This window comes from Bos mutus, chromosome 6, assembly GCF_027580195.1.
Source record: "Bos mutus isolate GX-2022 chromosome 6, NWIPB_WYAK_1.1, whole genome shotgun sequence".
In the NCBI taxonomy this organism is placed as follows: domain Eukaryota; kingdom Metazoa; phylum Chordata; class Mammalia; order Artiodactyla; family Bovidae; genus Bos; species Bos mutus.
This window is the reverse complement of record NC_091622.1, coordinates 84690709-84762797: the sequence shown is the minus strand read 5'-3', so window position 1 is coordinate 84762797 and position 72089 is coordinate 84690709. Positions and strand designations below refer to the sequence as shown.

The 72089-nt window shown below is 38.8% G+C and overlaps 2 pseudogenes; both read left to right on the top strand.

The window, feature by feature from the left end:
• The first annotated feature begins 26580 nt into the window (after positions 1-26580).
• LOC102283221 (UDP-glucuronosyltransferase 2A1-like) lies at positions 26581-66196 on the top strand (annotated as a pseudogene).
• LOC106701151 (UDP-glucuronosyltransferase 2C1-like) lies at positions 48219-58805 on the top strand (annotated as a pseudogene).
• Positions 66197-72089: the final 5893 nt, after the last annotated feature.

Genomic DNA, 72089 nt, shown 5'->3' with positions numbered 1-72089 from the left:
ACATCAAGGCTGTATATTGTCACCCTGCTTATTTAACTTATATGCAGAGTACCTCATGTGAAATACCTGGCTGGGTGAAACACAAGCTAGAATCAAGATTGCTGGGAGAAATATCAATAACCTCAGGTATGCAGATGACACCACCCTTAAAGCAGAAAGCAAAGAGGAACCAAAGAGTCTCTTGATGAAGGTGAAAGAGGAGAATAAAAAAGCTGGCTTAAAACTCAACATTCAAAAAACGAAGATCTTGGCATCTGATCCCATCACTTCAAGGCAAATAGATGGGAAAACAATGGAAACAGTGACAGACTTGGCCTGTCAAAGATTTTCTTGGGCTCCAAAATCACTCCAGTTGGTAACTGTAGCCTGAAATTAAAAGGTGTTTGCCCCTTGGAAGAAAAGCTATGACCAACCTAGATAGCGTATTAAAAAGCAAAGTTTACTTTGGCAACAAATGTCCGTCTAGACAAAGCTATGGCTTTTCCAGTAGTCATATATGGATGTGAGAGTTGGACTCTAAAGAAAGCTGTTTGCCGAAGAATAGATGCTTTTCAACTGTGGTGTTGGAGAAGACTCTTGAGAGTCCCTTGGACTGCAAGTAGATCCAACCAGTCCATCTTAAAGAAAATCAGTCCTGAATACTCATAGGAAGGACTGATGCTGAAGCTGAAACTCTAATACTTTGGCAATGTGATGGGAAAAACTGACTCACTGGAAAAGACCCTAATGCTGGGAAATATTGAAAGTAGGAGGGGAAGGAGATGACAGCAGATGAGATGGTTGGAGGGCATCATTGACTCAATGGACATGAGTTTGAACAAAGTCTGGGAGTTGGTGATGGACAGTGAAGCCTGGCCTACTGCAGTATGTGGTCGTAAAGAGTCACACATGACTGAGTGACTGAATTGAACTGAATTGAACCAGTATTTTTTTCTGGAGAATCCCAGGGACAGAGACACATAGCTAAGGCTATAGTCCACAGGGTCACAAAGAGTCGGACAATACTGAAATGACTTGGCATGCACACACAAATGCATTAACTAGAAATGCAAATTCTAGGATATTCTTATATTTGATTTTAAAGGGAATATTTTTAACTTTTTCACTTGAAATGAGGTTAAATTTATAACCATTCATATTAGTTCAAAGAAGTTGCTTTCTCTAATTCTGAAGAAGATTATTTTGTTGAAAATTGAAGGCTTAGACAAACACTTTTTTAAAGCTGTTAATAATAATAAAAATAAATTTTACCTTCTTTTCTTTTAATCTGCTAATAGTGTATTGTGGTTGTTCTTCAATCCCTCAGATGTGTCCAATTCTTAGGGACCTCATGAACTGCAGCATGCCAGGCTTCCCTGTCCTTTACTATCTCCAAGAGTTTGTTCAAACCCATGTCCATTGAATTGATGATGCCATTCAGACATCTTATCCTCTATTGTCCCCTTCTCCTCCTGCCCTCCATCTTTCCCTGGATTAGGGTCTTTTTCAAAGAGTCAGCTTCTTACATCACGTTGCCAAAGTATAGGAGCTTCAGCTTCAGCATCAGTCCTTCCAATGAATATTCAGGATTGACTATCTTTAGGATTGACTGGCTTGATCTTCTTGCTGTCCAAGGGACTCTCAAGAGTCCTCTCCAGCACCACAGTCCACAAGCATCAATTCTTCAGTGTTCAGTTTTCTTTATGGTTGAACTCTCACATCTGTACATGACTAGTTTTGACTGTATGGACATTTGTTGGCAAAGTGGTATCTCTGCTTTTTAATATGCTGCCTAGGTTTGTCAAATGAATGCCAAAGAATGCTCAAACTATCACACAGTTGCAGTCATTTCACACACTACTAAAGTAATGCTCAAAATTCTCCAGGCCAGGCTTCAGCAATATGTGAATCGTGAACTTCCAGATGTCCAAGCTGGATTTAGAAAAGGCAGAGGAACCTGAGATCAAATTACCAACATCTGCTGAATCATTGAAAAAGCAAGAGAGTTCCACAAAAACATCTAATTCCGCTTTTTTGACTATGCCAAAGCCTTTGACTATGTGGATCACAACTAAGTGTGGAAAATTCTTCAAGAGAAGGAAATACCAGACCACCTTACCTGACTCCTAAGAAATTTGTATATAGATCAAGAAGCAAGAGTTAGAAATGAACATGGAACAACAGACTGATTTCAAATAGGGAAAGGAGAATGTCAAAGCTGTTTGTTGCCACCCTGTCTATTTAACTTAAATGCAGAGTACGTCATGCAAAATGCTGGGCTGGATGAAGCACAAGCTGGAATCAAGATTGCCGGGAGAAATATCAATAACCTCAGATATGCAGATGACACCACCCTTATGTCAGAAAGAGAAGAAGAACTAAAGAGTCTCTTGATGAAAGTGAAAGAGGAGAGTGAAAAAGTTGGCTTAAAACTCAGCATTCAGAAAACTAAGATCATGGCATCTGGTCCCATCACTTCATGGCAAGTATATGGGGAAACAATGGAAACAGTGACAGATATTTTCTTGGGCTCCAAAATCACTGCAGATGATGACTGCAGCCATGAAATTAAAAGACGCTTGCTCCTAGGAAGAAAAACTATGACCAACGTAGACAACACATTAAAAAGCAGAGACATTACTTTGGCAACAAAGGATATTCTAATCAAGGCTATGGTTTTTCCAGTAGTCATGTATGTATGTTAGAGTTGGACTATAAAGAAAGCTGAGCACTGAAAAATTGATGTTTTGGAACTGTGGTGTTGGAGAAGACTCGAGAGTTCCTTGGACTGCAAGGAGATCAAACTAGTCAATCCTAAAAAAAAAACCATTCCTGAATATTCATTGGAAGGACTGATGCTGAAGCTGAAACTCCAATACTTTGGCCCCGTGATGTGAAGAAATGACTCATTTGAAAAGACCCTTATTTGGGAAAGATTGGAAGGAGGGAGAAGGGGACAACAGAGAATGAGATGGTTGGAGGGTGTGACCAACTCAATGGACATGTTTTTGAGTAAACTCCGGGAGTTGGTGATGGACAGGGAAGCTGGCGAGCTGCAGTCCATAGGGTCACTAAGTGTCGGACACGACTGTTTGACTGAATTGAACTGAACTGAAATGATATTGAAAATTTTTCTATTAAGTTTCCTTCTACCTTTAACTCATCTCTCGGCTTTATTTTAAATATTCTCATTCATCATTGAATCCATTTTGCTCATATTTTGATAAAGACATATTTGTATTCATGAGTGATTATGGACCTAGAATGTGTTTCTCCTTCAGCCCTTTTTTAGGTAAGTTTATATTGCCTTTGGGATTAACGAAATATTTTCTTTTTTCTTATCCTAAAAAAATAAGGATTTATTCTTGGAATTTTTTGCTAAAATTTATCTGTAAAATCATGTGGGTTTAGTATTTTCTTTGTGCAAATATATTTAGTGGCCATCTTGATTCACAAATTTATAATGCAAATATATATTCTGGTTTTCAAATCTGTTTTTTACAAATTAGTGTATGGACTAATAAGTGTCAAGTCCTGCTTGCAGAAAAGCACTGGAGAGGTGTCTCTGCAGATTTTCTTCAGGTACACGAGCACTTACGGGAGTCTGGCCCCTTCTCATAGGAGTCGTTCTTGATAAATCCCATGTTCACCACAGACTCGAGCTCATACACCAAGGCTGTAGCATCTGTGGCCACTGCCATCTCCTCCTTGGAATGATCGTCCTTCTTAGGGTCTCTGCTCCGGGCCATGGCTGGAGATACTGGGTCACTCCTGGGCGTCTGCTGCCTTCTTTCCTGTCAAGAGTGCTAGATTCTCCTCTGAGCTCAGAAGGCTGGTCTGGCAATTCAGTGGTGGAACACAGAGCTGTTTTCCGCTTCAGCCTGGGTGGCTGGCTCAGCCAGGAGTGGAGGGGAGGGCATCACCCCCAGGTCCAGGGCCATCTCTGGCCCCTTCCACCCTGCTCCCTCCACAGAGATGCACAGCCCTCTTGGCACTGGGCTCTGCTTGGGCTCCACGACCAGTCTAGCACCTACCTCATCACAGTCCTGGGCCCACTTCTGGTCACGGGCCTCCTGCTTAGCCTGGGGGGCTCAGGGCCTGGCTCCAAGACAAAGGGAGATGGCTCCTGCCCATTCTCCTGGCTCCTCAGACCTGGCACCAACTCCTAGGTCCCTAAAAGTTTCTTCAGCAGAGAGGACCATGTGAACAGAGGCACCTTCTTGTGCAGTGACAGCTGCAGAAGGTCACCTTTGCAAGCCTGCACTTTGGTGCAAGAACTATCTTGGCATAGAAAACACCACCCCACTGCCAACCACTTGGGAGCCGCACCACACAGCCTGTGTCTGTGAAGGCAGTGTCGACCTCCTCCAGTCCCATGGGACCAATCCTCATATGCAGCTTGACAATCACCTCATCAGCACTCTGCCTCCGATCGAGCACCAAGTCCAGGGAAGCTTGACGGGCTGCAGTCTGTGGGGTCTCAAAGAGTCGGACACATCTGAGCCACTGAAGGACAGCAACAATTGAAAAATTTGATGTAAGTAGATTTGATTGAAAGAACATAAACATTGGGCTGAGTTGTACAGCTTGGTTGCAAAAAAACCCCACAAGTTTTAAAGAGTGAAAAAAGACTTGTAAGAGGAGGAACCAAGTAGACAACCAACAACTAGATTCAGAGGTCTCAGTCTGTTCTCCATGCATCCATATGATAGAATGCATCCATTCTATCATATTTCCTATTGCAATTTTTTTATTCAGAACTTAATTCCACATAACATCTTTTGATTTCTCTTTTGACTCAATGTTTATTGGTATGAAAGTGTTATTCTTTCAGTCGTGTCCAACTCTTTGCGACCCCATGGACTTTAGCCCAGCAGGTTCAACTGTCCATGGGATTCTTCAGGCAAGAATATTGGAGTGGGTTGCATTCCAGTCTCCAGGGGATCTTCCTGACCCAGGGATCAAATCCATGTCTCTTGGTATTGCAGGAAGATTTTTAACCATCTCAGCCACCAGAGCCTACTCTTCACTCTATTCACTTAAATCTGATTTGTTGAATTCTTAATTTGGATAAATTAACTTTATTTCTTTAGCAAATTTTCACAATTATTCTTTTTAATTTCTTGTTCTTTGCCCATATTTTCAGATTTCACTTTCATATCCTTAAACATATTGTATTATGGGGAGGGACATGGGAGGGGGGTTGAGGATTGGGAACATGTATACACCTGTGGCAGATTCATGTTGATGTATGGCAAAACCAATACAATATTGTAAAGTAAAAATATAAATAAATAAAGCTGTTTTTTAACCAAAAAAAAAAAAACCAAAAAAAAAACTACTTTATGTCACTGAGTTAATATTTCTGTTACTTCTGCTGGTCCCCAGTCTTGAAGCTTTCTTTTCTTGTAACAGAGAGGTGCTTATTTACTTTGAAATTTTATCTATAGGAAACTTTGAAGCTTGGGGCAAAGTTTCTTCAAAGAGATTTTTCTAGTTTGAACTGTAAACCAATACCAAGGCTTATAGTGTTAAAAATTCTAAGGAAAGAGTTCTTTCACTCAGAGAGCCCTAAGTCAAAACTAGTGATTTTCCTTGCAGTAAACTTCTGTATAAGGGAATTCACTTGCAAAAGTGAGATCTTATCTTGAGAATCTAGTGTTACATGAACATATGCAGGGTCTGGGATCTTGGGCAAATCTTCAGGCTTTTGAGCTCTCCACTCTTGCCATATATTGTTTGTTCTACAAATAAATGGCAAGGGTGAACATCAGAATTCCTGCTTTGACTTTGATTAGGGATTCTTCTGATTTTTTTATTTTCTTGCCAAATCAAAAATGAATTTTTATGAGGCAATTTTATATTTTATCTAGATTTTTAATGTTTCAGTTAGATAGCAAACATATGCCTCCTATACTTTTAAATTTATGTGAATAAATCCTTATTTGAAATCTGAGCTCTGCTTTAGTTTTCTCATATAATAAAATAACTTAGAAATATTTCTCTCCCAATTTACACAAGTATGCTTAGGTCAATTTCTGAGCTGTATTATATCTCTCCGCGAAACTGTTTACAACATGTGAACTTTGTCATAGTGATTAGATAAATTTATCAGTCTTTTTTTCCAAATCACTTCTAGGTTATTTACCATATATAGAAAGACTTATAGAAAGACTTTCCTCTTTTAAGATTATATTGTTATCTCAATTTTCTTTTAGTGGATTCATGATTCCGTCCCATCTTCTTGTTTTGTGATCATTTTCTTTTTTTTTCTGGATTCTGATTTTTACCGATTAATACAGAACTTATGTAAACCCTAATTATGCAACAGGACACAACTCTTAATCCTTGGTCAAAGTTTTGTCTTGGTATCTTCTAAACAAACCTACCCGGTGTTTTCATTTTAGCAAACAAAATAGGAAAAAAAAAATTCTCAAGGGATTTGAAATTTCTGTATGTCTCTTCCAAATTATTAAAATGAATATAATTTTGTAACTGAATATAACCCTTCATATAATTGTGCCACATTTCTTAGAACACAGATACATTGATATTTCCTTTTACTTCTAAGTGGTGCTTTTCCACCTACTAAATAGACTCTTAAAGACAGATACCTCCATCATTCCCTTCCTCTACCAAAGAATCCCCTTCATAGGCTTTGCAATTCCTCAGTTTATCTCTACCTTCTCTGATCCTTCTCCCTTAAGCTTGAAGAATAAGTATTGGTTAACTGGCTAACTTATTTTGTCCAATAGTCTGTGAGATCATTTTGAATTAGAACTGTTTTTTACTTGTTTCTTTATGCCCTGTGCATAATACAGAATCTAGTATACAGTAGGTACTAAAAATTGCTTGTGAAAGGTATGAAATATAAAGAATTTAGAGAGGAAGTGGAATTAAATTGAAATTCATGTGAATGACTGAATATAAAATGAGTACTTCTAAATTCATCTTTACTTTGAGATTCACAGACATGTCCTGTCTTTAACTTACACACTGCAGGTCAAAAACTCTTCCTGTAGCTACTCCTTTAGTGTTTCATGAATTTGCTAGAGTCATTATCACACTCTGGTTGCTTAAAGTAAAAACCAAACTCTTCCTGGTTAATTCTTGGTCACCTCTCACTTCCCATCAGTCGTAAGACTCATTGTCTGCTCTCCATTCACAAATCAATATTTCAATACTATATTCTTACTTAGTTAAGACTAAGCCACTAAGCAGAGCGCATTCTTACTGATAATATCATCAAATCTTGCTTTCCTAATATATATGTTTTAAAAAGGAAAGAAAAGTGTGCTAGTTGAACAGTCATGTCTGATGCTTTGCAACCACATAGGCTATAGCCCACTAGGCTCCTCCATCCATGGAATTCTCTAGGCCAGAATATTGGAGTGGGTAGCCATTCCTTTCTCCAGGGGACCCTCTTGACCCAGGGATAGAAACCAAGTCTCTTGCACTGCAAGCAGATTCTTTGCTGTCTGAGCCACCTAATTTTAATCAATTACATATTCATTTTTCTCTATGACTCAAATCCTTTTTGTTGCCAGAATAGTTTTATTAAAGGATATATATGATCATTTTCTGTACTTCATTTGAAAATTGAGTGGGCATCTTTTTATGGTAATTAAACATGACCCAGAACATAGCATCCAAGGCTCTCCAAACTGTCCTATTTTAACTAATATTTCCCTTTTCTGCACAGCTCTGTGTTAGCCTATGACTATATACTTGGAACTGATATCTGTATATTTAAATGACCATGACTTACATATCATTCATCTTTTTCTCCTTTTCTTCTATTCACTTTCAGAACCCTTTTTCTGTAATCTTTGCTCCTGGACTCAGCCGAAATGTCCCCTACATTTTGAAGTTTTGACTGATTTTCTTCATATTGCAGTGATAGCATATTCTGAGGCTGTGAAATGCTGTACCTTTGTACAGTATTTAGTATATATCTCATATCATGTGATATATGTGCTTTATTCTCATGTTAGCATATGACCAATCTTATGAGAAACATATATTTTTATGTTTTCCCATTCATCCATAAGATAAAACATATTATTTAGTAGACTTACTAAAATGAATTTTTATACTTTAAAATTGTCAATTAAAAATATCATTTTTCTATTTTAACCTATTTAAAGCAAGCTCCTAGAATGTCAAAATTATTTCCTTCAAAATGTATACATATTACATATCTATTCCTGAATAAATACTATACAATACTGTGCCAATTAACAACTGGCAAAGTTCTCTGCATGTAAGTGCCATTTCTGAACTCCAGAAATTAATTTTTAACGTGATCTATGTCTAAATTGCCACTTCACTTCTGGGCCCAGCAAACATTCATCCTTTGCAGAGCAGTGTGTGAGGGAGCTGCTGTTATGGCATCTGAGAAGTGGGTTTCAGCAATTCCTTTGCTGCAGCTCTGCTATACTGGCTGTGGATTCTGGGAGGAAGTTTTGGTGTGGCCCCATGACATGAGCCACTGGCTCAATCTAAAGGTCTTTCTGGAGAAACTCATGGAAAGAGGACACGAAGTGACTGTGTTGGTGTCTCCACAAAATTTTATCATTGACTACAGCAAACCTTCCACCACGAACTTCAAGATTCTCCCCACACCACAGGACAGAGAAGCTAATGAAAATAGACTAAATGACTTTTTAGACCTGTCAGTTAACGTCATGCCTTCATTGTCACCTTGGCAATCAGCAAAATCTGCAAGATTTTTTTTTTTTTTTTCAAATGAGTGGATATTTAAAACTTGTCTGTGAAAGTGTTGTCTACAACTGGACAATCTTGAAGAAATTCCAGGACACCAACTATAATGTTATGATTATAGACCCTATGATGCCCTATGGAGAGCTGATTGTTGAGATTCTAGGAAACCCTTCTATATACACACTGAGGCATTCCATGTGTGGCATGATGGAGAAATACTGTGGGCAAATTCCATCCTCACCTTCCTACGTGCCTGTTGACATGGCAGGACTAACATACAAAATGACCTTTCTGCAAAGGGTAAAAAATTTAATGCTTTCTGTTTTCTTTGACTTCTGGCTCCAACAACATGACACTCAGCTTTGGGACTAGTTTTAAAGTGAAGTGTTAGGTAAGAGACTCTGCTTTTCATTCTAAAGTAGTTATCAGAAAAAGCTAAGGAGGTTTAAGAAAAGTCTAGGAAGATGAAAGGAATATACTTTTAAAACTGTCACTTCCCCCAAAACGCCACAATTAATATCAGTGAACTGAGGTTCAACAACTAATTGGGAAAGGGAGGCAAGAAATATCTTGCTGTGGTTCCTCTTTCTTTACACTCATCTATCTTGTAGAATACTTCAATACCTAAACAATTGCTACCAAAACAAAATGAAATATAAAACTTGCTAATAAGTGTCAATCCAATGAAAGATGTATTTTTTGTCACATGCAGAATATCACAGGTAAGTCTAATACACTGAGCTTTCCAGAGGTAAAGAATCTCCCTGCAATGTAGAAGATGAAGGAGTTGCAAGTTCACTCCCTGGATCAGGAAAATACCCTGAAGGAAGAAATGGCAACCCACACAAGTATTCTTATTAGGAAAATTCCATGCACAGAGAAGCCTGTTGGGCTATAGTCCATAGGGTTGCAAAGATTCAGACACAATCAAGCAATTGGGCACAAACACACAGTGAGTTTTCATAGGGGAGGACATTGGACTTCTGCTCAGTTCAGTTTAGTTGCTCAGTTGTGTCCAATTCTTTGTGACCCCATGGACTGCAGCACGCCAGGCCTTCCTGTCCATCACCAACTCCCAGAGTTTACTCAAACTCATGTCCATTGAGTCGATGAAACCATCCAACCGTCTCCTCCTCTGTTGTCCCCTTCTCTTCCTGCCCTCAATCTTTCCCAGCATCAGGGTCTTTTCCAGTGAGTCAGTTCTTTTCATCAGGTGGCCAAAGAGTTGGAGTTTCAGCTTCAACATCAGTCTTTTCAATGAACATTCAGGACTGATTTCCTTTAGGATGGACTAGTAGTCCAAGTAACTAGTAGTTCCTTGCAGTCCAACGGACTGCTCAGTAAAGGGAGTGTAATGTTTGTTAAATGAGGAAGATAATCTCCTTACCTGATTCCAGTAATAGACTGAAACCTGAGCTATGCTAACAACAGGATTAAATTTGTTATTTGAATTTTTCTCTACAATTTTTGAAAATCACACATTATTAGAATTAAAATTTATACCATCATTCTGTTTGCCCAGAGTACCCACTATTCCTAGGTCTCTCTTAAATTTGGGATGAAAATTTATTAAGTCCTATGTGAACTGCTTCATCATAGCTGGTCATATTGAAAAGTTTTCTAGTATGTTATACTTCTTGTGTGCATGCTCAGTCACTTTAGTCATGTCTGACTCTTTGTAACCCTATGGACTGTAGCCCACAGGCTTCTCTGTCCATGGGATTCTCCTGGCAAGAATACTGGAGTAGGTTTTCATGCCCTCCTCCAGGGGATATTCCCAACCCAGGAATAAAACCCATGTCTCTTGCATCTCATGTATTGTAGGTGAATTCTTTATTTACCCACTGAGCCACCTGGGAAGGCTGGTATACTTCTTAGGGGAGTATGATACAGAAACCTAAAAAATTAAGTATAAACTTAAAAGAGTTTATGGCTCTAAGTGTTAAAAAGAGCATATTTTTCACTACACTAGTTACATATATTCTATTTGTAATTGTTTGCTTTTCCTAATAAAGAATCATTTTCTTTTGCAATTTTCACACATCTAGCTTATATTTGATTCCATCAAGTGAAGCCGGCTTTCATTCCAATTTTTTTTTTAACTAAAGTACAGTTGATTTACAAGGTTGTCTTAATTTCTGCTGTATAGCCAAATGATTCAGTTTTACATAGTATATACTATTTGTCTTCTTTTTCATTATAATTTATCTCACAATATTGAATATATTTCTTTGTGCTTTACAGGGCTTCCCTTGTAACTCAGTCGGTAAAGAATCTGCCTGCAGTACAGGAGACATGGTTTCGATCCCTGGGTTGGGAAGATCTCCTGAAGAAGGAAATGGCAACCCACTCTAGTATCCTTGCCTGGAAAATCTCATGGACAGAGGGGCCTGGTCAGCTGTAGTCCATGGGGTCACAAAGAGGCGGGTGCAACTGAGCTAACTAATACTTACTTACTTACTTACTTTGCTGTTTATCCATTCTATATAAAATAGTGTACCTCTGCTAACCCGGAACTCCCAGTCTATCCCTCCCACACCTATCCTCCCCCATGGCAACCACAAATCTGTTCTCTCTGTAAATGTTTCTGTTTCATAGGTAGGTTCATTTGCATCATACTTCAGATTTTACATATAAGTAGTATCATATGGTATTCGTGTTTCTCTTTCTGACTCACTTCACTTAGGATGATAATCTGTAGTCATATTCATATTGCTGCAAATGGCATTATTTCATTATTTTTTATTATGGCTGAGTAGTATTCCATTGTATATATGTACAGCATCTTCTTCATCCATTCATCTGTTGATGGACATTTAGGTTTTTTTCATGAACTGGCTATTGTGAATAATGCTACTATGAATATAGGGGTGCATGTATGTTTTTGAATTATAATTTTTTTCCCTATTCCCAGGAATAGGATTGATGAATCATATGGTAATTCTATTTTTAGGTTTTTGAGGAACTTCCATACTGTTTTCCACAGCTGCACCAACTTACATTCCTACCAACAGTGTAGGAAGTTTTCTTTTTCCCCACAACATCTCCAGCATTTTTTATCACTCCAAATATTTTTGAGAGTCACGAAGAAACATGAACTAACAAACAAAAGATCATATTGGGTATTAGAAGTAATAACTAATTTAACTTCCTTAATGTAGTAGTTTTTTAGGACTGTGATAACTAAATCTAAAAAACTGGGTGGTATAAAAAGAAATTTATTGTCTCACAGATCCAGAAGCTAGAAGTTAAAGAACAAAGTATTGTCAGAGCTGCTTTCCCTTGAGGCCAGTCTTTCTGCCTTGTAGATGTCCACCTTCTTACTATGTTTTCTCATAGTCTTTCCTTTGTGTATGCACATCCTTTGAGTCTCTTTGTCTTATAAGGAAACCTGTCATACTGGATTAGGAGTCACTCTATGGACTCATTTAACTTTAATTACCTCTTTAAAAATAAGTGCTGGTCTTCCCTTGTGGCTCAAATGGTGAAGAGTTGGCCTGCAATCCAGGAGACCTGGGTTCAATCCTTGGGTAGGGAAGATCCCCTGGAGAAGGGAATGGTCAACTCACTCCAGTATTCTTGCCTGGATAATTAGATGGACAGAGGAGCCTAGTGGGCTACAGTCCATGGGGTCACACAGCGTCAGACACGACTGAGTGACTAACACACACACCTCTTTAAAGGACCTACCTTCAAATACTCTCAGACTTCAATATATGAATATTAAAGGAACATAATTCAGTCTATAATTTTTATTTTTAATAGATACATTGTTTAATAGAGCTAAGATTTAAAAAAAAAACGCTTAAAAATCCTTAGCTTTACACATGATTTTGAATTTACACTGCATTTATTTCTCAATAAATAATTTAACAACCAATAAGCGCAGTGGAAACAGTGTCAGATTTTATTTTTTTGGGCTCCAAAATCACTACAGATGGTGACTGCAGCCATGAAATTAAAAGACACTTACTCCTTGGAAGAAAAGTTATGACCAACCTAGATAGCATATTGAAAAGCAGAGACATTACTTTGCCAACAAAGGTTCGTCTAGTCAAGGCTATGGTTTTTCCAGTGGTCATGTATGGTGTGAGAGTTGGACTGTGAAGAAGGCTGAGTGCTGAAGAACTGATGATTTTGAACTGTGGTGTTGGAGAAGACTCTTGAGAGTCCCTTGGACTGCAAGGAGATCCAACCAGTCCATTCTGAAGGAGATCAGCCCTGGGATTTCTTTGGAAGGAATGATGCTAAAGCTGAAACTCCAGTACTTTGGCCACCTCATGCGAAGAGTTGACTCATTGGAAAAGACTCTGATGCTGGAAGGGATTGGGGGCAGGAGGAGAAGGGTATGGCAGAGGATAAGATGGCTGGATGGCATCACTGACTCGATGGACGTGAGTCTGAATGAACTCTGGGAGTTGGTGATGGACAGGGAGGCCTGGCGTGCTGCGATTCATGGGGTCGCAAAGAGCCGGACATGACTGAGCGACTGAACTGAACTGAAATGACTGAAGCACTTCCTGGTGTAGACCTTATTTACCTTATTTAAGGTAAATAAGACCAGGGCCTTGATCTCAATTCTTCTTTCAGAAATACATGTAAAACATAGAGTTAGGAATATATTCTGATAATTAGAGATGCTGTCCTAGTTCCAACCAATAATTTTCTGGGATATTTGTTGTATTACTCATTAATATAGGGAAGGTATATGATTCTGTATGGATACATATTATGAAACAAATATAGTTCGTAGTAACAATTGGAAAATTTTAACTCTATTATCTTTAACAGATCTTTCTTTTATTGTAAGCACTGTGCTTCCCTGATAGCACAGGCAGTAAAGAATCCACCTACAATGCTGGAAACCAAGGCTCGATTCCTAAGTTGGGAAGATCCCCTGGAGAAGGGAATGGCAATCCCCTCCAGTATTCTTTCTTGGAGAATTCCATGGACAGAGGAGTCTGGTGGGCCACAGTCCATGGGGTCACAAAGAGTCAGACATGACTGAGCAACTTTCACACCGTCATTGATTTTCATTGCTGTACTCTATCATGTTCTTTATTAAGTAATTCTGAATGCACGATGGGTATCATTTCATTCTTGATGTAATGATAAACACAGCTAATATAAATTGCTAAAAAAAAATTGAATAGAACAAAAGCATATATAATGAATGATAATTGGCTTCATGTTTTTCCTTTTTTTTTTCTAATTTTATTTTATTTTTAAACTTTACATAATTGTATTAGTTTTGCCAAATATCAAAATGAATCCGCCACAGGTATACATGTGTTCCCCATCCCGAACCCTCCTCCCTTCTGCCTCCCCATACCATCCCTCTGGGCCGTCCCAGTGCACCAGCCCCAAGCATCCAGCATCGTGCATCGAACCTGGACTGGCAACTCGTTTCCTACATGATATTTTACATGTTTCATTGCCATTCTCCCAAATCTTCCCACCCTCTCCCTCTCCCACAGAGTCCATAAGACTGTTCTATACATCAGTGTCTCCTTTGCTGTCTTGTACACCGGGTTATTGTTACCATCTTTCTAAATACCATATATATGCGTTAGTATACTGTATTTATGTTTTTCCTTCTGGCTTACTTCACTCTGTATAATAGGCTCCAGTTTCATCCACCTCATTAGAACTGATTCAAATGTATTCTTTTATATAAGAAGTTTTAACTTTTCTTGTCTTTTCATCAAGATATTGTCTCTGTATTATTAAAAATATATATATATATATTCTTTTTTTTTTTACCGATTAGGACAATGACTAATCATCTTTATTTTTTCACTTAATATGGATTTGACATATATACTCACAACATATTAAAATGTACATTATTCTTTAAATTGATGCAGCAACATTCATATGAGTGGATATAACACATCATTGAACTGGTCTAGTGTGAAAGCCATAGTTAAATTTTCCAGCTCTGGTGTTACCAAAAAGAATTGTTGCCCTAAACTCATTGTACTTATATCTCAGCCACAATGCCCTCTAACATTTTTGAACCATTTAGCTCTTATCCTCAGACCTTTACATATGTGTGTTAGTCACTTAGTCATGTTCAACTCTATGAGACCCCATGCACTGTGGGATCTTTGTTGGCAAAGTAATGTCTCTGCCTTTGAATATGCTATCTAGATTGGTCATAACTTTCCTTCCAAAGAGTAAGCGTCTTTTAATTTCATGGCTGCAATCACCATCTGCTGTGATTTTGGAGCCCAGAAAAATAAAGTCTGACACTGTTTCCACTGTTTTCACTGTTTCCCCATCTATTTGCCATGAAGTGATGGGACCGGATGCCATGATCTTCCTCTTCTGAATGTTGAGCTTTAAGCCAACTTTTTACTCTCCTCTTTCACTTTCATCAAGAGGTTTCTTAGTTCCTCTTCACTTTCTGCCATAAGGGTGGTGTCATCTGCATATCTGAGGTTATTGATATTTCTCCTGGCAATCTTGATTCCAGCTTGTGCTTCCTTCAGCTCAGCGTTTCTTATGATGTACTCTGCATAGAAGTTAAATAAGCAGGGTGACAATATACAGCCTTGATGTACTCCTTTTCCTATTTGGAACCAGTCTGTTCTTCCATGTCCAGTTCTCACTGTTGCTTCCTGACCTGCATACAGGTTTCTCAGGAGGCAGGTCAGGTGTTCTGGTATTCCCAACTCTTTCAGACTTTTCCACAGTTTATTGTGATCCACATAGCCAAAGGCTTTGGCATAGTCATCAAAGCAGAAATAGATGTTTTTCTGGAACTCTCATGCTTTTTCAATGCTCCATCGGATGTTGGCAATTTGATCTCTGGTTCCTCTGCCTTTTCTAAAACCAGCTTGAACATCTGGAAGTTCACAGTTCACGTATTGCTGAAGCCTGGCTTGGAGAATTTTGAGCATTACTTTACTAGCATGTGAGATGAGTGCAATTGTGCGGTAGTTTGAGCAATCTTTGGCATTGCCTTTCTTTGGGATTGGAATGAAATCTGACCTTTTCCAGTCCTATGTCCATTGCTGAGTTTTCCAAATTTGCTTGCCTATTGAGTGCATTACTGTCACAGCATCATCTTTCAGGATTTGAAATAGCTCAACTGGGATTCCATCACCTCCACTAGTTTTGTTTGTAGTGATGTTTTATAAGGCCCACTTAACTTCGCATTCCAGGATCTGGCTCTAGGTGAGTGATCACACAGTAGTAATTATCTGGGTCATGAAGATCTTTTTTGTACAGTTCTGTGTATTCTTGCCACCTCTTCTTAATATCTTCTGCTTCTGTTAGGTCCCTACCATTTCTGTCCTTTATTGAGCCCATCTTTGCATGAAATGTTCCCTTGGTAGCTCTAATTTTCTTGAAGAGATCTCTAGTCTTTCCCATTCTGTTGTTTTCTTCTATTTCTTTGCACTGATTGCTGAGGAAGGTGTTCTTATCTCTCCTTGCTATTATTTGGAACTCTGCATTCAGATGCTTATATCTTTCCTTTTCTTCTTTGCTTTTTGCTTCTCTGCTATTTATAGCTATTTGTAAGGCCTCCTCAGACAACCATTTTGCTTTTTTGAATTTCTTTTCCATGGAGATGGTCTTAATCTCTGTCTTCTGTACAATGTCACGCACGTACCTCTGTCCACAGTTCATCAGGCACTCTGTCTATCAGATCTAGTCCCTTAAATCTATTTGTCACTGCTACTGCTACTGCTAAGTCGCTTCAGTCATGTCCGACTCTGTGCAACCCCATAGAAGGCAGCCCACCAGGCTCCCATGTCCCTGGGATTCTCCAGGCAAGAACACTGGAGTGGGTTGCCATTTCCTTCTCCAATGCATGAAAGTGAAAAGTGAAAGTGAAGTCCGTCAGTCATGTCTGACCCTTAGTGACCCCATGGGCTGCAGCGTTCCAGGCTCCTCCATCCATGGGATTTTCCAGGCAAGAGTACTGGAGTGGGGTGCCATTACTTCCACTGTATAATCATATGGGATTTGATTTAGGTCATATCTGAATGGTCTAGTGGTTTTCCCTACTTTCTTCAATTTGAGTTTGAATTTGGTAATAAGGAGTTCATGATCTGTGCCACAGTCAGCTCCCAGTCTTGTTTTTGCTGACCGTATAGAGCTTCTCCATCTTTGGCTGAAAAGAATATAATCAGTCTGATTTTGGTGTTGACCATCTGGTGATGTCCATGTGTAGAGTTTTCTCTTGTGTTGTTTGAAGAGGGTGTTTGCTATGACCAGTGCATTCTCTTTGCAAAACTCTATTAGCCTTTGCCCTGCTTCATTCTGAACTCCAAGGTCAAATTTGCCTGTTACTCCAGGTTTTTCTTGACTTCCTACTTTTGCATTCCAGTACCCTATAATGAAAAGGACATTTTTTTTTTTTTTTTGGTGTTAATTCTAAAAGGTATTGTAAGTCTTCATAGAACTGTTCAACTTCAGCTTCTTCAGCATTACTGGTTGGGGCATAGGCTTGGATTACCGTGATGTTGAATGGTTTGCCTTGGAAAGGAACAGAGATCATTCCAGCGGCTGCAATGGACCTCACAGGAAGAACAATGGCTGTGACGGACCATGCAGGAAGCATGGCTGATGGGAGCTACCCCACACCAAAGGTTGGGGTGGCAACTGAGAGTGCCAGGCTGTGATGGCGCAGGAGTGGCCGAGAGTGGAGCTACCCAACGGCCGAGGTTAGGGGCAGAGGCCAAGAGGAGCAACCCCACTTCGAAGGAGCAGCTGCAAGGGTGCAGGAGGGCTGAGAAGAGCCTCTCCACGTTCAAGGTCAGGAGGGGCGACTCATCCAAGGTAAGGAGCAGCAGTTGCACTTTGCTGGGGCAGCTGTGAAGAGATACCCCACATCTGAGGTAAGAGAAACCCAAGTAAAATGGTAGGTGTTGTGAGAGCGCATCAGAGGGCAGACACACTGAAACCATAATCACAGAAAACTAGCCAATCTGATCACACCTACCACAGCCTTATCTAACTCAGTGAAACTAAGGCATAATGTGTGGGGCCACCCAAAATAGACGGGTCATGGTGGAGAGGCCTGACAGAATATGGTCCACTGGAGAAGGGAATGGCAAACCACTTCAGTATTCTTGCCTTGAGAACCCTATGAACAGTATGAAAAGACAAAATGATAGGTTACTGAAAGAGAAACTCCCCAGGTCAGTAGGTGCCCAATATGCTACTGGAGATCAGTGGAGAAATAACTCCAGAATGAATGAAGGGATGGAACCAAAGCAAAAACAATACCCAGCTGTGGATGTGACTGGTGATAGAAGCAAGGTCCGATGCTGTAAAGAGCAATATTGCATAGGAACCTGGAATGTTAGGTCCATGAATCAAGGCAAATTCAGTTCAGTTCAGTTCAGTCGCTCAGTCGTGTCTGACTCTTTGCGACCCCATGAATCCCAGCACGCCAGGCCTCCCTGTCCATCACCAACTCCCGGAGTTCACTCAAACTCATGTCCATCGAGTTGGTGAGGCCATCCTGCCATCTCATCCTCTGTCGTCCCCTCTTCTTCCTGCCCCAATCCCTCCCAGCATCAGAGTCTTTTCCAATGAATCAACTCTTCGCATGAGGTGGCCAAAGTACTGGAGTTTCAGCTTTGGCATCATTCCTTCCAAAGAAATCCCAGGGCTGATCTCCTTCAGAATGGACTGGCTGGATCTCCTTGCAGTCCAAGGGACTCTCAAGAGTCTTCTCCAACACCACAGTTCAAAAGCATCAATTCTTCAGCACTCAGCTTTCTTCAAGGCAAATTGCAATTGGTTAAATAGGAGATGGCAAGACTGAACGCCGACATTCTAGGAATCAGCAAACTAAAATTAACTGAAATGTGTGAATTTAACTCAGATGACCATTATATCTATTACTATGGGCAGGAATCCCTTAGAACAAATAGAGTAGCCATCATGCTCAACAAAGAGTCCAAAATGCCACATCATTACTTTTAGCATATTATTGAATGAGTTTTAGTAACAGTTATCTTGAGGAATAATTGACATACCCTAAAATTCCCCCACGAACCATGATATTTACTATGTTTACAAAGTTCAACCATTGTCTCCATGTTCTAATTCTGTAATCCCCCCAAGAAATGATTTTTTTTTTTTTTAAGTTTTGTTAGTAAGATGGGTCTGAAATTGTATCTTAGGTTTTATTTAGATTCCCTTGGTTATTCCTGAGATTGAGTAAATTTTTATACAGGAGCTTTAGCCAGTTCATGAGCCACTTCAAGGTCCACAGCTGGTACTGAGGTCTGGATGTTTGTTACTCAACATGGAGTTGGGAATGACTCTTCTTGTGTGCCGTGACATATGGTGTTGGTGATACAATCAAAAAGAAACAGCCTGTAGCTGAGTTCTCAGAGATACAGAACTTTTCGCCATGTCTGCAGCCAGGAACACACTCTTTGGGTCTGTAACCTTGTTGCAAACTTCCCTTCTCAAATGTCATTTTCTGTTTTGGAGTGCACCCAAATTTCACAATCTCCTATCTGGATCCCAGAGCTCCCACAAAGACACGTAGGTCTGTGGATAAACGCCAGATCATTGCCGGGGAGAGTACATGAGACACATCTTATTTGATCATCCTGCTCAAAATATTTGGAAGGGTAATACTCCCTTCCCTTGTATTTCTTCTGGAGTACCTTTATTATTCTTAGCTTTCTGTTCTTTTATTATGGATTTTAAAAATTAAAAGCAAAATTCTACAAAAATCATCAAATTTCATGAGGCTTGGGGTTTTGAAATTTTAGTAAGAATTACAAGGAGTCTGTATACTGATTTGAAGAGAATGGTCATCTTTATGATTTTTGATTTCCTATCAATGAATGTGATAGCTCTTTATTTTACTATAATGGATTTGAGTAAGACATTATAATTCTAATTATAAGGCAATGGCACCCAACTCCAATCCTCTTGCCTGGAAAATCCCCTGGGCGGAGGAGCCTGGTAGGCTGCAGTCCATGGGGTCGCTGAGAGTTGGAGACAACTGAGCGACTTCACTTTCACTTTTCACTTTCACGCTTTGGAGAAGGAAAAGGCAACCCACTCCAGTGTTCTTGCCTGGAGAATCCCAGGGACGGGGGAGCCTGGTGGGCTGCTGTCTATGGGTCGCACAGAGTCGGACACGACTGAAGCGACTTAGCAGCAGCAGCAAAGTTTGCATATCTTTTAAAAAATTATTCATGAATCATAAGTCAAAGTATACATTTTAGTTATATTTTCTTTTATTCACACACGAAAGTTGCAGTTGTCATTTTATCTTTTTTGTATTCATTGAAATGACAGACTTTCACATTTATTCTAATAACAAATCTGTATATTCTTTTGGAATAAACAGAGAATTTCAGATGATCTAAACAGACACTCAAGAGCAAAAATTCAGGATGGGAAATCACCACAGGAACCAGTGCCTGGGTAGGAACATCTGAAATGTAATTGATGAATTGCTAGAGATTCACTGTGGATAATTCTGAGAGAAAAAACCCAATGGGATCCATTCATATGTGGGTCCCCCAAATATAGTAAGTTTTACTTTCAGGAACTCAAGCAATTTTCCATATTAAATATCAGAAAAAAAATCTCTTGCTTTCAGTGAGAGGAGGCAGAAAGGAAGCATTCTGAAAGAAGCCAGAACACTGTTCTTACCAACAAGGTCTGTCCTCAAGGTAAATTAATTGGGTGCACAATGTGCTGGGAATATTATCAGAGCCTAACGGACCTGGGGCAAGAAAAACACCTTACTCCAGGCCCTTCTAGACTATTTCATGGAAAAAGGATATTTTAACTCCCGACCATCCTGCTCCATATAAAATGGAAAAAAAAAGAGAGAGAGAGAGAGAGAAATAGTTGTGAAGAGTCCAGAGACTTAGACTAATACTAAGGCTAATCCTGGAGAAGGCAATGGCACCCCACTCCAGTACTCTTGCCTGGAAAATCCCATGGACGAGGGAGCTTGGTAGGCTGCAGTCCATGGGGTCGCTGGGAGTCCAACCTGACTGAGCGACTTCACTTTCACTTTTCACTTTCATGCATTGGAGAAGGAAATGGTAACCTACTCCAGTGTTCTTGCCTGGAGAATCCCAGGGTTGGGGTAGCCTGGTGGGCTGCCGTCTATGGGGTTGCACAGAGTCAGATAGGACTGAAGCGACTTAGCAGCAGCAGCAAGGCTAATCCTAGGACTTTAGAATGCTTCTCTGCCCAATTTACCACCACATTAAAAAAAATCCATTTACAATTCTACCCAATACAACATGTCTGGGTATCAAGAAAAAAATTACAAGGCACATCAAAAGGCAAAAACATATTTTGAGTAGACAGAGCAATCATCAGAACCAGAAATGCCAAGAATGTTGTAATTATCAAAGCAAGGATTTAAAACAACTCTGAGTAATATGCTAAGGGCTCTAATGGATAAAGTAGACAGTATGTAAGAATAGATCACCTGTATAAGCAGAGACATGCAAAACCAAAAAACAGATAAATACATTGTAACAAAAATGAATTCAAGAATGAAATTATACTAATTCTATACAGTCATTTTTAAAGGATAGAAGTTGAGGGAATAATTTCTAACACATTCTATGAGAATTGTTTTTGTTTCATTACTAAATGCTGTCTGATTCTTTTGTAACTCCATAGACTGTAGCCTCCCAGTCTCCTCTGTCCATGGGATTTTTCCAGGCAAGAATACTGGAGTGGGTAGCCATGTCCTCCTCCAGGAGAATCTTCCCAACCTAGGGGGTGAACCCATGTCTCTTACATCTCTTGCATTGGAAGGTGGGTTCTTTACCACTAGCACCACCTGGGAAGGCCTTAGTGCCCATCAATCAATTATTTATATAATTCTCCACTGTATTTATAACTCATTTTGTATAATATAATTATAGGAAAAAGATTGGCAGTAAATTTTAATTCCATATTTTTGTTTTACCAGTCCTCAGTATGACATTTAGAATGTCTTAGGAAATCATATAACAAATTTTGCACACTTTTGCACAATTTTGTTCTTTTCACATTTGATTGACTTTGCATTTCACACTGTGCATAACTACTTCAAATAGAGAATTCTAGTGAACACTTTAAAGTTGGTCTTTCTTAAAATGTGGCCTGCAGTTTTCATCAGTAACTTTACTTAAGGACTTAGTAATCAAGGCAGGATGTCACACACATGGAACAAGACATGACAAGAACATAAACATATTGGTAAGAAAACTGAGGCAGTGATCTCATTTAATCTCCAACATTTTCAAGTCAATATCCTTGGAAATTGCCTCTTTACTATCAATTGACTCATTGCCTATGTTACTTCAGACATATATCCAAACACTACAGATCAGATCCAATCAGTCGCTCAGTCATGTCCGACTCTTTGCGACCCCATGACTTGCAGCATGCCAGGCCTCCCTGTCCATCACCAACTCCCGGAGTTCACTCAGACTCATGTCCATTGAGTCAGTGATGCCATTCAGCCATCTCATCCTCTGTTGTCCCCTTCTCCTCTTGGCCCCAGTCCCTCCCAGCATCAGAGTCTTTTCCAATGAGTCAACTCTTCGCATGAGGTGGCCAAAGTATTGGAGTTTCAGCTTTAGTATCATTCCTTCCAAAGAAGTCCCAGGGCTGATCTCCTTCAGAATGGACTGGTTGGATCTCCTTGCAGTCTAAGGGACTCTCAAGAGTCTGCTCCAACACCACAGTTCAAAAGCATCAATTCTTCAGCACTCAGCCTTCTACACAGTCCAACTCTCACATCCATACATGACCACAGGAAAAACCATAGACTTGACTAGACGAACCTTTGTCGTCAAAGTAATGTCTCTGCTTTTCAATATGCTATCTACGTTGGTCATAACTTTCCTTCCAAGGAGTAAGTGTCTTTTAATTTCATGGCTGCACTCACCATCTGTAGTGATTTTGGAGCCCAGAAAAATAAAGTCTGACACTGTTTTCACTGTTTCCCCATCTATTTGCCATGAAGTGATGGGACCGGATACCATGATCTTCCTCTTCTGAATGTTGAGCTTTAAGCCAACTTTTTCACTCTCCACTTTCACTTTCATCAAGAGGCTTTTGAGTTCCTCTTTACTTTCTGTCATAAGGGTGATGTCATCTGCATATCTGAGGTTATTGATATTTTTCCTGGCAATCTTGATTCCAGCTTGTGCTTCTTCCAGTCCAGCGTTTCTCATGATGTACACTGCATATAAGTTAAATAAACAGGGTGACAATATACAGCCTTGACGAACTCCTTTTCCTATTTGGAACCAGTCGGTTGTTCCATGTCCAGTTCTAACTATTGCTTCCTGACCTGCATACAAATTTCTCAAGAGGCAGATCAGGTGGTCTGGTATTCCCATCTCTTTCAGAATTTTCCACAGTTTATTGTGATCTACACAGTCAAAGGCTTTGGCATAGTCAATAAAGTAGAAATAGATGTTTTTCTGGAACTCTCTTGCTTTTTCCATGATCCAGCGGATGTTGGCAATTTGATCTCTGGTTCCTCTGCCTTTTCTAAAACCAGCTTGAACATCAGGAAGTTCATGGTTCACATATTGCTGAAGCCTGGCTTGGAGAATTTTGAGCATTACTTTACTAGCGTGTGAGATGAGTGCAATTGTGCGGTAGTTTGAGCATTCTTTGGCATTGCCTTTCTTTGGGATTGGAATGAAAACTCACCTTTTCCAGTCCTGTGGCCACTGCTGAGTTTTCCAAATTTGCTGGCATATTGAGTGCAGCACTTTCACAGCATCATCTTTCAGGATTTGAAAGAGCTCAACTGGAATTCCATCACTCCACTAGCTTTGTTCATAGTGATGCTTTCTAAGGTCCACTTGACTTCATATTCCAGGATGTCTGGCTCTAGGTCAGTGATCACACCATCATGATTATCTGGGTCATGAAGATCTTTTTTGTACAGTTCTTCTGTGTATTCTTGCCATCTCTTCTTAATATCTTCTGCTTCTGTTAGGTCCATACCATTTCTGTCCTTTATCGAGCCCATCTTTGCATGAAATGTTCCTTTGGTATCTCTGATTTTCTTGAAGAGATCCTTAGTCTTTCCCATTCTGTTATTTTCCTCTATTTCTTTGCATTGATCGCTGAAGAAGGCTTTCTTATCTTTTCTTGCTATTCTTTGGAACTCTGCATTCAGATGTTTATATCTTTCCTTTTCTCCTTTGCTTTTCGCTTCTCTTCTTTTCACAGCTATTTGTAAGGCCTCCCCAGACAGCCATTTTGCTTTTCTGCATTTCTTTTCCATGGGGATAGTCTTGATGCCTATCTCCTGTACAATGTCACGAACCTCATTCCATAGTTCATCGGGCACTCTATCTATCAGATCTAGGCCCTTAAATCTATTTCTCACTTCCACTGTATAATCATAAAGGATTTGATTTAGGTCATACCTGAATGGTCTCGTGGTTTCCCTACTTTCTTCAATTTAAGTCTGAATTTGGCAATAAGGAGTTCATGGTCTGAGCCACAGTCAGCTCCTGGTCTTGTTTTTGCTGACTGAATAGAGCTTCTCCATCTTTGGCTGCAAAGAATATAATCAATCTGATTTCGGTGTTGACCATCTGGTGATGTCCATATATAGAGTCTTCTCTTGTGTTGTTGGAAGAGGGTGTTTGTTATGACCAGTGCATTTTCTTGGCAAACCTCTATTAGTCTTTGCCCTGCTTCATTCCGTATTCCAAGGCCAAATTTGCCTGTTACTCCAGGTGTTTCTTGACTTCCTACTTTTGCATTCCAGTCCCCTATAATGAAAAGGACATCTTTTTGGGGTGTTAGTTCTAAAAGGTCTTGTAGGTCTTCATAGAACCGTTCAACTTCAGCTTCTTCAGTGTTACTGGTTGGGGCATAGACTTGGATTACTGTGATATTGAATGGTTTGCCTTGGAAACGAACAGAGATCATTCTGTCATTTTTGAGATTACATCCAAGTACTGCATTTTGGACTCTTTTGTTGACCATGATGGCCACTCCATTTCTTCTGAGGGATTCCTGCCCGCAGTAGTAGGTATAATGGTCATCTGAGTTAAATTCACCGATTCCAGTCCATTTCAGTTCGCTGATTCCTAGAATGTCAACATTCACTCTTGCCATCTCCTGTTTGACCACTTCCAATTTGCCTTGATTCATGTACCTGACATTCCAGGTTCCTATGCAATATTGCTCTTTAGAGCATTGGACCTTGCTTCTATTACCAGTCACATCCACAGCTGGGTATTGTTTTTGCTTTGGCTCCATCCCTTCATTCTTTCTGGAGTTATTTCTCCACTGATCTCCAGTAGCATATTGGGCACCTACTGACCTGTGGAGTTTTTCTTTCAGTATCCTATCATTTTGCCTTTTCATACTATTCATGGGGTTCTCAAGGCAAGAATACTGAAGTGGTTTGCTATTCCCTTCTCCAGTGGACCATATTCTGTCAGACCTCTCCACCATGACCCACCCATCTTGGGTTGCCCCACAGGCATGCCTTAGTTTCATTGAGTTAGACAAGGCTGTGGTCCTAGTGTAATTAGACTGACTAGTTTGAGTATGGTTTCAGTGTGTCTGCCCTCTGATGCCCTCTTGCAACACCTACCGTCTTACTCGGGTTTCTCTTACCTTGGGCGTGGAGTATCTCTTCATGGCTGCTTCAGCAAAGCACTGCCAATGCTCCTTATCTTGAATGAGGGGTATCTCGTCACTGCCGCCCTTCCTGACCTTCAACGTGGGATAGCTCCTGTAGGCCCTCCTGCGCCCGCACAGCCACGGCTCCTTGGACGTGGGGTTGCTCCTCCCGCCTGCCGCCCTTGGCCTTGGGCGTAGGGGCGTGGGGTAGTTCCTCCCACCCACCGCCCCTGGCCTCGGGCTTAGGGGCGTGGGGTAGCTCCTAAACATTACAAAGTAGTAATAATTCTAAAAACAGGTTATCCATCCTAGGGAATATTTGATCACCAACTTTGAATAGAACCCTCAAGAAAGGAGCATTCAATTTTCTTTACTTAGATGTAAAACAGGTTTTCTGTGTATATAAGTAATTGACTGGATACTTGCAAACATATGTTTTTTTCTCCTTAATTTTCTAAAATTAATACTTGGAATTTTTCTCTTTCAAAAAACATCACTGAGAGATAACACTCAAATAAGTGTGTGATATTAGTAATGCATGCATGTGTACTCTACGTTCCAGAGATGATTGCATTAGGTATAAGTTACTCAGTAATTTCCTACTGAGAAAACAATGGAAAATTAGTGAAGTCATGATATTTGACTCAGCAAGATAAGGTAAACTGATATTTGTGAGATTCTTCAACAGTGAAAGTGAACAAGCAGCAGTGAAAGCTGAAACAAGCTGAAAAGTAGAAATAGAGGCCAAATGGAAATTAGAAAACCACTGAGAGTTGACTTGGTGTTAATAAGCTAGAACTACTCTGTCATCTGCATTTAACTGGGGAGAAACAATGAGTATTAAATCCATCAGTACTTGGAGTAGTGATTAAAATTTTTGATTGAATTTATTTCCGGAAAGAACTTATTTTTGTCAAAGAATTGCATTTTTATTTGATTTTGCTGAATTTATTTTTATTTTACACATTACTGTTCTTTCACTACCCAAACATTCTTTCTGCCTCCTTCCCACCTCCTATCCTTGTCTTCTATCCTTTTTCCTTTGTTCCTTCCCTCCCTGAATTCTTTCTTTCTTATTCCTTTGCATTTCCTTTCCTTTTAACATCTAGATGTGATAAGAAATCTAGAGAAACCACATTTATTGGTTTCCCCTGTAACACATCAGAAAATCAATGCTGCAATTTTCCCCCAGCAAGTATGTATGCCAATACCTTGGAGCAAACTTTATTTTCTCCAAGAAGACCCTCTATGCTATGTGAGACCATGGGAAAAGCAGAAATTTGGCTCATCAGGACCTATTGGGATTTTGAATTTCCCCGCCCATACTTACCGAATTTTGAGTTTGTAGGAGGTTTGTATTGTAAATCTGCCAAACCATTACCTCGGTGAACTGGTGAAGATCGCTCAGTCACGTCTGACTCTTTGCGACCCCATGGACTGTAGCCTACCAGGCTCCTCTGTCCATGGTATTTTCCAGGCAATAGTACTGGAGTGGATTGCCATTTCCTTCTCCAGGGAACTTCCCGGCCCAGGGATCGAAGCCGAGTCTCCCACATTGTAGACAGATGCTTAACCGTCTGAGCCACCAGGGAAGTCATTTCCTAAGGTAAGTCTATTACAGTAAAGGGATTTTTTTGTGTGTCTTTTATGATAAAATCTTTATTGTCCTTTAAAGTTTATGTTTCAATAACAGAGATATGCTGCTGAATGTCTTCAGTTTACTACTCCAAATATATTTTCAAAACCATTGGGGTCTCATATGAATGTTGTTACCTTTTTTTTTTCCCCCTTTACATTGATATTTAAGCAGAAGAACGCAGTGACATGTTAAAAAATATAAGTGTCTTCATGTATTTACAGATATTGGATTGAAAGAACTTTGGAAATCACTAAAGAGCCTGCTGTAGTCTTCCTAACAAGCATGATGGACTTATGAATAGGGGTATTTATTATGATCAGCTGAGTGATAAGTTGCTTTAGTGAGTCTTGAGCAGACTCTTACTACAGACTTTGGTCAGTAAGAAGGTTATGTGTGGCTGGAAGATGTGAAATCAGACAGGGCTTCTTGGAGAGCAATGGACTTTACTCAGCCAGGAAAGAGTTGAAAAAAGTTTTCTGATGTGACAACGAATTCAATTTCAAATTCACTTTAAGAAGTGAAAATAATTTTCTGGTGAAGATTTCTAGAAACTGTCAGTCTCATCAGAGAGCATAAGAAATAAATCGGGAGTCCTCAACATAAATTAGAAACCATAAAACTGAGAAACCTAAATGTTGAATTGGTTCTTTATGACCATAATATTGGGTATTTTAGGGTGAAAAAGAAAATCATATATCCATATTTCAATATTATTAAAGAATAAATATGAGCTGCCAGAAATATTGGAAGGAAACATTTAGAAGTAAAAGGAAATAAGAGGTAAACATAGAAAGAATATTGTACTATATTAATAGGCAGTGAGGAGTCAGATATTCATTAACCTGGGTGTAAGTGATCTGGTAAAGGATCTGCCCATGATATGGGAAACCTCAGTTCAATTCCTGGGTCTGGAATATCCCCTGGAGCAGAGATAGGCTCCAGTATTGAGCTTCCCTGGTGGTGCAGATGCTAAAGAATCTGCCTGCAATGTGGGAGACCTGGGTTCAATCCCTGAGTTGGGAAAATCCCCTGGAGGATGACATGGTAACCCACTCCAGGATTATTGCATGGAGAATCCTCATGGACAGAGGAGACTGGTGGGCTGCAGTCCATGGGGTCACAAAGTTGCTCACATGAGGGAGCAACTAAGCACAGCACAGCACAGGTAAATGAGCATAATCTCTGTAGGAGATAGCAGGGTAAGAGGTATTCCCTGGAGAGTTCCTGATTTTTCTTAAGGGTAACATTGATACTGAAGTTTAAATTTTCACTTCATTTGGAGGAGAACAGATGCATATATGTGTGTGGCTGAGTCCCTTTTTGCCCACCTGAAAATATAACAATATTGTTGGTCTGCTATACTGCAATATAAAATAAGACATTAAAAATTGTTTTAAATGAAATTTGTTAACTACAAATTGGCACTTACCAAGAGCATTGCCAATGACTGAACAACAAGGCATTTGCCATCTGCCTCTACTGAGATTGAATCCCATGCTGCTACAGCTGTTGATCTTCAACAATCCCTGAAGGAGTTCAGGATGGACTGAGGCACCCTGTGCTCCAGGGAATCTGGTGGGACAAGTCTTTAGATAGTTGGATGTTTTAGGAACAGATTTTATGATCTCAATCCTTACATCTCCTCATAGCTAGAGAAGCACTAAATCCCTCCATGGTGACATCATACCCTCATGACTAACAAAAAACCTTTTGTAAATTGGGTACTTCGTGATATTGAAGTCCCCCTTCACCAAAACCTTATATATTGACTTTCCCCCACTGCCGCTTTGGAGCAGTCTCTCAGGGCTATCTGAGATGCTGCCTCCTGGGCTGCAGTCCTCATTTTGCCCAAAATAAAACTTAACTCACAACTCTCAAGTTGTACATCTTTTTTAGTCGACAAATTTCACTTCAGGATTCTGAATATGTTTTCATACCAATCAAGTTATAGCTGAAGACAAGCTCTATTGACTTATTACTGGAGGTAATAATACATTATCTTAAATAGTTAAAGGAACAGAAAGAGACATGACGTATTCCATGGCTCACCAGATAATACCATGCCACACTATTACATTTATCCTTCCACCCCCAACTTTTCACATGCAATTTCAGAAAAATAACAGACATGCTTCATAAGAGCAGGAAATTATTTTATTCTAAACCCAATTATTAATATAGATACTGGAGTAATATGAATACCAATCACGGCTTATGTCTCTGATGAAAAAATTATACCAGTCACAGAATAGAAAAGAACTGCGAGTTAAATCAAGACTCCTAATGAAACATGGTATAAGTGTGTAACTCTTAATATATCTGTGTGTGTGTAATTTTTTTTTTTTCAATCACTGTTTAGGGAAATGAGTCAAAATGGTAAAACACCAATTCCTAGGATATCAGATACTCTCTTAACATTAGCTAAGCTAAAAATAGCAGTCTACATTTGTTTATGGCACTGTCTTTCCCCTGGTAATTTTACTAGCTTTAAATTGAGAAACATCATTAATTGTAGGGTGACTATAAATATTTACAAAGAAATAACACATCTCGAGAGGGTGACATTCACATATACTCCATTTCTTAAAAGATCTTTTTTAGCCCTATTAATAAGTGAAGCAATAAAGGTGAGTAAAGTATCCTGAACTAATAACAGGAAGTTAGATCAAGTTATTTAAAATATATTGCCTATAAACTGGTATGCTACAAATTTTAAAAGTCTAGTTTGAAACCCTTCTTGGGCTTCCTTACAAAGAATATCTTTATAAATTTGCGAACAGGTCTGTTGGTTCATAAAATTAATTTTGAGAGGTGGGTGGCTCCAAGAGTAAAGAATCTGCCTGCAATGCAGAAGACCTGGGTTTGATCCCTGGATCAGGAAGATCCCCTGGAGAAGGGAGTGGCAACCCACTCCAATATTCTTGCCTGGAGAATTCCATGGACTGAGGAGTTTGACAGGCTACAGTCCATGAGCTTGTAAGAATTAGACACAATTGAGTGACTAACACACACACCATGAGAACATCTGGCTCTTATCACTTATTCATTTTGGGTAATGATTTGGTTCCATGTCTTTAGGTGTAATCACTCATTATATACTTAAGCCATCATTTTCAGAAACACATTCCCTCTTAAGCAGACTAGATGGCTCTAGGTGGCAGGAGACAGACTCAGTCTAACAGTGTCTCTCACAAATCTCTCAAATCTGCCTATCTGGAGGTGTAGAAGAGCCTCTTCCCACTAGGATCCTGCACTTGTGTAACAGAGAGAAATTTATCCCTGCAGGAAATGGAAGAATTTGTTCAAAGTTCAGGCGAATATAGTATTGTGATGTTTCCTCTGGGGTCAGTGGTCACATACTTCACAGAAGAAAAGGCCAATCGCATTGCCTCAGGCCTCGCCCAGATTCTAGAGAAGATTAGTTCAAACTCCAATCCTTGTGAGTAGCCACTTTGCAAACTGGAGAAAATGTGTAGCTAATAGTACTCTTAAGATGAAAGTTGTAACTCATCCTTTACTGAGCAGAACTGGTACCACCTTTAAGTAAAAATGTCTCAAAACATTTAAATGTATGTGGGGCACATTTTACCATTTGCCTCCAGAGTCTTCACATTACTATGAAAATACATCTTTTTAGGAAATCACTTATTTTCAATGAAAAAGAGATGAAAATGTTAAGATTCTAGTAACTTTTTATTGTTTGAAATCTTATGACTTGTACTGATTCTTTCCAAAAGTTCTCAGAGATGTCAGCTCCAAGGTCCAGGAAAAGAGAGGTAACACATAGAGAGGAATCACACTCAAGAATATTCTTTATATCTCTAGGCTTTATTAAGACTTAAAGTGTAGTTGGTTTAGAAATAGAAGCCTAATCTTTCTAAGTTGAATTTTCTATAATTAGAACAATTAAAAATCCTAATGCAATTGAAGAAGGAATTCATAGGGCCTGGACTTCACCTTAGGCCTGTTCATGCTGATCACGCTCGGCCACCCTTCCAATGGACTCTGAACTCTGTGTTTAGTGCCTATGAAAACAACAACAGAAGGATAAGACCCCCTCCAGACAGGGGAACCTTGAAGATCATATCTAGGTTACTCATCGCCTAAGAGAAAACACACTAATCACCCCTCCCTCCAGACAGGCCATAAATTTTTCTGTATCTATCGGAGTGTAACCTCGGGCTTATTGATTATTGGCTAATTGTTTGACTGTTTGAGCACATGAGCACATAGCACGTGAATCATGGGGTTATTGGGATTGTATTTTCCTTGGTTTATGTAAGTCTCAAGGAATTTGGGGAGGTGGGTTCAGACATGTGCACATGGGGTATGAAAGATTTTCACAAATGCTGGTCGGGGCCCTTGGCTAAGAGGAGACTCTGCCTTGAGCCCGTGGGTGTAATAAACTGCACTGCACTATCTGCATTGTCCTTCTGAGTGAGTTTGTTTCCCGGAATGCGTGGCTACAACACTATTGTCAAACGGTGTATATTTTCTTCTTTATTGCATTCGATTAACTTTGTTTATTCTAGATTTCTACTCTTCATATATTCCCACTCACGAAATACCCTGTCTTTATATTTTTACTTCCCTGGTGGCTCAGATGGTAAAAGCACTTGTTTGCAATGCAGGAGACCCAGGTTCGATCCCTTGGTTGGGAAGATCCCCTGGAGGAGGAAATGGCAACCCACTCCAGTACTCTTGCCTGGAAAATTCCATGGATGGAGGATACATGGATGGAGGATACAGACCATGGGGTCACAAAGAGTTGGACATGACTGAGTGACTTCACTTTCACATAAAACTCTATAATTGTACTAATTAGGCCTGTTAAAACTCTGTATTTTTAATTTTAGCTGTTCTATTAAAAAGTTTGCTACCTATTAGTATTTAATCTGAAATTCTTCATGCAGAGTTTCAAAAAGAAAAAATTACATAACAAAAAATTAGCATCCTAATGAAAAGTTGTTGCTGAACCACGAGAGACGCTGGGATTCTCGGCCTCCAGAGAAGAATTCAATCCGGAGCCAGGGACGAGGTTTAATCACTCAGAGCTTTTGTGTAATAAAGTTTTATTAAAGTATAAAAGAGATAGAGAAAACTTCTGACATAGACATCAGAAGGGGGCAGAAATAGTGCCCCCCTGCTGGTGTTTAGCCAGATGTTATATAGCTACTAGCAGTCAGCTAATTAGAGAAAAGCAATGTCTCAAAACTCAGAGACTGGCACCAGTCCCCTCACCCACAACATGCATTTTGTGATAACATTGGCACCAGGTGAGTCATCTGGGGTCATAAAACGATTGGCATGAATCTTGAAGAAAGGCAGGTTTCCAAGTAAATACAGAGTTCCATTAACATAGATTAGGAGAATAATGTATGAGGAAAACATACTGGTTTGTCAAGTTTGTTCTGAGTCTTAGGGGAACCCACTTGAAGACAAGAGTCTAGGGTAAATGCGTAGTTCGTTAACATAGCTTAAGACAAACATTTCCAAACAAGGATTAAGAATAACACATTGGTTAGCTCAAGGTTTGAGAAAAGTGAAGTTCAGCTGGAGCCAGGTGTCATCATGGCAACACAGATTTTCAAAAGAAACCTCTTTTTAAATTTGTATGGAGAAGCAGAAAAAATCTAACACTTGTATGTTTCCTCCTTCCACTTAAAGTGAAAGTGAAGTCACTCAGTCCTGTCCGACTCTTTGGGACCCCATGGACTGTAGCCCCAGGCTCCTCTGTCCATGGGAATTTCCAGGCAAGAATATTGGAGTGGGTTGCCATTTCCTCCTCCAGGGGATCTTCCTGACCCAGGGATTGAGCCTGGGTCTCCCGCTTTGTAGGCAGACACTTTTACTGTCTGGCCACCAGGGAAGTCAGTCCTGCCACTTGAGAGATAAAATATGTCTGACACTTGTAGACTATTTCCTCCGTTTACAGACCTCTAGCCTTCCTGCCTGTTACCCTCTTACTAACAAGCTACTTCATTAAATAATAGAGTATAAGCAAATCCTCTATCTCATCCCCCCTTAAAAACCAAACTGACAGTATCTATACAATATTGAAATGGGCTAGAATAGTATGATTTAAGAAAACTAACAAGAGAATTGTTTTAACAGCTTTTCTTCAGTTCAGTTCAGCCTCTCAGTCGTGTCCAACTCTTTGCGACCCCATGAATCGCAATATGCCAGGTCTCCCTGTCCATCACCAACTCCCAGAGTTTACTCAGACTCACGTCCATCGAGTCAGTGATGCCATCCAGCCATCTCATCCTCTGTTGTCCCCTTCTCCTCCTGCCCCCAATCCCTCCCGGCATCAGAGTCTTTTCCAATGAGTCAACTCTTCACATGAGGTGGCCAAAGTACTGGAGTTTCAGCTTTAGCATCAGTCCTTCCAAGGAAATCCCATGGCTGATCTCCTTTAGAATGGACTGGTTGGATCTCCTTGCAGTCCAAGGGACTCTCAAGAGTCTTCTCCAACACCACAGTTCAAAAGCATCAATTCTTTGGCACTCAGCTTTCTTCACAGTCCAACTCTCACATCCATACATGACCACTGGAAAAACCATAGCTAGCCTTAACTAGACAGACCTTTGTTGGCAAAGTAATGTCTTTGCTTTTCAATATGCTATCTAGGTTGGTCACAACTTTTCTTCCAAGGAGTAAGCGTGTTTTAATTTCACAGCTTAAGTCCCCATAAACAGACTTATTAAAATAAGCTTTACCTCTAGTGATTTAAGAAGCACAGATTCAATAAATGATTCAAACATCTTAAAAAAAAGAGAGAGAGAGACAGAAGAGAGAGAGAGACAGAGAAAGATAGAAAACAGGAGAGAAAAAGAAAGGAAGGAAGGAAGTGAGGGAAGGGAAAAACACAGCAAATCAGTCAAAAACCAGACAATAAAAATTTAAAGCTAATTATATTTTTGGAAAACATTACATTTGAAACTTAAGAGTTCAGATGCCCTCATGACAAGTAAATTTACATAGTAATATTTGTTTTAATGCCTTTTAACACTCACCTTCTGTCTAAACTCATCCTGTGTATTTTCTATTTTTCACTTACAATGCCACTTTCCAAAGACCTTCAAAAAAAAGAATAGACAAATAGCTTTACTTAATCTCAGTGTTTGCAAACTACCTCTTTTGTATTGATATGCTCCTCTTCAACTTTTAGTTCTCTCAAACTAAATGGCTCAGACGGTAAAGTGTCTGTCTGCAATGCAGGAGACTCAGGTTCAATCCCTCGGTTGGGAAGATCCCCTGGAGAAGGAAATGGCAGCCCACTCCAGTACTCTTGCCTGGAAAATCCCATGGACAGAGAAGCCTGGTAGGCTACTCTGTCCATGGGGTCGCAAAGAGTCATACACGATTGAGCCACTTCACTGTCACTTTCACTTTCTCAACTCTTATAGAAAGTAAAACCAGCTACAAGTATATTTGAGTGGGGTTACCCACACAGAAGAAATGCAGGTTTGTGCGCCACCTGCCGGTCATTCAGGGCAGAGCAGGGTGATTTTAGAGGATATGCGTGCCTCTCACCCTACTGGCTGAGATGTTAAGTCCCTCTGTCTGTCACGCCCCCAGATACTTTGCTGATGGCACTAGTGATGCTCTGCTCCAGCCATGCCTGCTTTCCTGTCTGGGACATGCCTCACTTCTTGGAGCCAATACGTGTGGAATAAATGAGTCAGCATTTTAGGCTACTATAGTGAAAAAAAAAAAAAAAATCACCTTTATCCTGTCTCATCAGATTTTCCTCCACTGGATGTTCATCCTGTTAGGCACAGAGAACTGCAACTCTGCTTAGAATAAAATCCTACTTGATAAAGTACTGTGCTATCTTGATCATAATCACAAATTAAACTAAAGAATAGATGGGGAAACAGTGGAAACAGTGTCAGATTTTATTTTTGGGGGCTCCAAAATCACAGCAGATGGTGATTGCAGCCATGAAATTAAAAGATGCTTACTCCTTGGAAGGAAAGTTATGACTGACCTAGATAGCATGTTCAAAAGCAGAGACATTACTTTGCCAACAAAGGTCCATCTAGTCAAAGCTATAGTTTTTCCAGTGGTCATGTATGGATGTGAGAGTTGGATTGTGAAGAAAGCTGAGCACAGAAGAATTGATGCTTTTGAACTGTGGTGTTGGAGAAGACTCTTGAGAGTCCTTTGGACTGCAAGGTGATCCAGCCAGTCCATTCTACAGGAGATCAGCCCTGGGATTTCTTTGGAAGGAATGATGCTAAAGCTGAAACTCCAGTACTTTGGCCAGCTCATACGAAGAGTTGACTCATTGGAAAAGACTCTGATGCTGGGAGGGATTGGGGGCAGGAGGAGAAGGGGACGACAGAGGATGAGATGGCTGGATCGCATCACTGACTCGATGGACGTGAGTTTGAGTGAACTCTGGGAGTTGGTGATGGACAGGGAGGCCTTGCATGCTGCAATTCATGGGGTCGCAAAGAGTAGGACATGACTGAGCTACTGAACTGAACTGAAAATGAAAGTGAAAAATATTTCGTATTGTCCCATTTGGGAATTGAAGTACAGAGTCGACTCCAAGAAAGCAGGGGCTATCTGAAGCTGTGGAATACAACCATCACTTTTTGTTGCTTATCAGGGAAGGAATAAAACTGTGCTTTTCTTTCATTTAGCAATTCCTCTCAAAATATAAAGGAATAAGGAAGAAATTTATGCTCATGACCCTCTCTATTCAATTGTATTTTATGCACAAGAGAGTAATTGGCATTCATACCAGTTATAAAATAGCTGAAAATATATTTTATTACCTCCTATTGTTTCATAATCTGATCTTTGAGGTGTTATTCAACTCTCAAGTTCTCACTTTACTTAAACTCTCTACTTCTTTTGAATTATGTGTAATGCCTAATTACATTGTAAGTCCATCATTTTTGTGTATTTTTCCCTAATGTTGTTCAAGTTGTTAAGTCACATTTTTCATCTTGGTTTCAGTGTTTGCTCCAAATGTGAATACATACATTTTAAAATGTATTTCCAGGTTATCTCAGACTCAGTTGTTTTTATTCAGACACAAAACTCGGAGCATAGTTATAACATTCAATGCACATTACTGAAACATGAACGTCAGGAGGTAGGAGAGAAGGTACACTCAGATGAAATATTGTGCAGCTTTTCTAGAGGAGCTAGTCTGTGAAAACCATCTGTTAAAAGCCCTGCTACTGCTGCTAAGTCACTTCAGTCGTGTCCAACTCTGTGCGACCCCAGAGACGGCAGCCCACCAGGCTCCCCCATCCCTGGGATTCTCCAGGCAAGAACACTGGAGTGGGTTGCCATTTCCTTCTCCAATGCATGAAAGTGAAAAGTGAAAGGGAAGTCGGTCAGTCGTGTCCGACTCTTAGAGACCCCATGGACTGCAGCCTACCAGGCTCCCCTGTTCATGGGATTTTCCAGGCAAGAGTACTGGAGTGGGGTACCATTGCCTTCTCCAGTTAAAAGCCCTAGAGACAAGCTTTTCTAGACAAAGAAGTCAATGTATTCATTTCCAAAGGAAAGACACTCAATATTTGCCATGTATGCATTCTGAAAAGTCACCCTTGTGGTCCATTTTCCACTCCCACCCATATTCCAGTCCAGAGATTTTTGTTTAGATACATATTCAAGTCATATTTTCATGACATGGTAAATTTCATCAGGAGCAAGGGAGGGGAAAGGGAGTTAAGAAGCTTCAGCAGGCCTTGCCATGATATTTTGTTTCTCAAAAACGATGATCTTGATGTCTAATTGTTTTGCTATTACCAAGTTGTTAATTGTTGATAATTTAGTTTATTTTACTAAATATCAAATTGGTAAATTCTATAATTTAAAAAACTTCTACTTCTCTTTATTAAAGGCTTATAATTTTATTGTTGATTTGGGAGCATTGCTGTAAAAATTATAAATACACTTAGAATATTCCAAGAAAACACTTGAAATTGTTTATTTTACAATGCCTTAACATGAATCCTAAACTTAATTCTAATTCTGAAATTATCTGAGTATAAAAGTGTTTAGTGTACAGTGTGTATATATAATATATTTATATTCCATTTTTTTATTTAAAAGAATTAAGGAATACAAGGATTATACTTAAATACATACATATAGCAACTTTGGTTACTCATAATATTCTAACATAACAATCATAAAGCAGTAGGGTTCTGCTGTACTGTTCAGTCGCTAAGTCATGTCCCACTCTTGACCCCATGGACTACAGCATGGGGCTCCTCTGTCCTTCACTATCTCCTGGAGTTTGCTCAGATTCATGTCCATTGAGTAGGTGATGCTATCTAATCATTTCATCTTCTGTAGCCCCCTTCTCCTCCTGCCCTCAATCTTTCCCAGCATCAGGGTCTTTTCCATTGAGTCAGCTCTTTGCATCAGGTGGCCAAAGTATTGGAGCTTCAGCTTCAGTATCAATTCTTCCAATGACTATTCAGAATTGATTTCCTTTAGGATTGACTGGTTTGATCTCCTTGCTGTGTAAGGGACTCCCAAGAGTCTTTTCCACCACCACAGTTCAAAAGCATCAATTTTTTGGTGCTCAGCTTTATTTATGGTCCAACTCTCACATCCGTATATGACTACTGGAAAAATCATAGTTTGAGTAAATGGACCTTTGTAGGGAAAAGTAATGTCTCTGCTTTTTAATATGTCTAGGTTTGTCATAGCTTTTCTTCCAAGGAGCAATTGTCTTTTACTTTCATGTCTGTACTCACCAACTGCAGTGATTTTGAAACCCAAGAAAATAAAGTTTCTCACTGTTTCCATTGTTTCGCCACCTATTTGCCATGAATTGATGGGACCGGATCTTCCCTTGGGCTTCCCTTGTAGCTCAGCTGGTAAAGAATCTGCCTGCAATGCAGGAGACCTGGGTTTAATCCCTGGGTTGGGAAGATCCCCTAGAGAAGGGAAAGCCTACCAACTCCAGTGTTCTGGCCTGGAGAATCCCATGTGTCGCAAAGAGTTGAACACAACTGAGCAACTTTCACTTTGATATGTCTTCTTGATGGGACCTGATGACATGATCTTAGTTTTCTGAATGTTGAGTTTTAAGCCAACTCTTTCACTCTCTTCTTTCACTTTCATCAAGAGGTTCTTTAGTTCCTCTTCATTTTCTACCATAAAGGTGGTGTCATTTGCATGTCTGAGGTTATTGATATTTCTCCCGGCAATCTTGATTCCAGCTTGTGCTTCATCCAGCCTAGCATTTTGCATGATGTACTCTGCATAGAAGTTGAATAAGCATGGTGACAATGTACATCCTTGACCTATTCCATTCCCAATTTGGAACGTGTCCATTTTTCCATGTCTGGTTCTAACTGCTACTTCTTGACTTGCATACAGATTTCTCAGGAGGCAGGTAAGATGGTCTGATATTCCCATTTCTTTAAGAGTTTTGCACAGTTTGTTGTGATCCACACAATTCATTACTTTAACACAGTTAATGAAGCAGAAGTTTTTCTGGAATTCTCTTTCTTATCCTATGATCCAATGGATGTTGGCAATTTGAATTCTGATTCCTCTGCCTTTTCCATATCCAGCTTGTACATTTGGAAATTCTCGGTTCACATACTGCTAAAGCCTAGCCTGAAGGATTTTGAGCATAAACTTGCTGGCATGTGAAATGAGCAGACTTGCTTGGTAGTTTGAACATCCTTTGGCATTGCTCTTCTTTGGGATTAAAATGAAAACTGACCATTTCCAATCCTATGGCCACTGCCCAGTTTTCCAAATTTCCTGACATATTGAGTGCAGCATTTAATATTATCATTTCTTAGAATTTTAATTATCTCAGCTGGAATTCCATAACCTCCAGTAGTTTTGTTCATAGTAATGCTTCTTAAGGCTCACTTGATGGACTACATCACATTCCAGTATGTCCAGCTCAAGTTAGTGACCACACCATCATGATTATCCAGGTCATTAAGACCTTTTTTAATAGCTCTGTTTATTCTTGGCACCTCTTCTTAATCTCTTCTGCTTCTTTCAGGCCCCTATAATCTCTCTCCCTTATCATACCCATCCTTGAATGAAATGTTCCCTCAATATCTCCAATGTTTTTGAAGAAATCTCTAGTCTTTCCCATTGTATTGTTTTCTTTGCATTGTTCATTTAAGGAGGCCTTCTTATCTCTCCTTGCTATTCTCTGGAACTCTGTATTCAGTTGTATATACCTTTTCCCTTCTCCCTTACCTTTGCTTCTCTTCTTTCCTTAGCTATTGTAAAGCCTCCTCAAACAATCAATTTTCCTTCATGCATTTCTTTTTCTTGGTCACTATCTCCTGTACAATGTTATGTATTCTCATCCATGGTTCTTCAAGCACTCTGTCACCTGATCTAATCCCTTGAATCTATTCATCATCTCCACTGACTAATCATAAGGGATTTGACTTAAGTCATAGCTGAATGGCTAGGTGGTTCCCCTACTGTCTTCAGTTTAAGTCTGAATTTTGCAATAAGGAGTTCATGATCTGAGACACAGTCAACTACATGTTTGTTTGTTTTTTGTTGCTGACTGTATAGAGTTTTCCATGTTTGGCATTAAAGAACATAATCAATCTGATTTTGATATTGACCACCTGGTAATGTCCATGTGTAGAGTCATCTCTTGGGTTATTGATAATGGGGCTTTGCTATGACCAGTGTCTTCTCTTGACAAAATTCTGTTAGCCTTTGCCCTGCTTCACATTGTAATCCAAGCCCAGATTGCCTGTTATTTCAGGCAGCATGGTAGAATTAACAGTATGGTCTAGGCTGTTGCAATGTATTCTCTTTCAGTCTACTTTCTTCATCTTATATATGTACTTGAGTTTTAAAATAGTATTTGAGTTTAAAATAGTTTGTATAAATTTAAATGAATAATTTTTTATAATCTTCATTACACATTTATATTAGTATTGTGAAATGAAAATATCTAACTTCCATATTAATAAATAAGAATGTCACAGCCATCAGCAATTTCTGGCCTCCACATGAGAATGAGGACTCCCAAAACTGTGATCACATGGATGCTGCCACCCCCCCACAGTGATTGCTGAGGAACCAGGAGAGTGCAAGAAGCAAGGTGAACTAGGAAACAATTGGCCCAGAGAGCTGAGGTGCATATGAAAAGAATGAATTCAGGGAGCCCAGAGGCTCGCACCTTCCCCTACATAGAATGCTAAATTCCTTAGCTTGATACCTGATCTTTGGTGTTCAGACTGCCTGCTCCCTTTATTGCAAATTTGTACACAGCCTGACTTCCCCTCCTGCCTCCTTGGAACAGTTTTCTCGGAGCTCCTTAGATACTGTCTCCTGGGCTTGGAGTCCTAAACATGCCCACCAATTAAAATAGCTCTCTACTTTAAGGTTGTGACTCTATATTTTAGTTGACAGTATTTAGTGGGAAATGTTTTGAGCTTTTTAGGGTTAATTTTCTCCTTCACTGTTTCTTTACAGGATAGTTCTTAATAACAGAGAAGTTCCTAAATTCAAATAAACCAGTATAAATGTTGCAAATATTAAAAATATTAATATATTAACTAACTTCATTTTAAGATACTGCCTTTTTAATTTTTAGAATTAAGTAGAACAATTTTGGAATTAATTAGAAATCAGTTTAGAATGTGTTTTTAATTTTTAGAATTTACTGCATAAATTATAAGTGACAATTGGTTTCAAAAAATTAAGAAAATTTCATTATCTTAGCATGATACTCAATGTGCCTGTCCTAAGTGAAATATGCATATTTGAAACACAGCTACAGAGATAGGTTCCTTGCAGTTATTTGTAGGCCATACCATACACTGTGGTCGGAGAAGGCAATGGCACCCCACTTCAGTACTCTTGCTTGGAAAATCCCATGGACAGAGGAGCCTGGTAGGCTGCAATCCATGGGGTCACTAGGAGTCGGACACGACTGAGCGACTTCACTTTCACTTTTCACTTTCCTGCATTGGAGAAGGAAATGGCAACCCACTCCAGTGTTATGGCCTGGAGAATCCCAGGGACGGGGGAGCCTGGTGGGCTGCCGTCTGTGGGGTCGCACAGAGTCGGACACGACTGAAGCGACTTAGCAGCAGCAGCACATACTGTGGTGTGCAAGTAGCTTCTTCCCCAGCAGTGGAGAAAACTTAGATCAGGAATCCAGTAAGTCATGCAGATTTTCTTAATCTTAAAGCCTGTGGAAGAATGGTGTTAGACAAGAAATACCTGGGCCACTTTGCAAGGCAAGTTTAAAGAGCACAGGAGATAAAGTTACAAAAGGGCTATGCTATGCTATGCTAAGTGACTTTAGTCCTGTCCGACTCTGTGTGACCCCATAGACAGCAGCCACCAGGCTCTCCCGTCCCTGGGATTCTCCAGGCAAGAACACTGGATTGGGTTGCCATTTCCCTCTCCAATGCATGAAAGTGAAAGCAAAGTTGCTCAGTCGTGTCCGACTCTTAGCAACCCCATGGATTGCAGCCTACCAGGCTCCTCCATCCATGGGATTTTCCAGGCAAAAGTACTGGAGTGGAGTGCCATTGCCTTCTCTGTACAAAAGGGCTGGACTACTGTAAAAGTTGCAAATATGTAGTTAAATCAATAAAGTTATAAAGGCGAGTTTTGTCATGTAACTTATTCAATATTAGAGAGACAATAAGCAGTATCAAATATTTCTCTTGACCTTTGACAATAAAAATATCACAACTGACTTAATCCTTTCCTGTTGGAAGAGCTTGCTTTTCCTGTTCTGGATTCTACTGGCAAATATCCTGGTACTTTGAGTTGGTTTGTATGTCTTTAGACTTTAACCACTTCCTTAACAATGCAGCAGTCTGAGTATTGTAATTGATTCATTAAGTGCTGATATTAAAAACACAGCAAAATTTTTAAAAAATAGCAAAGTTTTTAAGAATTAGAGAGTTTGGATTTTTACAACTATGAAATTTTTAATAAACATCACATTTATTCCTATATATTTTAAATAAAAAATGGTTATCCTAAAAAAGTCCCCAATTCAATGAAATAGATTTGTACCAGAGAAAAGTAGTGCCATTTTCCTATATCATCTTAGAGGTAAAGTACCAAGACAGATGTGTTAATGAAAGTCTGATATAAAACAGTGTGGGGTAAAGAAGACTAATCAAAAAGTAAAATTTCTGGATGAGGCATAGTTAGTGAATTCGGTTTAGTTCAGTCATTCAGTCGTGTCCAACTCTGCGACCCCATGGACTGCAGCACACCAGGCTTCCCTGTCCATCACCAACTCCCAGAGCTTACCCAAACTCATGTCCATGGAGTCGGTGATGCCATTCAATTAGCACATAGTGTGATTTATTTATCAATTCTCAACAATAGATGGCAGTAAAGAGAAAAGTTTTGTGAAGAACCTGCCACATTGTAGCAAAGCAGGTTTTTTAAAATGAGTAATAAAAACATCTATATTTTATTAGACATGTCAAAAAATATCAGAACCATTTTTTCCCCAAGTCCTCTGTTAGATAATAATGAGAACCAGAAAAAAATATCTTATTTTATTGCAGGGTGATAAGATGCGACCAACTAAAGTAGTATACTTATTAAAGCACTTAGCTTGCTCAGTAAGACAAGACTCAAGACCTCACTTCACTGTGTGCAGCAATCTAAAGTTATGCCATAAAAAAATAAAATAATAAATTTATGTCATAAACCTTGTTCAGTCCCGACCTCTTCCTTACATTACAAAGTTCCCCTTGATATCACTTTCCAGGCCTCAACACCTTAAATATCTGCTCCTGATTTCCCTGCTCTGAGGCAGTAGTAAAGCCCTGTCAAAATACTTCACACCCTTCCTGTTATGAATCAAATTAACTTTGCTTTGTTGATTTTTCTAGGTCATGAGCTTCTGACCATAGTACATGATAAATGGCTATGTTTGCTTTGTATCTCCTCCCATCGAGAGGTGGAGGCTGCTTCTCCACCTTTTGAATTTGGAATTGACTAATGACTCGTTCCAAAACTCAATAGCAGAAGCAGAAGTGACATTGCATGACTTCCAAACCCAAGTTCCAAACCCAAACTTCCAAACCCAAGTTCCAGGCCTAGAACTTTCATGCAAGTTGGTCTAAGATTCTGTTATCATGGGAAAAGTCCAAGGCTGTCCTCTTAGAGGCCACAGGAAGGTGAGAATCAAGGATTATTGCTAACCTGCCAAACCACAGCCAAGAGAAGGATGTCTTCTTGGATCACTCTCCCCCAGCTAAGCTGATGGCTAACTGTATAGTAAAGAATAAGTTCAGGAAATTAATAAAGATGGCATTTCCCTGAGCCCAGCCCGAATTGCTGATACAGAGGGTCATGAACAAATATTAGGGTGACTGATTAATTATACAGCAATATGTAACAGAGATATTATGATTTAAGGAAACCGATGCATATATAACACTTTAAATAAACAAGCCTAAGAAATATTAACATAGTTGATCAATGTCAAATTAGAGCAAGGTCCAAAATCTCAAAGACTTCTAGGTTGCTTGTAGAAATTCTCGATAATGGTTGAAAAACATCCATTAAGAAACTCATACTTCTATTTCCTCACCACTCTTAACAGAATATAAAATGTGTTTAATTTATAATTCATATATTATGCACATACTACTGGAAGAGTTCAAGGATAAATATCAGAATGATAAGGACCATTGCTACCCTAAAATCATAATCATTTGACACATTTTTAGGCCTGAAAATTTTCAGATCTGATCCATTGACTAATGAAGAGACTGGGTCCTTCAGAAGAAGAATGGTGTAACATCCTGTGAAAGTGAAGTGAAAGTGTTAGTTGCTCAGTCATGTCCAACTCTTTGTGACCCCATGGACTGTAGCACACCAGGCTCCACTGTCCATGGGATTCTCCAGGCAAAAATACTGGAGTGGGTAACCATTCTCTTCTCCAGAGGATCTTCCCAACCCAGAGATCAAACCTGAGTCTCCTGCATTGCTGACAGATTCTTTGCCCTCTGAACCACCAGGGAATTCACAATAATATACTGTAGTCAACTGTCAGGCACTACTGGGATTCAAACCCTGGATCTCCTGTTTACTAGACAGGTTCTTTAGCTTGTACAGTATGATGTTACCATCTGAGTCACCACGGGCTTACCTGGTGGCTCAGATGGTAGCATCTTAGTAGGTGTACATGCTAATGATCCCTAATGATCCCCTCAATTATTTCTCAAGAGGACAGTAGTATCACAGTCACAACCAAGGATTTTATCAATTACCAAATGGGTAATTGAATAGATACACTTTGTTGTTGGCACAAACCCAAATTATATTCCTGGCCTGTGGAAAAAGAGTAGAAAAAGTCAAGTAGAATACTCTATATTGGGTTTCTAGGGCTGCTATAACAAATTGCCACAAACTTGGTAGCTTACTCTAGTGTTTGTTGTTCAGTCGTGTCTGACTCTTTGTGACCTCATGGACTGTAGCCCACCAGGCTCCTCTGCCCATGGACTTCTCCTGCAAAAATACTGGAGTGGGTTGCCATTCCCTTCTCCAGGGAATCTTTCAGACCCGGGGACAGAACCTGCATCTCCTGCCTCGCAGGCAGATACTTTACCATCTGAGACACCAGGGAAGCCATGGCTCAGATGGTAAAGTATACTTTAATAGAAATTTCTTCTTTCACAGTTTTGGAAGCCAGAAATCTCAAATCAAGGTGTTGCCATGGTTCATTATGTTTTGAGTTTTTGAAAGAATCCATTCATTCTTGTCTGTTGACTACTGATAGTGCATCGTGTTCCTTGGCTCTGAGACACTGTTATTTCCCCCCATAAGCCATCCATCATAGAATAGGCATTAAGCAATAACACAGGCCAAATTACCCAGCCAGGTCACATCAGACAGCCTCTATCATGATCTACCCCAGTGACAGTCCCTAGAACAAATTAACAAAATGGCTGTGGTGATGGCAAGTGAAGCTTTACATGGGCCCCAGTGTTTGGACTCCTATTTACCAAACTCATGTAACTATGCCCTAACTGAGTGTCAGGAGGATCACATCTGCTAAAGATCTAATTAAACACTGAATTCCTAATATGGCACCATAGTTTGAGTAGACCAACTGGATACTTGGCACCTACTTTCTAACTTGGATCTCTTTCACAGTGGCTATTTACCCTGATAGGAATAGTCACATATACTGGGAATGATTTTATTTTATTATCTGCATGAACTCAGCAAAATGGTTACGTACCATTAACCTGACATTTTAGCAATTTCAGCAATTCATAAGACTGGGATATATAAAAGTGATATGAGCCACTGGTTTTCTAATCCCATTAATTGAGTATATTATCCATTTCCCTTTTAGTGTTATTAGATCCCATATCAAATGTTAGCTGATGTTATATTTGATACTTTTTTAAACTCTCAATTCTGTTCCATTGGTGTATGTGCATATTTTATGCCAGTGTCATACTGTTCTGATTATTATTGCATTGTGACATAATTTGAACAAGAAGTATAATGCCTCCAGCTTTGTTCTTCTTTCTCAGGATTGCTTCAACAATTCAGGGTGTTCTGTGGCCTAATCAAATATTCAGATTTTTTTCTATTTGTTTAAACATGCTTTGTAATTAGTATATTAATTGCATTGAAAAAAGTCACCTTGGATTAGCATGGACATTTTGACAATATTAATTCTACCCATCCATGAGTATATATATATATATATATATGGATATATAATTAATATAAAAAGTTTTTATATTTATAAAAAGAATTAATATAAAAAGTAACATAAAAAGTTACAGTTATATATATATATAACTGTAACTTTTATGTTTCTTCTATTTATTTCAAAAAAAAGTCTACAGTGTTCAGAACTTTCACTACCTTGGTAAATTTATTTTCAAATACTTTACTGCTTTTGTTTTTATTTTGAATAGGGTTGTTTCCTTTCATCATTTTTAAGATGTTTTGCTGTTGGTGTATAGAAATGCAACTTATTTTTGTATGGTGATTTTTATCCTAAAAATACTCTGAATCCATTAGTTGCTTCTAACAGTTTTTTGGTGGAGTCTTTGAATTTCTTATATATAAGATCATATCATCTGAAAAGGAAGAAAATTTTACTTCTTCCTTTCCAATTTGGATATCTTTTATTTCTTTCTCTTGCATGATTGTTCTGGCTAGGACATTTATTATTCTATTGAGTAGCACACATGCATTATTTCTGATGGAATTTCAGAGGAAAAACTTCCAGCCTTTCATCATTTTGTATGATGCTAGCTGTAGGCCTGTCATGCTCAGTCACTTCAGTTGTGTACGATTCTTTGCAACCCCATGGACTATAGCTCCCCAGGTACCTCTCTCCATGGGGTTTTTTCAAGCAAGGATACTAGAGTGGATTGCTATGCCTCCTCCAGGGGATCTTCCCAAAAACCCAGGGATCAAAACTGCATCTCTGTGTTTCCTGCATTGGAGATGGAGTCTTTACCACCGAGCTGTAAGGGAAGCCCAGGTTGGTCATAGATGGACTTTATTATGTTGATCATGTTGTTTTTAATATCCAGTTCGTTAAGCATTTTTATCATGAAGAGTTGTGATATTTTCCAAATTTGTTCACATATATTAAGATGAGCTTTTAATTTTGTTTTTCATTCTCTTAATGACGAGTACCACATTATTGATTTATGTATGTTGACCCATCCTTGAAACCCATAGATAAATTCTATTTGATCATGGAGTATGATCCAATTTTTGTGCTGTTGAATTTTATTTGCTAATTTTACATCTACATTCACCAAAGATGAATTTTGTACTCAGATTTTATTTGTCTGACAAAATGTTGATTTCTCTTTTATTTCTGAAGGACATCATTTTCATGTAAAATTATTGGGGTTATAGCGCTTCTTCTTTCAGAACTTTGAATGTATGAACCAACTCTGTCTTGGCCTGGACTTTTTTCTAAAAAAGTCAGTAATATCCCTGTGTATGCATGCTATAAAACTTCAGTCATGTCCGAATCTGTATGACGCTATGGACCATAGCCCTCAAGACTCCTCTGTCCATGTGATTCTCCAGGAAAGTATCCTGAAATGGGTTGTCATGCCCTCCCTCAGGGGATTGTTCTGACCTAGGGATCAAACCCATGTCTCTTATGTCTTCTACACTGACAGGAGGCTTCTTTACCAATAGTGCCACCTGGGAAGCCTGAATATTCCTATAGGGTTTCCTTTGTATGAAATGAGGTGTTTTATTTCTTCACAGTTCTTTCATAATTTTATCTCGTGATAATTACTGAATTATATTTTCATTATTAGCCAATTATTCTTAAGATGATACTATTATCATCACATACTCTTATTGATTATCCACTTGAAGAAAGTTAACTTTTTAAGCAAAAAAGTTATAGATGAAGTTATTGCCCTAAATATCACTGAATCCATTTTTACACCAGATCATGGCTTCCACGTGTAAAATCCAAGCCAAAAAAAAAAAAAAAAAGGAATTCTACATTATAAGAAATATCTTCAAACAGAAAGTAAAGGAAATAGAAGCAGATACCCTGGAATGAAGGATAAAATTACAAAGATACCTTTATGACATACCTTTTCCACTGTGAGATATCTCTTCACAACATAATGTGAATCAGACCTAGAATCTGAACTTTATATCTACAGCTATAGTAAAAAGATATATTTATCTTTTTTCATAAAGATATATGTGATTTAGTGAAAATAGCACTTTATTTAACATCAAAATATTTATTTGAAAGTGTCTTTGCCTTAACACCTCTTAAAGTGAGCATATTCTTTCCTTATGGCAGTAAGTGATATTCTCTTTTCTATGTAGAATATCTAGCATAATTATCATTAAGAGAAATGCCAAAGAGATTTTTACAATTCTGATCAAATGAACATTTAAATAAAGCCAGAGAAAAAGATCCCAGACATCCAGCTTTAATTAAATATGCATACCTGATGATGAATTTTCTTAACGTTATTTAAAAGTTATTATGGGTTTATGTTTAACTTTAAGCCCTTTCTTTTGATATTCTCTGAAACTTATAAACTCTTCTTCTGAGTTTTTTTTTTTCTCTTATTTATTTTTTATTGACTTTAATCAACATTTTTCCAATCAGTAACAGCTGCATTTCATTTTAGTCTTTATTGCAAAGTACACAATTCAAAGTTCAGCCCAACCTACTATAAACATTGGGAGGGTTAAGAAACTTTGAATTGTGAATTTCACACACTTGGCTTAAGCCCAAATTTAGTTTGAGCAAGAATTAGTCATGAAGACTGTGAAAGACTTCTGTGTCCTTTTAACGCTGATTCTATGTCTCTTTGACCCTGGAAGGCTTCCCTCCTAACTCAGTTGGTAAAGAATCCACCTGCAATGCAGGAGACCCTGGTTCAATTCCTGAGTTAGGAAGATCTGCTGGATCAGGGAAAGGCTATGCACTCCAGTATTCTTGGGCTTCCTTTGTGGCTCAGCTCATAAAGAATCTGCCCGCAATGCGGGAGACTTGGGTTTGATCCCTGAGTTGGGAAGATCCCCTGGAGAAGGGAAAGGCTACCCACTCTAGTATTCTGGCTTGGAGAATTCCATGGACTGTATATTCCATGGGATTGCAAAGAATCAGATATGATTGAGCAACTTTCACTTTTCACTTTGACTCTGGAAGGATGGGGAAAGTACTGGAAGGCCTGAGAATTTTAGTTGATTGGATTAAAAGTTATTCTGGTAGAACTCCACCTTCCTGGACAGGAGATACCCTTTCTTGTACCTTCACCAAGCCTTCTGATGGATCATACCAAGATTCCTTTTAATGTAGAGACTATCCAACGGCCAGTAACTAAACAAACTCTCATGGAAGAGCTCAATACTGATCTCTATGCAGTTTCTTTTGAACTGCCCAAACTCTCACTGTGGGACTTGAAAAAAATGCAAGTAAACCTGAAAAACTGATGAATACTTTATTAGCAAAAGCCAACAGATTATGTGATAGTGCTATCACAAATAGGAGTTACCTAACAGGCTACAGGCAGCTAAGTTTGATATCTGTATTGCTGATCCTTTAAATTTTTGTGGGGAGTTGGTGGCTGAGCTCCTCAACATTCCCTATATATAAATCTTTCCGGGTTTCCTTTGGGAATGTCACTGAGCAATTGTGTTCTGGACTTCTATGCCATTTTCATATGTTCCTGTAAGTGCATCAAGACTGACAGACAACATAACTTTCATACAGAGACTGGTGAATTGGTTATTGTATACAATGAGTGATATGACTTATTCATATTATGTATTTCCACAATGGGATGAGTATTACAGCAAGGTTTTAGGCAAAAGAAATTTGCATGTAAGAATGATTCTTATTTCATATGTATAGTGTAAATATTTATCTGATTGTATGAAAATTTAGAAAAGATTTTTAAGTGAAATCTCACATGGTCATTGCTAAATTGTTTTGACTGAAGAAAATACAATGTTTATCTTTTTGTGTTTGTTTTATATGATTGAGTACTGAACACATATCAGAGAAGGAATATTCTCTCTATTTATGAGTAAAACCTGCTTGATGCTTTTAAATTAAAAAAAAAAAAATCTGGAAAAACCCAAACCTTACAGTGTGCTTACTTTCTATAACCTTGGTTTACTTCTTTCTTGTTTACATCTCTTTTTTTACAGCCTGCTTTCTTTCTGATTAATCTTTTTCTCAGGCTTTTTTTTTTTTTTTTGCATCCTATCTAGACTTGGTTGGCTGGTTGTAGGGATTGACGTGTGGTGAGCATGAAACTAAAAAATAAATATATCTTGTTTTCATCTGTTCTTGTCTTAGAAAAGGGAAAAGAAAATTACGATTTTTCTGTAAAGGACTATGTTTATAAACTTTTAATCTAATTGCATTTTTTCTTATTCCTCCTGCTCCTGTTTGGTTGCTCAGTCGTGTCTGACTCTTTGCAAACCCATGGACTGTAGCTTACCAGGCTCCTCTGCCCATGGGATTCTCCAGGCAAGAATACTGGAGTGGGTTGCCATGCCCTCCTCCAGGGGATCTTCCCAAACCAGGGATTGAACCCAGGCCTCCCACATTGTAGGCAGATTCTTCACTGTCTGAGCCACCAGGGAAGCCCCTTTTTCTTGTTGGCAGTGTTCTATTCATAATTGCATTAGAGGTCCACTAGTGAGATGTAACCCTGAGTACATTTTTTTTTTCTCTATTTTAGCACATCTGTTTACCCTTTTGTTTTTCCTTTTGCATAATTGATCTTTTATATATAATTGTATTAAGGATGATTTTGCCTAAAATATCTTTGAGGAAGCAGTTCCCTGTTTATATTCAGTTTGATGTTTTAAAGATATATTTAACATGAAACACTGCATTAATTTCAGGTGTCAGTGAAAAATTAATCAATAGCCAGTATACAAAATAGATTGAAAATCTTAAGTCAAATTTAGGATTATAACCCAGAAGATGTCTTTCAGAAAGCACTGAGGAAATTTCTGCCCATTAGAAGTAAAAAACATATTTGTATAGGTTTTTGATATAAAGGGTTATACATCATAGGGTTATACATCAGAGTAATATTGACAGTTCACATAGGCCAACAAGGCAAGTGGTGTGTCACTGCGGCCCTGACTCTGTGCCACCCTATAGACAGCAGCCCACCAGGCTCCTCTGTCCCTGGGATTCTCCAGGCAAGAACACTGGAGTGGGTTTCCATTTCCTTCTCCAATGCATGAAAGTGAAAAGTGAAAGTGAAGTCGCTCAGTCGTGTTCGACTCCTAGCGACCCCATGGACTGCAGCCCACCAGGCTCCTCGGTCCATGGGATTTTCCAGGCAAGAGTACTGGAGTGGGGTGCCATTGCCTTCTCCAAAAGGATTAAGGAAGGAGTATTATCTCCTGAGGCATTAACTTTCTGGCAGCAGGAGGAAGTTTTTTGTTTCATTTTTTTTTGTGAGTAGGCATTTCTGTATCTTCTAAGGGGGATCTAGTTAATGTATAATGCAGATAAACTGAAGGAGGGGATGGAGTATTATCACAAATAACAGAGTAAATTTTGTATTAAATTTTTCTTGTCCTGCCTTAAAATCATTTTCCTTTATCACAAATATATGATATAATGATTTTATATGTGTGCTATTGTGAAATGAAGGCTTCCCAGCTGGCTCAGTGATAAAGAATTAGCCTGCAATGGAAAAGACATGGGTTCAGTCCCTGGGTTGGGAAAGTCCCCTGGAGAAGGAAATGACAACCCACTCCAGTATTCTTGCCTGGGAAATCCCATGAACAGAGGAGACTGACAGGCTACAGTCCAAGGGGTCACAAAAGAGTTGGACACAACCTAGCAGCTAAACTACAACACTCACTTCAATATTCTTGCCTGGAGAATCACATGGACAGAGGAGCCTGGCAGGCTATCGTCCATGGGTCGTACAGAGTTGGACGTGACTGAAGTGGCTTAGGATGCAAACAACAACATTGTGAAATGAACACCACAAGAACTCTAGTTAACACTCATCATTGCACAAAGTTACAATCAACACATTTTTTGCCAATGAAAAATAAGTTTATTCCTGTGGCATAAAAATCTTGGAAAACATTTTCTGCATCCTGCTGGTTGTGGAAGCATTTTTCCTGCAAAAAGTCATGGAGATGCTTGAAGAAATGGTAGTCAGTTGGCAAGAGGTCAGATGAATATGCCAAATGAAGCAAAACCTTGTAGCCCAATTGGTTCAACTTTTAAAGCATTGGTTGTGCAACATGTGGTTAGGCATTGTTGTGAAGAAAAATTGGGCCCTTTCTGTTGACCAATGCTGGCTGCAAGTGTTGCAGTTTTCAGTGCTTCTCATTGATTTTCTGAGCATACTTCTCAGATATAATGGTTTCACCAGGATTCAGAAAGCTGTAGTGGATCAGATGGGCAGCAGACCACTAAACAGTGACCAGGACTCATTTTTGGTGCAAGTTTGGCTTTGGAAACTGCCTTGGAGCTTCTTCTCAGTCCAGCCACTGAGCTGGTCATTGCTGGTTATTGTATAAAATTCACTTTTTGTTGCGTGTCACAATTTAATACAGAAATCGTTCTTTTTTTGCTGCATAGAATAAAAGAAGATGACATTTTAAAATGATTGTTTTGACTTGCAGTCAGCTCACAATAAGGCACCCACTTATTGAGCTTTTCAACCTTTACAATTTGCTTCAAATGCAGAACAACTGTAGAATGGTCGATGTAGAATTCTTAGGCAACTTCTTGTGTAGTGGTAAGACGATCAGCTTCATGGTCCTCTCTGTTGGTCATTATCAACTTCTGAAGGTCAGTTACTGTGCTGCTCATCTTCAAGGCTCTAGCCTCCTTTGCAAAACTTCTTGAACCTCCTCTACACTGTACGTTCATTAGTAGTTCCTGGGCCAAATGCATTGTTGATGTTGTGAGTTGTCTCCATTGCTTTATGAGCTATTTTGAACTCAAATAAGAAAATCACTAGAATTTGCTTTTTGTCTAACATTATTTCCATTGTCTAAAATATACATAAAATGGAAATGTGCAGTAATAATTCATTAGCGTGGTCGGGCAAAAAAAAAATAAAATAAAATAAATAAAAATAAATAGCAGTAATAATTCATTAGCACAAAATAAAGCAAGAAATACATATTAAAATGATGTATATCATAACCACATTTATTTAAGAATGTATTCCAATATCAAATGGCAAAGGTCAACAATGCAAGACTGAAATTATTTTTCCACCAACCTAATATCTCACTGTGGTTTTAATTTGCATTTCCCTGATTAGCAATGGTGAACATCTTTTTATGTACTTGTTAGCCACTTGAATATCTTCTTTGGAAAAAAATTCTATATTCAGATCCTTTGCTAATTTTATAAAATTGATTTTTTGTACTGAATTGTATTTGAGTTCCTTAGACATTTTGGATCATAACCCTGAATCAGATATAGGGTTTACAAGTATTATCTCTCATCTATGAGTCGCCTTCTCATTTTGTGGATCATTTCTTTTTCTATGCATGGTCTTTTTTGTTTGAATTAGTCCCCCTTGTTTATTTTTTAATTTTGTTGCTTATGCTTATGGTGTTAATTTAAAAAAAATCATTGTCAGGATCCGTATTAAGAAAATTTCTACCATGTTTTCTTCTAGGAAATTTATGGTTTCAGGTCATACATCAAAGTCTTTAACCCATTCCCAGTTAATTTTTGTAGTGAAATAAGATTGGGGTCTATTTTTATTCTTTTGCATGAGAATATTCATTTCTTCAGGAAGAATTATTTAAAAGACTATCTTTTTCCATTGAGTGTTTTTGGCTCCATTGTGAAATATTAGTTGACCATATATACATGAGTTTATTTCTGGGATTCTGATTGTGTTCTGTTGGTTCATGTGTCTGTTTTTATACCTGTACCATATGACCTTGATTACTATAGTTTTATACTATTACTTGAAATCAGAAAGTGTGATGCCTGTGGGTTACTCTTTTTTCTCAGGATTGCTTTGTCTATTGGGGTCTTTTTCAATTTCATATGAATTTCAACATTGTTTTATTTATTGATTTTTTGACAAAAGTGTCTCTAATAATATATCATTACAAAAAAAAAAAAAACCTCATTTCTCAAAAATTAAAATTTTCCTTGATAGTTGCAATGTCTTGTTTTATAGCCATTTCCCTTTTCCATTTTTTGAGTATCTGTTCTAAATTTCCTGTAAGGAATTATTTCTTCAACAACTCACAAACCACATGAAAGCTTTTAATGAAGTATGCTGCCAAGGAATATGAAATAAGTTCAAAAGGCATATGACCTTATCAAGGTTGACTTGTTGCACTGAGACATTTTCCTGAAATTTTGTGGCAGAAATAGGTGCTGTTTCTCTAGTCTTTACCCTAAAAAATGTGGAGGAAAACTGCTGCATACATTGCTCACTCATGTTTAGAGTCCAAGATACAAGAGGCAAAACTGAAAACAGATAACTTAAAATCTCATCCTAGTGACATTTTCTGAGCCATGGACCAACCAGTGACTGATCTGTACCTGGATCTAAATTCTTTATTTCTGGTTCCAGCAGTTTAGTACTCAGTTTTGGAACCTCTTTTATAGTGAAGCATTAATAATGAGATATGATTCTAATTCTCTCCTAGCTCTTTCTCTCTATTCTCCCCTAAAATATTCTTTGAGAAATATATTATTAATGTGAGAAAGAAGAATAAAGTCTTGTAAAATAGAAGGAAAACATTTATTTTACTCTCATAAATTTAAAAATGCTATTAGATATAGATTGGCATTTAGGATCAGTTTAGAATCTTCATTATATAATGTATTCTAAGTATATCTTTCAAATTTAAAGATATAAATTATAATTTATATAATATTAAAATATGTGCCAATATGTTCTAATAATTGAGGAAGAAACAAGTAAGATGACGTCTGGTTCAAAAAATATTTTGAGGAACTATAAACATCTTGGAGAAAAAAGAGTGAAAAGATAATATTATTAGGGTATATACAAAAATAGTCAATGTCTAATAGGGCAATAAATCATAATTTAAGGGATGATTTTTTTTCTACCAGACAGAAATATGCAAGTTAACATTTTAACTTCACAGTGTCTAAACACAAAAATCTGCATGAAATCAATAATAAATACAAAATAAAACATAGGTGCACTTTTCTATAGATGTAAAATATCTTTCAATCATTCATTCTTCAACAAATGTCCCAGCATAGTATCAAAAGTGGCATGTGCTTTTGGAAATGGGGGAAATGTATTTCCAAATTTGAAATATTTTCTCACAATTTGTTTATCCAGATCAATTATATCAATAATAGACATAGTTTTTAGTTTTCCTACTATATTGTCTTCATTTCAATAAGATGCTTGAAGCACAGTGGATTACTAAGGAGTAGAGATTTAACAACAACAAAAAAAAAGGATCTTGATATGAAATAAAGCAAATCAATGACATGATCCCACCATTCTAATCCTAGGTCTATAACCAAGAAAAATGAACCCATTTTCCCACACGAAACACACACATGAATGCTCATAGCTGCCTTATTCTTAGTAGCCAAATAAGAAAACAACCCAAGGCTTTATCAACTGATGAGTGGATGAAAAAAAATGCACAATATCCTTGCAAAAATAGTATTCAGGAACAAAAAGTAATGAAATATTGATATATCTGGCCGCACTATGGACCTTGAAAATGTTATGCTAAGTGAAAGCGGCACAAAAGATCACATAGTGTATGCTTTCATTTATATTAAGTGAAACAAGGTTTTTCTGAAATAGGAAAAGAGAGAGAGAAAGTAGAATAGTGGTTATCAGGGGCTGGGAAGAGGAAGAAATGGGGAATGGCCATCAATGGATACAGGATTTCTTTGGGGAGTAATGAAATTTTCTAAAATGTAATGCTGGTGATGATTTCATGGTGTTATAAATACACAAAAAGCTATATAGCTGTTTAGATAAAAGGAATAATTGCATGATATTTAAATTATATCCTAATAAAACCCTCATAGGCTTAAGGGCATGGAAGTAAAACATTTCACAAAGAGAATAAATTATACCCTTGGCTGACACCAGTAAGGCTCCAAAACGCAATATATACTGAGTCTGAAATTGGATTTTGAATTTTGACATTACCAGAATCAGATCACTAAACTACAGAGTTTTGCTTATGATCTCTTATGTATATAGATTTTCTTGACAGATCAAAATCCTCACATTTTCTAATTAAAACTTTAGCACACTTGGAACACCAAGGAAAATATTCAAAAAGCCTTATGGTGAGAAATCAGAGAGCTACAGTTTCCTCCTCTCAGTGACACAGAATGCATATATCAAAAAGACACCAACTCTGAGTAAGGTTCCTTACACCTCAGTAGTTACGCAGAATTCAGAAATGAAGCTCAGGCTCCAAACTAAGGAAAGTGATTTAATTCAATCACTTACTTGCATTCTTATTCTGTGAATATTCACTTGCTTTCCACTTTGTTTGGAAGGGAACTCTTCTGTACTGCTTGTCGGCAAATATGTCAAAAGAGCAAATATTTAGCCACCAGATTATGATGCAATGCTCTATTTTCACAAAAGGGGACAAAGCCTTAGGAAACAGAAACTTTCATTGTGTATAAAATGAACAAATCATTTTAAAATTTTTATTGTAAGATTTCCTTTCTGGATAGGATGTAATTAGTTGTGGCAGCACACTCCCAAACACCAGGAAAGAAAAAAAAAAAAAGAGTCAATTACAAAAGTCATTATTAAAGCTTTCAGAGGCTTTTGGAGTGATGAGGATGAGATAAATTGGAATTCCAGAAGAGAAGGAGACTCTAGCATAGTGGGCTGAGGATCACTGGCTGAGTTTCTTGTTCATTGCTAGAAGCACGTGCTGATTCTGAGCATGGAGTGGGGCTTGGGTTTAGCTCAAATAGAAAGCAGCGGCTTTTGGTTTGTTCCATGCTTAAATCAGTGTTTGTTTCTTCATAATCTCAGTGTTGTGCACTCTTGGTGGGGGAAGAACTATTGATTTTTCATGAGTTGCCTGAAACTAATATTGGTTCTTTAACGACTTTACTCAGAAAATTTGATGGCAATACATGTATCACTTATCATATCAGATTCTTTTCCCTCTATCATCTTACATTTTTGTTCAGGAAAACCTACCACATTATGTGAGATTATGGGAAAAAGCTGAAATGTGGTTGATTTGAACAGAATTTTGAATTTCCATACCCTTACTTAACCTAACATTGAATTTGTTGGAGGACTGCAATACAAGTCTGCAAAGCCCCTGCCTAAGGTAATTAACCATGCTTCTTTTTATTTCTCTGAGTATTTACCTCCTGGAATGATTTCCAGCTTATTATTTTAGTATTTGACACTCAAACTGAAAACCTGGGCACAGGAATTAATGGGAATTATCCCCCTTAGATTGCTATGCTATCAGAAGTATTTAATACATTATTGTGGTAATCATTCGTGATGCTCAACAAATATGCCAGATATTTGACAACAATAATGCCCTTAGTCCTTGAGTTTAGCACAATTGTGCAAAACTCTCTGACCAATAAAAATGAGCTGAAGTGGCATCTATCACTTCCAGGTCCAACACATAATTGTTAGGTCCAGATACTCCAGGGGCTTCCCCAGTGGCTCAGTGGTAAAGAATCTGCCAACAATGCAGGGGCTACAGGAGACTTGGGTTCGATTCCTGGGTTGGGAAGATCTCCTGGAGGAGGGTATGGCAACCCACTCCAGTGTTCTTGCCTGGAGAATCCAATGGCAGGCTACAGTCCATAGGGTCGCAAAGAATCAGACACGACTGAAGCGACTTAGCTCACCACATACTCCAGAGTTCTCTTTTCCTTTGTGATGTCAACAGGATGTGTCTCAACATGGCTACTCTGTCGACCTGTTGTTGTTCAGTTGCTAAGTCCTGTCAATCTCTTTGCAACCCTGTGGAATGCACCATGCCAAGCTCCTCAAACTATTTCCCAGAGTTTGCTCGAATTGCTGTCCATTGAGTTGATGATGCTATTTACCAACTCATCGTCTTCCAGCCCCTGCTCCTCCAACCTTTCCAAGCATCAGGCTCTTTTCCAATGAATCAGCTCTTTCCATCAAGTGGCCAATGTATTGGAGCTTTAGCTTCACCATCACTCCTTCCAATGAACTTTCAGGATTGATTTCCTTTAGGATTGACTGGTTTAATCTCCTTGCAGTCCAAGAGGCTCCCAAGTCTTCTGCAACATGACAGTCCAAAAGCATCTGTGCTTCAGTGCTCATTCTTATTTGAAGTTCCCTCAAGAATCTGCCTGCAATGCAGGAGACCCAGGTTTGATTCCTGGGTCAGGAAGTCCCATGGAGAAGGAAATGGCAACCCACTTCAGTGTTCTTGCCTAGAGAATTCCATGGACAGAGGAGCCTGGCAGGCTACAGTCCATGGGGTCACAAAAATTGGACACACCTTAGCGACTAAACTATCCTTCTTTATGGTCCAACTCTTATATTCATGTATATCTAGTGGAAAAACCATAGCTTTATGTATAAGGACCTTTGTCAGCAAAGTGATGTCTTTGGTTTTTAATACGCTGTCTAGGTTTATCATAGTTTTCCTTCCAGTGAGCACACATCTTTTAATTTCTTGGCTGCAGTCACCATCCTCAGTGATTTTTGGAGCGCAGGAAAATAAAGTCTGTCACTGCTTCTATTTTTCCCCCCTTTTTATTTGCCATAAAGTGTTGGGACTGGATGCCATGATCTTAATTGTTTGAATGTTGAGTTTCAAACTTCCTTTTCTACTCTACTTGGTCACCCTCATCAAGAGGCTCTTTAGTTCATTTTCACTTTCTTCAATTAGAGTGGCTGCTATTGTTGTTCAGTCACTAAGTCATGTCTGATTCTTTGCAACCCCATAGACTGCAGCATGCCAGGCTCCTCTGTCCTCCACTATCTCCCAGAGTTTCCTCAGATTCATGTCCATTGAGTCAGTGATGCTATCTAACCAACTCATTCTTTGCTTCCCTTTCTCCTTTAGCTTTCAATCTTTCCCAGCATCAGAGTCTTTTCCAGTGAGTTGGCTCTTCCCATCAGGTGCTAAAGTATTGGGGCTTCAGTGACAATAAGCAGCCTTGTCATGCTCCTTTACCAATTTGGAACCAGTCAGTTGTTCCATAACTGTTTCTAACTGTTGCTTCTTGACCCTCATACAGGTTTCTCAGGAGATGGATAAGGTGGTCTGTTATTCCCATTTCTTTAAGAATGTTCCACATTTTATTGTCATCCACACAGTTAAAGGTTTTAACATAGTAGATGAAGCAGGAGTAGTTTTTCTGGAACTCCCTGGCTATCTCTAGAATCCAAGGAATGTTGGCAATGTGATCTCTGGTTCCTCTGCCTCTTCAAAAGCCAACTGGTACAACTGGAGGTTCTCAGTTCACTTATTGCTGAAGCCTAGCTTGAAGGACTTTGAGCATAATGAATGAATACAGTTGTAAGCTCTATAGTAATTATATTGCTACTTTGTTTCTAACTGTGTTTGTGGTAGCTCACACAAAGAGAAAAGCATAAACAATGTAGACTCAATTGAAACTTAGACAACAGAAAAAATGTGAATACCTCAAATGTATGCCTTTATACTGACTGTGACTAGACTGAAAAATGAAAGATAATCTTATTAGCATCCAAAGGCTAATACAAAGTGCAGCACCAGAACTATTTAACTTAAAGTAGAAATCAAAAGTTCTTCATTTGGAGCATTGTGGAGAGAGTGTCAGAATGGAATAATGTGTACTGAATATACTCATTGGCTCTACAAAAAACAAGCTTATCTTAGAAATTTGCCTCTGCCAATTACTGCTCTGTAGTCTTGGACAAATTACTCAACTTTTCTGAGATAGCTTTCTCTTCTGCAAATATATACATATCTCTGAAGATTATAATATATCTAACTTAAATGATAGCATATTAAAAAGCAGAGACATTACTTTGCCAACAAAGGTCCATCTAGTCAAGGCTATGGTTTTTCCAGTGGTCATGTATGGATGTGAGAGTTGGACTGTTAAGAAAGCTGAGCGCCGAAGAATTGATGCTTTTGAACTGTGGTGTTGGAGAAGACTCATGAAAGTCCCTTGGACTGCAAGGAGATCCAACCAGTCCATTCTAAAGGAGATCAGCCCTGGGATTTCTTTGGAAGGAATGATGCTAAAGCTGAAACTCCAGTACTTTGGCCACTTCATGCGAAGAGTTGACTCATTGGCAAAGACTCTGATGCTGGGAGGGATTGAGGGCAGGAGGAGAAGGGGACGACAGAGGATGAGATGGCTGGATGGCATCACTGACTCGATGGATGTGAGTTTGAGTGAACTCTGGGAGATGGTAATGGACAGGGAGGCCTGGCGTGCTGCAATTCATGGGGTCACAAAAAGTCAGACACGACTGAGCGGCTGAACTGAACTGAACCCAAGAATCCTCAAATTGATTAACTTTTGAAAAATTTGTCCAAATTTAAAGGTTTCTTTCAATTTACAGTTATTACAAAATATTGGCTATATTCCCTGTGTTGAACAACAGATCTTTGAGTCTGTCTTTTACACAACAGTTTGTGCCTCCCACTTCCCCTTACTCATATATCACTCCTACCCCCATCTTGCTGACAATCACTAGTTCTCTGTATCTGTGAGTCTGAGTGAAAAATCAATTATTTCAACAGATTTATGCCAAACTAAGGGATTGAATAAATAAGCAAAAGTCTCCCAAAAAGGAAAAATCCTAGAGAGATAATATAACTGGTAAATTCTATTAAACTATTAAAAAATTAAATAATTAAACTAATCCTTTTCAAATCTTTAAAAAAAATTAAGAGAAACATTTACTAAATAATTTCACGAGATCAGATTCACCCTGATACAAAGGCCAAATAAAGGTACAGATCTCACTCTGGTACAGATTGCCTTTTTATTCTTTATCTCCTAAATGAGAATTAATCTGATGATGACAGCATAATGATTAATATTTTTGCAAGCACTTGAAAATATGTCTATAAGGTCAATATTTAAAAACATTCATTGCTTGCATAGGGCCTCAGTTTGCTTGTGTATTACTTGGAGTTATTGAATCAAATTAATTCTAGGTTAGCTGGCTTCCTCTGAGAGGATGTGAAAAACCTAAAAATCTTCTAATAGTATAAAGACATTTGTCTTAACAGGTTCTGTGAAGATACACAGGAAAGAAACCGGAAATATTAGGAGCCAATACCTAGCTATATGAATGGATTCTACAGAATGATCTTCTTGGTAAGACCAAAGAAAAGAATACTAAATAGAACTGAATGAGGGATAATGTGAACAATTGCTTAATAACAAATAAGTTCAACAAATTTGCATTCAAAATAAGCAAAAAAAAATTTTTTTTGTCTTCTTCACATTTCTTCTAGAGAAAAAATATTCATGACACTTGCTAAGACTGTAAGGCACACTTTATTCAACATCATGATAAATATTGAAGGTCAGAAAGGGCGGTAGTGAGGAGATACCCCTCGTCCAAGGTAAGGAGCAATGGCTGCGCTTTGCTGGAGCAGCTGTGAAGAGATACCCCATGCCCAAGGTAAGAGAAACCCAAGTAAGATGGTAGGTGTTGCAAGAGGGCATCAGAGGGCAAACACACTGAAACCATACTCATAGAAAACTAGTCAATCTAATCATACTAGGACCACAGCCTTGTCTAACTCAGTGAAACTAAGCCATGCCCGTGGGGCAACCCAAGACGGGTGGGTCATGGTGGAGAGATTTGACAGAATGTGGTCCACTGGAGAAGGGAATGGCAAACCCCTTCACTATTCTTGCCTTGAGAACCCCATGAACAGTATGAAAAGGCAAAATGATAGGTTACTGAAACAGAAACTCCCCAGGTCAGTAGGTGCCCAATATGCTACGGGAGATCAGTGGAGAAATAACTCCAGAAAGAATGAAGGGATGGAGCCAAAGCGAAAACAATACCCAGATGTGGATGTGACTGGTGATAGAAGCAAGGTCCAATGCTGCAAAAAGCAATATTGCATAGGAGCCTGGAATGTCAGGTCCATGAATCAAGGCAAATTGGAAGTGCTCAAACAAGAGATGGCAAGACTGAATGTCGACATTCTAGGAATCAGCAAACTGAAATGGACTGGAATGGGTGAATTTAACTCAGATGACCATTATATCTACTACTGCGGGCAGGAATTCCTCAGAAGAAATGGAGTGGCCATCATGGTCAACAAAAGAGTCTGAAATGCAGTACTTGGATGCGATCTCAAAAACAACAGAATGATCTCTGTTCATTTCCAAGGCAAACCATTCAATATCACAGTAATCCAAGTCTATGCCCCAACCAGTAATGCTGAAGAACTGAAGTTGAATGGTTCTATGAAGATCTACAAGACCTTTTAGAACTAACACCCAAAAAAGATGACCTTTTCATTATAGGGGATTGGAATGCAAAAGTAGGAAGTCAAGAAACACCTGGAGTAACAGGCAAATTTGGCCTTGGAATACGGAATGAAGCAGGGCAAAGACTAACAGAGTTTTGCCAAGAAAATGCACTGGTCATAACAAACACCCTCTTCCAACAACACAAGAGAAGACTCTATACATGAACATCACCAGATGGTCAACACCGAAATCAGATTGATTATATTCTTTGCAGCCAAAGATGGAGAAGCTCTATTCAGTCAGCAAAAACAAGACCAGGAGTTGGCTGTGGCTCAGACCATGAACTCCTTATTGCCAAATTCAGACTGAAATTGAAGAAAGTAGGGAAAACCACGAGACCATTCAGGTATGACCTAAATCAAATCCTTTATGATTATACAGTGGAAGTGAGAAATAGATTTAAGGGCCTAGATCTGATAGATAGAGTGCCTGATGAACTATGGAATGAGGTTCATGACATTGTACAGGAGACAGGGATCAAGACCATTCCCATAGAAAAGAAATGCAAAAAAGCAAAATGGCTGTCTGGGGAGGCCTTACAAATAGCTGTGAAAAGAAGAGTAGCAAAAAGCAAAGGAGAAAAGGAAAGATATAAACATCTGAATGCAGAGTTTCAAAGAATAGCAAGAAGAGATAAGAAAGCCTTCTTCGGTGATCAATGCAAAGAAATAGAGGAAAACAACAGAATGGGAAAGACTAAGGATCTCTTCAAGAAAATCAGAGATACGAAAGGAACATTTCATGCAAAGATGGGCTCGATAAAGGACAGAAATGGTATGGACCTAACAGAAGCAGAAGATATTAAAAAGAGATGGCAAGAATACAGAGAAGAACTGTACAAAAAAGATCTTCACGACCCAGATAATCACGATGGTGTGATCACTGACCTAGAGCCAGACATCCTGGAATGTGAAGTCAAGTGGACCTTAGAAAGCATCACTACGAATAAAGCTAGTGGAGGTGATGGAATTCCAGTTGAGCTATTTCGAATCCTGAAAGATGATGCTGTGAAAGTGCTGCACTCAATATGCCAGCAAATTTGGAAAACTCAGCAGTGGCCACAGGACTGGAAAAGGTCAGTTTTCATTCCAATTCCAAAGAAAGGCAGTGCCAAAGAATGCTCAAACTACCGCACAATTGCACTCATCTCACACACCAGTAAAATAATGCTCAAAATTCTCCAAGCCAGGCTTCAGCAATATGTGAACCATGAACTTACAGATGTTCAAGCTGGTATTAGAAAAGGCAGAGGAACCAGAGATCAAATTGCCAACATCCCCTGGATCATAGAAAAAGCAAGAGAGTTCCAGAAAAACATGTATTTCTGCTTTATTGACTATGCCAAAGCCTTTGACTGTGTGGATCACAATAAACTGTGGAAAATTCTGAAAGAGATGGGAATACCAGACAACCTGATCTGCCTCTTCAGAAATTTGTATGCAGGTCAGGAAGCAATAGTTAGAACTGGACATGGAACAACAGACTGGTTGCAAATAGGAAAAGGAGTACGTCAAGGCTGTATATTGTCATCCTGTTTATTTAATTTATATGCAGAGTACATCGTGAGGAACCCTGGACTGGAAGAAACACAAGCTGGAATCAAGATTGCTGGGAGTAATATCAATAACCTCAGATATGCAGATGACATCACCCTTATGGCAGAAAGTGAAGAGGAACTCAAAAGCCTCCTGATGAAAGTGAAAGTGGAAAGTGAAAAAGTTGGCTTCAAGCTCAACATTCAGAAAACGAAGATCATGGCATCCGTCCCCACCACTTCATGGGAAATAGATGGGGAAACAGTGGAAACAGTGTCAGACTTTATTTTTCTGGGCTCCAAAATCACTGCAGATGGTGACTGCAGCCATGAAATTAAAAGACGCTTACTCCTTGGAAAGAACATTATGACCAACCTAGATAGCATATTGAAAAGCAGAGACATTACTTTGTCAACAAAGGTTCGTCTAGTCAAGGCTATGGTTTTTCCTGTGGTCATGTATGGATGTGAGAGTTGGACTGTGAAGAAGGCTGAGTGCTGAAGAACTGATGATTTTGAACTGTGGTGTTGGAGAAGACTCTTGAGAGTCCCTTGGACTGCAAGGAGATCCAACCAGTCCATTCTGAAGATCAGCCCTGGGCTTTCTTTGGAAGGAATGATGCTGAAGCTGAAACTCCAGTACTTTGGCCACCTCATGTGAAGAGTTGACTCACTGGAAAAGATTCTGATGCTGCGAGGGATTGGGGTCAGGAGGAGAAGGGGACGACAGAGGATGAGATGGCTGGATGGCATCACTGACTCGATGGACGTGAGTCTCAGTGAACTCCGGGTGTTGGTGATGGACAGGGAGGCCTGGCGTCCTGGGATTCATGGGGTCGCAAAGAGTCGGACACCACTGAGTGACTGATCTGGCCTGATCATGATAAATGTAGTTACTACTACAGTAAGTTGGAGAGATTGGATTCAACTGAGTAAAAAGTAGGGAGTCACTAGGTAGAAAATTACTAAGAGGAAACATCAGAGATTTGGGTTATTCAGCTGCTCTGTCGTGTCTGACTCTTTGTGACCACATGGACTGCAGCATGCCAGGTTTCCTTGACCATGATGTCTTTCATCATCTCTTGGAGTTGCTCAAAGTTTACTCCCTTCTCTGGTGGCTTATATGGTAAAGAATCTGCCTGTAATGTAGGAGACCTGGGTTCAATCCTTGGTTTGGGAAGATCCCCTGGAGAAGGGAATGGCAACACACTGCAGTTCTTGCCTGGAGAATTTCATGGATACAGGAGCTTGATAGGGCTACAGTCCAAGGGGTTGCAAAGAGTTGTACTGATTGACTGAATGACTGACACAGAGAAGGGGACTCTGGCAAAAAGCAACCTAATCAGATGCATGCTTAATGCAGGCCAGGGTGGAGGATGGTGAAGGATGAATCAACAGCGGAAAAGGTGATCAAATATCAAGGTTGGAGGAGTCTAGCTAAACTGACTCAGTAGGATGCTTGCTAAAATTGAGTAATGCAGGGATTAACAATCAACCTTCCAAATCAGGACCTGCTTGAGAAGAGAGTTCAGAAGAGCCTGACTAGACTTTGGGCAAGGACAGAATCTTTATCAAGCTTTAACATAAATATGAAATTTATAATTATCCCATTTATGATGCAAACTCTCCCACTTCAGCATCAGGGTAAAGGAAAATACGTTTAAATCAGGTTCTCATTAACTTTTGTACAGAATACTGCAGGATTCTTCTGACTGTCTGTATCCATTCTCTCCCACCTCTCTGCACTCTCCCCACAGTACGTATCTGGGAAAAAAAATCTGAAACACCATTTTATCATCTATCATATTATAAATGCTTCCATATTCCTATGGGCTTCCCTGGTGGCTCAGTTGGTAAAGGATCCACTTACAATGTGGGAGACTGGGTTCAGTCCCTGGGTGGGGAAGATTGCCTGAAGGAGGGCATGGCTACCCACTCCAGTATTCTGCCCTGGAGAATTCCATGGATTGTATAGTCCATGGGGTCACAGAGTCGGACATGACCGAGTGACCAGATTGCTATAAATTCAAATACAAAATCCTGTTTTCTTAAACATATATTTCATGAACTTGCACTAGTTGATCTTTCTAGCCTGTGATGCCAACATTCTCTCATTGAAACCCTGCATATCTCACCTTCAATTTCCCATTCACACAAGCATTTGTTTACTTAAATTCCTCCATTCTTGTTTATTAAAGTATCCTCACCCCAACAACCTGTCCAGTGGCAAGTACTCTCCACACTTAACTCTACACAAAACTTTCAGAGGTTGTGGAATTACTTAACTGCTGGAATTACTAATTGATGCTTAGCCAATCAATTATTGCCTTCTTGGAGCTTATAGGAATTTATATATGGCCTCATGGCACAGAGTTATATAGAAGATGTTACCTAATTGAATTAATGATTTATACAGGTGCCATGATTTTCTGTTTGTGGAACTATTACCATTTAAACACTTGTGTGTGTTTGTATATATATATATATATATATATATATATTTTTTTTTTTTCCTTTTAGGCCATCCCAAAACCAGAGCTTTTATCACTTACTATGGAACCAATGGGATATATGAAGCTGTTTACCATGGGTCTCTATGGTGGGAATTCTCTTGTTGGGTGATCAGCTTGATAATGTTGCTTGAGTAAAAGCCAAAGGGACAGCTGTTGAATTAGTCTTGCATAGAATGATGAGTTCTGATCTGATTAATACTTTGAATGAAGTTATTAACAACCTTATGTAGTATAGGATGTATATTTTTCTGAGAAGCATCAGTATTTTAAAAGGAGTAATTCATTTCATTCAGTTAAATTTAGTACTTTTACATAATCTCCAGGACATAGTTAAAATCAAATGGAATTGTTTGGTATGTCTCAACTTCTGTGAAAGCATTTAGATTCACTACTGTTACTGGATATTAGATTCCAACCTCAAAGAAATTTATTTAAAGAAACTAAGCTATTTTTAAAGGAACATATTTTTTCATTGTTAATATTTATTTTTTAAAAGATATTACCATTGTAAAGAATGTAGGTAATATGACAAAAATATAGAAAAATAAAAATGAAAAAAAGTCACTTAACTCACCTCATGTAGTTATAACCAATTACCAGTATAGAAATATTAGTTTAGATATTTTTGTGCTAGTTTATAAATAGAAAAGAAAAAAGAAATAATTATAAAAATGGAATAATGCTACTTAATAATTATTTAAAATATTCTATATTGACATATTTAAATTAAAGGAAGAGAAAGTTCATGAAGTAAAATGGAGAGATACAAATGGAAACATAGACTAACCCAGCCTCACTATTCCCTAAGGTCAATAATTAGTTGCTATCCATGAACAAAAACATCTTTGAGAGATCTAAAGTCCACTTATGATACTTCAGCAACACTGTGGAACAAAGAAAAAAAAAACACAAACAAACCTGAGAATAGTCACACAGTTCAGAATGAAGAAGACAGCTTGCTCATGGCTGCATCATCATATTCTCAAGCCAGCATTGCTTAGCTCCAAGAGAGAACTTCACAGCTAGGAAGAATTCCTCTAGGAACCTAGCAAGGAAGAGTGAGTTGAATGACCAGCTTTTAAAGCCTTTTGGGGCACATAAATGGAAAAAAAAAAAAAAAAAAAAACCTAAATATTTATGAAGTCACAAAGAACTGAAATAGCCACAGGAGTCCTGAGAAATAAGAATGAAGCTGGAAGCATGCCACCTCTTATTTTAAACTCTATTACAAAACTATAGAAAATTTTAAAATATGGTATTATCATAAAAAACACATAGATGAATGAATAGGATTACAAACTTTACCTCTAAAACTGAATAATATTTGACAAAAAACCCAAAAACACTTAATAGGAAAATGGTCATCTCTTCTATGAATAGTACTGAGGAAACTCGATAATAATATGGAGGAAAATGAAACTTGGACCTTTATATTACATCAGCAAGGGAACATTACATGCAAAGATGGGCACAATAAAGGATAGAAATGGTATGGACCTAACAGAAGCAGAAGATATTAAGAAGAGGTGTCAAGAATACACAGAAACAATACAAAAAAGATCTTCATGACCCAGATAACACAGTGGTGTGATCACTCACCTAGAGATAGATATTCTGGAATGAGAGGTCAAATGGGCCTCAGGAAACATTACTATGAACAAAATTAGTGGAGATGAAGGAATTCTGGTTGAGCTATTTCAAATTCTAAAAGATGATGCTGTGGAAGTGCTGCACTCAATATGCCAGCACATTTGAAAAACTCAGCAGTGGCCACAGGACTGGAAAAGGTCAATTTTCATTCCAATTCCAAAGAAAAGCAATGCCAAAGAATATTCAAACTACTGCACAATTGCACTCATCTTACACACTAGCAAACTAATGCTCAAAATTCTCCAAGCCAGGCTCAACACTATGTGAACTATGAAACTACAGGTGTTCAAGCTGGATTTAGAAAAGGCAGAGGAACCAGAGATCAAATTGCCAACATCCGCTGGATCATGAAAAAAGCAAGAGAGTTCCAGAAAAACATCTATTTCTGCCTTAATGACTATGCCAAAGCTTTTGACTGTGTGGATCAAAACAGACTGTGGAAAACTCTTCAAGAGATGGGAATACAAGACCACCTGACCTGCCTCTTGAGAAACCTATATGCAGGTCAGGAACTGAACATAGAACAGACTGGTTCCAAATAGGAAAAGGAGAACATTAAGGCTGTATATTGTCATCCTGCTTATTTAACTTATATGCAGAGTATATCATGAGAAACACTGGGCTGGAGGAAGCACAAGCTGGAATCAAGATTGCTGGGAGAAATATCAATAACTTCAGATATGCAGATGACACCACCCTTATGGCAGAAAGTGAAGAAGAACTAAAGAGCCTCTTGACGAAAGTGAAAGAGAAGAGTGAAAATGTTGGCTTAAAGCTCCACATTCAGAAAACTAAGATCATGGCATCCGGTCCCATCACTTCATGGCAAATAGATGGGGAAACAGTGGCTGACTTTATTTTTCTGGGCTCCAAAATCACTGCAGATGGTGATTGCAGCCATGAAATTAAAAGATGCTTACTCCTTGGAAGGAAAGTTATGACCAACCTAGACAGCATATTAAAAAGCAGTGACATTACTTTGCCAACAAAGGTCTGTCTAGTCAAGGTTATGGTTTTTCCAGTAGTCATGTATGGATGTGAGAGTTGGACTATAAAGAATGCTGAGCGCTGAAGAATTGATGCTTTTGAACTGTGGTGCTGGAGAAGACTCTTGAGAGTCCCTTGGACTGCAAGGAGATCCAACCAGTCCATTCTGAAGGAGATCAGTCCTGGGTGTTCATTGAAAGAACTGATGTTGAAGCTGAAATTCCAATACTTTGGCCATCTGATATGAAGAGCTGACTCATTGGAAAAGACCCTGATGCTGGAAAAGATTGAGGGCAGGAGGAGAAGGGGACAACAGAGGATGAAACGGCTGGATGGCATCACCGACTCGATGCACATGAATTTGGGTAAACTCCGGTAGTTGCTGATGGACAGGGAGGCCTGGCGTGCTGCGATTCATGGGGTCACAAAGAGTCGGACACAACTGAGTGACTGAACTGAACTGAACTGAAGCACGAATGCTTCTTAAGATCTAATTCATGTAATCAAAGCAATAACTTACCCTAGTGCCGGGTCCTGCCCCGGCTGATCCAGGGTATTCGAAGCGGGGACGGTGTCAGTGACCTATTTATTTAAATATTTTATCAAAGATATAAAGAGTAATAGGATGAGGATAGCTCAGTAGGAAAATTCAGTGGAGAAAAGAGGCTGAGTAGCTTGGTTTACGCGGGAGACCAATAAAACTTCAAGACAAGAAGTTTGCACCACTTACATAGGCCGCAGGCGTCCTTCTGTTCTCCCGAAGGAGAGGAGACACTGAGGCCTCCCCGGTCAGATCTTAGAAGCCCAGGCATAATTAATAAGCATGGCGGGTTCCGCGCTCCAGATGGAGACTCAACCAGAGTGAGAGAGTGAGAGACATGGGGAGACCAGTATTTCGAGAAACTGATCCCAATTCTTTATTTTCCATGGTCTACTTTTATACATTGAGATGTTATGCAAAAGTCACGTGGGGACAGCAGTCCTGACTTTTATTAAAGTCAGGTGCTTCACACAAATGTATACAGAGGTCTTAGGGGTGTTACATCATCTTCTGGCCAGGGGGGGCCTGCTGACAATTTACGACCCTCTCCTTGTAACAACGGTTAGTCAACCAGGACACTTATTTCTCCAGGGGTGATTATGCTCAATATCACTCATTATCAGAGAAATGCAAATCAAAACCACTATGAGGTACCATTTCACACCAGTCAGAATGGCTGCGATCCAAAAGTCTACAAATAATAAATGCTGGAGAGGGTGTGGGGAAAAGGGAACCCTCTTACACTGTTGGTGGGAATGCAAACTAGTACAGCCACTATGGAGAACAGTGTGGAGATTCCTTAAAAAACTGGAAATAGAACTGCCTTATGATCCAGCAATCCCACTGCTGGGCATACACACTGAGGAAACCAGAAGGGAAAGAGACACGTGTACCCCAATGTTCATCGCAGCACTGTTTATAATAGCCAGGACATGGAAGCAACCTAGATGTCCATCAGCAGATGAATGGATAAGAAAGCTGTGGTATATATACACAATGGAGTATTACTCAGCCATTAAAAAGAATACATTTGAATCAGTTCTAATGAGGTGGATGAAACTGGAGCCTATTATACAGAGTGAAGTAAGCCAGAAGGAAAAACACCAATACAGTACACTAACGCATATATATGGAATTTAGAAAGATGGTAACGATAACCCTGTATACGAGACAGCAAAAGAGACACTGATGTATAGAACAGTCTTATGGACTCTGTGGGAGAGGGAGAGGGTGGGAAGATTTGGGAGAATGGCATTGAAACATGTGAAACGTCATGTATGAAACGAGATGCCAGTCCAGGTTCAATGCACGATGCTGGATGCTTGGGGCTGGTGCACTGGGACGACCCAAAGGGATGGTGTGGGGAGGGAGGAGGGAGGAGGGTTCAGGATGGGGAACACATGTATACTAATTAAATAATTTTCTATTAAAGAAAAAAATAAAAAAATAAAAAAATAAAAAATTAAAAAAATAAATAATAAAAAAAAAAAAAAAAAAAAAAACAGACGCCACCCAAATAAAGTTACATTCCTATAGGGTGAGGGTGTAGTGGGTTTTAGTTAAGGAAAGAATTTACTTAGCCTAAGGTCTAATGTGATTAATATCAAAGGTTAATACTTATTTCTTCTATATATTCATTAATGGGTATAAGGGCAGGGGATGTGGAGACTTAGCAACAAACATTGGCTCAACAAATGAAAAACCCTTCACCAATACAATTTCTAATCAGCCCATTATACTTATACTAATAGTTTTCTAACTTTTCTAAGGAACCTGTTTTTAGAAGGTTTAAAGCATCTCGTGCCTCTCACGGTTGGGAGGCTGTGAGCAATCACATGTGGCCGGACAAGCCTGTCAGGCAGGCTAGAGAACCTTCAGAGGAGTTTGTAGGTTAAAACACTCTTATCACGCTCAGGAATTATTATTAACTGGAGCTCTAAGTTAACTCCTTCTCCGAAAGAGGTGGTGGGGGACAGGCCCTCGTAAAGTCAGAGGTGTAGGTGAGAGCACAAAGTAGTAAAGTAGGCAGGCTCTGGTTATGGGGGTAGATGCTGGAGGATTTCCAGGGGGACTCCTGAGGCTCGATCCCGCCTTTGCGTATGTCGAGCCTCCTTCCTCATGACCTTTGCCACGGGCGGAGTACCTCACTCTGGCCCCCAACATCCTAGTGTTTAATCAGTTATTCTCATGATAAAATAATCATTCCTATAATAGTCTTTTAAAATCATAATTTAATCTTTGGCCATTTTATGCCAAATTAAAGCTATCCCTTCACTTTTTCATAATGTAAAATGATGTTAACATAAAGGAGTTCAATTAAACTCAAGGTTTAGATACCTTGTTCCTGAATTTTCTGAGTTTATTCATAAAAGGGGACATGTGTCAGCATAAAGCTAAAAATTATCCCTTTGATGTATTATAATTCAGCTGAGAGAACTCCTTTATAAATTTCTGTTCTTAACAAGTCAAGAAATAAGTGATGGGTGCCTGCCTGTTCAAGGAATAACATGAAACAGCTGGAAGTAAGGCTAGAAAATGGTCTTGTTTGCAAAAGCCTCTTTGCAATAATTGTAGACTCAGAAAACAGAAAATTGATAATAATAATTATAATGTTAATCCACAAAGTTTTAGTTTTCTTTAGCCAATAAAATTTAGTCCATTGAGAAGGAGGAGGTCATATCAGACAATTCGCAGAGACTGCTCATCCACAACTAAGGGTTTTTTTTTTTTTTTGATGGAGGTATTAGATGGTTATATCAAAGAAATACAACAGTTACAATAATACAAAAATTTGAATTTAGTAAAGAGATATAAAGACTTTGAATCTGAAAGGATCCTTGGGTGTGAATACATAGAAATGTTTAGTTTTTAAGGCAAGCAAAAATAAACCTTACAAAAATTAGTCATACTTTTCTTATACATAAAGTAGATTTTTTTTATTAGTA